Consider the following 72089-nt stretch of genomic DNA (forward strand, 5'->3'; position numbering starts at 1 on the left):
TGTTATACAATGGCCTGAGAGTTGATGGACACGACGTATTGTAGTAGAATATATCATTTTATAATGTTATACAATGGCCTGAGAGTTGATGGACACGACGTATTCTGGTAGAATATCTCATTTTTATAATGTTATACAATGGCCTGAGAGTTGATGGACACGACGTATTGTAGTAGAATATATCATTTTTATAATGTTATACAATGGCCTGAGAGTTGATGGACACGACGTATTCTAGTAGAATATCTCATTTTTATAATGTTATACAATGGCCTGAGAGTTGATGGACACGACGTATTGTAGTAGAATATCTCATTTTTATAATGTTATACAATGGCCCGAGAGTTGATGGACACGACGTATTGTAGTAGAATATCTCATTTATATAATGTTATACAATGGCCTGAGAGTTGATGGACACGACGTATTGTAGTAGAATATCTCATTTTTATAATGTTATACAATGGCCTGAGAGTTGATGGACACGACGTATTCTGGTAGAATATCATTTTTATAATGTTATACAATGGCCTGAGAGTTGATGGACACGACGTATTGTAGTAGAATATCTCATTTTTATAATGTTATACAATGGCCTGAGAGTTGATGGACACGACGTATTGTAGTAGAATATCTCATTTTTATAATGTTATACAATGGCCTGAGAGTTGATGGACACGACGTATTGTAGTAGAATATCTCATTTTATAATGTTATACAATGTATACAATGGCCTGAGAGTTGATGGACACGACGTATTGTAGTAGAATATCTCATTTTTATAATGTTATACAATGGCCGAGAGTTGATGGACACGACGTATTGTAGTAGAATATCTCATTTTTATAATGTTATACAATGGCCTGAGAGTTGATGGACACGACGTATTGTAGTAGAATATCTCATTTTTTTAATAATGTTATACAATGGCCTGAGAGTTGATGGACACGACGTATTGTAGTAGAATATCTCATTTTTTTAATAATGTAATACAATGGCCTGAGAGTTGATGGACACGACGTATTGTAGTAGAATATCTCATTTATATAATGTTATACAATGGCCTGAGAGTTGATGGACACGACGTATTGTAGTAGAATATCTCATTTTTATAATGTTATACAATGGCCTGAGAGTTGATGGACACGACGTATTGTAGTAGAATATCTCATTTTTATAATGTTATACAATGGCCTGAGAGTTGATGGACACGACGTATTGTAGTAGAATATCTCATTTTTATAATGTTATACAATGGCCTGAGAGTTGATGGACACGACGTATTGTAGTAGAATATCATTTTTATAATGTTATACAATGGCCTGAGAGTTGATGGACACGACGTATTCTGGTAGAATATCTCATTTTATAATGTTATACAATGGCCTGAGAGTTGATGGACACGACGTATTGTAGTAGAATATCTCATTTTTATAATGTTATACAATGGCCTGAGAGTTGATGGACACGACGTATTCTAGTAGAATATCTCATTTTATAATGTTATACAATGGCCTGAGAGTTGATGGACACGACGTATTGTAGTAGAATATCTCATTTTTATAATGTTATACAATGGCCTGAGAGTTGATGGACACGACGTATTGTAGTAGAATATCTCATTTTTATAATGTTATACAATGGCCTGAGAGTTGATGGACACGACGTATTGTAGTAGAATATCTCATTTTTATAATGTTATACAATGGCCCGAGAGTTGATGGACACGACGTATTGTAGTAGAATATCTCATTTTTATAATGTTATACAATGGCCTGAGAGTTGATGGACACGACGTATTGTAGTAGAATATCTCATTTTTATAATGTTATACAATGGCCTGAGAGTTGATGGACACGACGTATTGTAGTAGAATATCTCATTTTTATAATGTTATACAATGGCCTGAGAGTTGATGGACACGACGTATTGTAGTAGAATATCTCATTTTTATAATGTTATACAATGGCCTGAGAGTTGATGGACACGACGTATTGTAGTAGAATATCTCATTTTTATAATGTTATACAATGGCCTGAGAGTTGATGGACACGACGTATTGTAGTAGAATATCTCATTTTATATAATGTTATACAATGGCCTGACAGTTGATGGACACAATTTATTGTAGTAGAATATCTCATTTTTATAATGTTATACAATGGCCTGAGAGTTGATGGACACGACGTATTCTAGTAGAATATCATTTTTATAATGTTATACAATGGCCTGAGAGTTGATGGACACGACGTATTGTAGTAGAATATCTCATTTTTTTATAATGTTATACAATGGCCTGAGAGTTGATGGACACGACGTATTGTAGTAGAATATCTCATTTTTATAATGTTATACAATGGCCTGAGAGTTGATGGACACGACGTATTGTAGTAGAATATATCATTTTATAATGTTATACAATGGCCTGAGAGTTGATGAACACGACGTATTCTGGTAGAATATCATTTTTATAATGTTATACAATGGCCTGAGAGTTGATGGACACAATGTATTGTAGTAGAATATCTCATTTTTATAATGTTATACAATGGCCTGAGAGTTGATGGACACGACGTATTGTAGTAGAATATCTCATTTTTATAATGTTATACAATGGCCTGAGAGTTGATGGACACGACGTATTGTAGTAGAATATCTCATTTTTATAATGTTATACAATGGCCTGAGAGTTGATGGACACGACGTATTGTAGTAGAATATCTCATTTTTATAATGTTATACAATGGCCTGAGAGTTGATGGACACGACGTATTGTAGTAGAATATATCATTTTATAATGTTATACAATGGCCTGAGAGTTGATGGACACGACGTATTGTAGTAGAAATATCTTTTTTATAATGTTATACAATGGCCTGAGAGTTGATGGACACGACGTATTGTAGTAGAATATCTCATTTTTTTAATAATGTAATACATGGCCGGAGCGTTGATGGACACGACGTATTGTAGTAGAATATCTCATTTATATAATGTTATACAATGGCCTGAGAGTTGATGGACACGACGTATTGTAGTAGAATATATCATTTTATAATGTTATACAATGGCCTGAGAGTTGATGGACACGACGTATTCTGGTAGAATATCTCATTTTTATAATGTTATACAATGGCCTGAGAGTTGATGGACACGACGTATTGTAGTAGAATATATCATTTTTATAATGTTATGCAATGGCCTGAGAGTTGATGGACACGACGTATTCTGGTAGAATATCTCATTTATATAATGTTATACAATGGCCTGAGAGTTGATGGACACAATGTATTGTAGTAGAATATCTCATTTTTATAATGTTATACAATGGCCTGAGAGTTGATGGACACGACGTATTGTAGTAGAATATCTCATTTTTATAATGTTATACAATGGCCTGAGAGTTGATGTAAATATCTCAGTTTTATAATGTTATACAATGGCCTGAGAGTTGATGGACACGACGTATTGTAGTAGAATATCTCATTTTTATAATGTTATACAATGGCCTGAGAGTTGATGGACACGACGTATTCTGGTAGAATATCTCATTTTTATAATGTTATACAATGGCCTGAGAGTTGATGGACACGACGTATTGTAGTAGAATATCTCATTTATATAATGTTATACAATGGCCTGAGAGTTGATGGACACGACGTATTGTAGTAGAATATCTCATTTTTATAATGTTATACAATGGCCTGAGAGTTGATGGACACGACGTATTGTAGTAGAATATCTCATTTTTATAATGTTATACAATGGCCTGAGAGTTGATGGACACGACGTATTGTAGTAGAATATATCATTTTATAATGTTATACAATGGTCTGAAATTTGATGAACACAACGTATTGTAGTAGAAATATATCATTTTATAATGCTATAGAATGGCCTGAGAGTTGATGGACACGACGTATTCTGGTAGAATATCTCATTTTTATAATGTTATACAATGGCCTGAGAGTTGATGGACACGACGTATTGTAGTAGAATATCTCATTTTTTTTAATAATGTAATACATGGCCTGAGAGTTGATGGACACGACGTATTCTGGTAGAATATCTCATTTTATAATGTTATACAATGGCCTGAGAGTTGATGGACACGACGTATTGTAGTAGAATATCTCATTTTATAATGTTATACAATGGCCTGAGAGTTGATGGACACGACGTATTGTAGTAGAATATCTCATTTTTTTATAATGTAATACAATGGCCTGAGAGTTGATGGACACGACGTATTGTAGTAGAATATCTCATTTTTATAATGTTATACAATGGCCTGAGAGTTGATGGACACGACGTATTGTAGTAGAATATATCATTTTTTTTAATAATGTTATACAATGGCCTGAGAGTTGATGGACACGACGTATTCTGGTAGAATATCTCATTTTTATAATGTTATACAATGGCCTGAGAGTTGATGGACACGACGTATTGTAGTAGAATATCTCATTTTTATAATGTTATACAATGGCCTGAGAGTTGATGAACACGACGTATTCTGGTAGAATATCATTTTTATAATGTTATACAATGGCCTGAGAGTTGATGAACACGACGTATTCTGGTAGAATATCTCATTTATATAATGTTATACAATGGCCTGAGAGTTGATGGACACAACGTATTGTAGTAGAATATCTCATTTTTATAATGTTATACAATGGCCTGAGAGTTGATGGACACGACGTATTGTAGTAGAATATCTCATTTTTATAATGTTATACAATGGCCTGAGAGTTGATGGACACGACGTATTGTAGTAGAATATCTCATTTTTATAATGTTATACAATGGCCTGAGAGTTGATGGACACGACGTATTCTGGTAGAATATCATTTTTATAATGTTATACAATGGCCTGAGAGTTGATGGACACGACGTATTGTAGTAGAATATCTCATTTTTATAATGTTATACAATGGCCTGAGAGTTGATGGACACGACGTATTGTAGTAGAATATCTCATTTTATAATGTTATACAATGGCCTGAGAGTTGATGGACACGACGTATTGTGGTAGAATTGTTAATAATGTTATACAATGGCATGGGAGTTGATGGACACGACGTATTGTAGTAGAATATCTCATTTTTTTAATAATGTAATACATGGCCTGAGCGTTGATGGACACGACGTATTGTAGTAGAATATCTCATTTTTATAATGTTATACAATGGCCTGAGAGTTGATGGACACGACGTATTGTGGTAGAATATCTCATTTTTATAATGTTATACAATGGCCTGAGAGTTGATGGACACGACGTATTGTAGTAGAATATCTCATTTTTTTATAATGTTATACAATGGCCTGAGAGTTGATGGACACGACGTATTGTAGTAGAATATCTCATTTTTATAATGTTATACAATGGCCTGAGAGTTGATGGACACGACGTATTGTAGTAGAATATCTCATTTTATAATGTTATACAATGGCCTGAGAGTTGATGGACACGACGTATTCTGGTAGAATATCTCATTTTTATAATGTTATACAATGGCCTGAGAGTTGATGGACACGACGTATTGTAGTAGAATATCTCATTTTTATAATGTTATACAATGGCCCGAGAGTTGATGGACACGACGTATTGTAGTAGAATATCTCATTTATATAATGTTATACAATGGCCTGAGAGTTGATGGACACGACGTATTGTAGTAGAATATATCATTTTTATAATGTTATACAATGGCCTGAGAGTTGATGAACACGACGTATTGTAGTAGAATATCTCATTTTTATAATGTTATACAATGGCCTGAGAGTTGATGGACACGACGTATTGTAGTAGAAGATCTCATTTTAATAATGTTATACAATGGCCTGAGAGTTGATGGACACGACGTATTGTAGTAGAATATCTCATTTTTATAATGTTATACAATGGCCTGAGAGTTGATGGACACGACGTATTGTAGTAGAATATCTCATTTTTATAATGTTATACAATGGCCTGAGAGTTGATGGACACGACGTATTGTGGTAGAATATCATTTTTATAATGTTATACAATGGCCTGAGAGTTGATGGACACGACGTATTGTAGTAGAATATCTCATTTTTATAATGTTATACAATGGCCTGAGAGTTGATGGACACGACGTATTGTAGTAGAATATCTCATTTTTATAATGTTATACAATGGCCCGAGAGTTGATGGACACGACGTATTGTAGTAGAATATCTCGTTTATATAATGTTATACAATGGCCTGAGAGTTGATGGACACAATTTATTGTAGTAGAATATCTCATTTTTATAATGTTATACAATGGCCTGAGAGTTGATTGACACGACGTATTCTGGTAGAATATCATTTTTATAATGTTATACAATGGCCCGAGAGTTGATGGACACGACGTATTGTAGTAGAATATCTCATTTTTATAATGTTATACAATGGCCCGAGAGTTGATGGACACGACGTATTGTAGTAGAATATCTCATTTATATAATGTTATACAATGGCCTGAGAGTTGATGGACACGACGTATTGTAGTAGAATATATCATTTTATAATGTTATACAATGGCCTGAGAGTTGATGAACACGACGTATTCTGGTAGAATATCATTTTTATAATGTTATACAATGGCCTGAGAGTTGATGGACACAATGTATTGTAGTAGAATATCTCATTTTTATAATGTTATACAAAGGTCTGAGAGTTGATGGACACGACGTATTCTGGTAGAATATCTCATTTTTATAATGTTATACAATGACCTGAGAGTTGATGGACACGACGTATTGTAGTAGAATATCTCATTTTTATAATGTTATACAATGGCCTGAGAGTTGATGGACACGACGTATTGTGGTAGAATATCTCATTTTTATAATGTTATACAATGGCCTGAGAGTTGATGGACACGACGTATTGTAGTAGAATATATCATTTTTATAATGTTGTACAATGGCCTGAGAGTTGATGGACACGACGTATTGTAGTAGAATATCTCATTTTTATAATGTTATACAATGGCCCGAGAGTTGATGGACACGACGTATTGTAGTAGAATATCTCATTTTTTTAATAATGTAATACATGGCCTGAGAGTTGATGGACACGACGTATTGTAGTAGAATATCTCATTTTTTTATAATGTTATACAATGGCCTGAGAGTTGATGGACACGACGTATTGTAGTAGAATATCTCATTTTTATAATGTTATACAATGGCCTGAGAGTTGATGGACACGACGTATTGTAGTAGAATATCTCATTTTTATAATGTTATACAATGGCCTGAGAGTTGATGGACACGACGTATTGTAGTAGAATATATCATTTTTATAATGTTATACAATGGCCTGAGAGTTGATGGACACGACGTATTCTGGTAGAATATCTCATTTTTATAATGTTATACAATGGCCTGAGAGTTGATGGACACGACGTATTGTAGTAGAATATCTCATTTTTATAATGTTATACAATGGCCCGAGAGTTGATGGACACGACGTATTGTAGTAGAATATCTCATTTTATAATGTTATACAATGGCCTGAGAGTTGATGGACACGACGTATTGTAGTAGAATATCTCATTTTTATAATGTTATACAATGGCCTGAGAGTTGATGAACACGACGTATTCTGGTAGAATATCATTTTTATAATGTTATACAATGGCCTGAGAGTTGATGGACACGACGTATTGTAGTAGAATATCTCATTTTTATAATGTTATACAATGGCCTGAGAGTTGATGGACACGACGTATTGTAGTAGAATATCTCATTTTTATAATGTTATACAATGGCCTGAGAGTTGATGGACACGACGTATTGTAGTAGAATATCTCATTTTAATAATGTTATACAATGGCCTGAGAGTTGATGGACACGACGTATTGTAGTAGAATATCTCATTTTTATAATGTTATACAATGGCCTGAGAGTTGATGGACACGACGTATTGTAGTAGAATATCTCATTTTTATAATGTTATACAATGGCCTGAGAGTTGATGGACACGACGTATTGTAGTAGAATATATCATTTTTATAATGTTATACAATGGCCTGAGAGTTGATGGACACGACGTATTGTAGTAGAATATCTCATTTTTTTAATAATGTTATACAATGGCCTGAGAGTTGATGGACACGACGTATTGTAGTAGAATATCTCATTTATATAATGTTATACAATGGCCTGAGAGTTGATGGACACGACGTATTGTAGAATATCTCATTTTTATAATGTTATACAATGGCCTGAGAGTTGATGGACACGACGTATTGTAGTAGAATATCTCATTTTTATAATGTTATACAATGGCCGAGAGTTGATGGACACGACGTATTGTAGTAGAATATCTCATTTTTTTAATAATGTAATACAATGGCCTGAGAGTTGATGGACACGACGTATTGTAGTAGAATATCTCATTTTTATAATGTTATACAATGGCCTGAGAGTTGATGGACACGACGTATTGTGGTAGAATATCTCATTTTTATAATGTTATACAATGGCCTGAGAGTTGATGGACACGACGTATTGTAGTAGAATATCTCATTTTTTTATAATGTTATACAATGGCCTGAGAGTTGATGGACACGACGTATTCTGGTAGAATATCATTTTTATAATGTTATACAATGGCCTGAGAGTTGATGGACACGACGTATTCTGGTAGAATATCTCATTTATATAATGTTATACAATGGCCTGAGAGTTGATGGACACAATGTATTGTAGTAGAATATCTCATTTTTATAATGTTGTACAATGGCCTGAGAGTTGATGGACACGACGTATTGTAGTAGAATATCTCATTTTTATAATGTTATAAAATGGCCCGAGAGTTGATGGACATGACGTATTGTAGTAGAATATCTCGTTTATATAATGTTATACAATGGCCTGAGAGTTGATGAACACGACGTATTCTGGTAGAATATCATTTTTATAATGTTATACAATGGCCTGAGAGTTGATGGACACGACGTATTGTAGTAGAATATCTCATTTTTATAATGTTATACAATGGCCTGAGAGTTGATGGACACGACGTATTGTAGTAGAATATCTCATTTTATATGTTATACAATGACCTGAGAGTTGATGGACACGACGTATTGTGGTAGAATTGTTAATAATGTTATACAATGGCATGGGAGTTGATGGACACGACTTTTTGTAGTAGAATATCTCATTTTTTTAATAATGTAATACAATGGCCTGAGAGTTGATGGACACGACGTATTGTAGTAGAATATCTCATTTTTATAATGTTATACAATGGCCTGAGAGTTGATAGTCACGACGTATTGTGGTAGAATTGTTAATAATGTTATACAATGGCATGGGAGTTGATGGACACGACGTATTGTAGTAGAATATCTCATTTTTATAATGTTATACAATGGCCTGAGAGTTGATGGACACGACGTATTGTAGTAGAATATCTCATTTTTATAATGTTATACAATGGCCCGAGAGTTGATGGACACGACGTATTGTAGTAGAATATCTCATTTTTATAATGTAATACAATGGCCTGAGAGTTGATGGACACGACGTATTGTAGTAGAATATCTCATTTTTATAATGTTATACAATGGCCTGAGAGTTGATGGACACGACGTATTGCTGAGGGCGTCTTGGCCTGGGGACCATCACAAAACCAAGGTGGGGAAGTGCAAACCAGCGGACACGTAGGGACATGGCCAAGGCAGAGATTAGATCGATGGATGAGGAGGCTAGGCAGTGAGCATGAGACAGCAGGGCAGCTGGACTCACTGGAAGGGAGTGAGGCAGAGGAAAGTATCTTGAAATGATATCTGGAAGATGGAAGGTCACAGAATTAGCTTCCTGCTGAAGTCAACCTACGATTTACTGCCAAGCTCAACCCACCTATTCACCTGGGGAATCAAGGACAACGCTGAGTGTGTACTTTGCAGGAAACCAGCTAACCTGGCACATGTCCTCACATCATGCCAGGTGGCACTTTCAGATGGAAGATACACATGGCGCCACGACCAGGTCCTCAAGGAGGTAGCAGCAAGTCTAGACCGTGCAAGGAGGAAAAAGCGGATGATATCGAAAGGGCCAAAGTTTGTCACATTTGTGAAGTCGGAAACCCTGGCTACAGGACGCGTAGAGGCTGGTATGATACTCGCAACAGCAAGAGACTGGGAAATGAGGGCAGACATCCAGCAGAGGATGGGTTTCCCAGCAGAGGTGGCTTCAACACCACTCCGCCCCGATGTTGTGTTATGGTCCCGCAGCTCTAAGCAAGTAGTCTTGGTGGAACTAACAGTACCATGGGAAGACAGGATGGAGGAGGCCGACGAACGGAAGCAGCAGAAATACCAGCAGCTGGTGGAAGAATGCCAACATCGAGGATGGAAGACATGGTGCTTACCGATAGAGGTCGGATGTAGGGGTTTCCCCGGCCAATCATTATGGAGAGCCCTACGTCTATTAGGGGTAACCGGAGCAGACCGGAGGGACCTGATATCAGCAGTTAGCAGGCAGAAGTTTCTTCCAGTTGGATCTGGATTAACAGGGAGAAGTGGATTGGTCACCAGCAACAGTGCTAGACACAAGGTGACGAATAGCAGAAGGACAGACATCGCTGCTCGTGGCGATGAACAGGCAGAAATTAGACAACTACCCGCAATAACATCAAGCAGATGCGATAGCCGACCGGTCCCTGGTTTGGCCTGATCAACCCAGCCGGCGCACCTCTGGAGGACGTCGTGGAAAGCGCCGAAACGTCTAAGGAAGGAGGACCCACATGATGAGGGAACCGGCCAGCATTGGAGTCATCTGTCTCTGATGTATTTAAGGTATGGTAGAATATCTCATTTATATAATGTTATACAATGGCCTGAGAGTTGATGGACACAATGTATAGTAGTAAAATATCTCATTTTTATAATGTTATACAATGGCCCGAGAGTTGATGGACACAATGTATTATAGTAGAATATCTCATTTTTATAATGTTGTACAAAGGTCTGAGAGTTGATGGACACGACGTATTGTAGTAGAATATCTTATTTTTATAATGTTATACAATGGCCCGAGAGTTGATGGACACGTATTGTAGTAGAATATCTCATTTATATAATGTTATACAATGGCCTGAGAGTTGATGGACACAATGTATTATAGTAGAATATCTCATTTTTATAATGTTGTACAAAGGTCTGAGAGTTGATGGACACGACGTATTGTAGTAGAATATCTCATTTTTATAATGTAATACAATGGCCCGAGAGTTGATGGACACGTATTGTAGTAGCATATCTCATTTTTATAATGTTGTACAATGGCCTGATAGTTGATGGACACGACGTATTGTAGTAGAATATCTCATTTTATAATGTTATACAATGGCCTGCGAGTTGATGGACACGACGTGTTGTAGTAGAGTATATCCTTTTTTATAATGTTATACAATAGCCTAAGAGTTGATGGACACGACGTATTCTGGTAGAATATCTCATTTTTATAATGTTAATGGTTAAATTTTCACTTTATAAGTGTCACATAAGCTGGGCATCTTTTACAAATCTGAATGTATAGGATATGATTATATATTGTATATTTGGCGATGCTATAATAAAACATTATTGATTGATTTATTGTTATAAAAATACAAATGTATTTACTCTGCAGGTAAATTACAAAAAATCAACTGGATTTCAGTTTGTCCCTGTAAACTGGACTAAATAGCGCATCCAGCAATAACAGGATAGGCACCAGGAGATAGGGGAAATAAACCAGAAACAATGTCTGTCGTTCCCGGGGTGTCACCGGCCCGGGGGGATGACTGCCGCTGAAATCGTTCATCAGCACGTGATAGCATATAGCTATTGTTGTCGTGGCAACATGCGAGGAATAGACGATCAAAGGAATGCGGATCCATTGGCAGTTCTTTACACCTAGAACAGAAATAGACACATGGGTATATCTTTCTCGGTGAAATTCGAGATGGAAATATGGTGGTATTCATTTTTTTTCCACCTAAAATTGTTAAAACATACCTATTCAAACTGAAAGAGAAAATATCTATTTTGACCATTGAAGTTTGTTATCTCTCGAAAAGTACTAAAGGGATCTCCCTGAAATCCTCCCGGACCCTAGTTGTGCATATTGTTCTTAAGACTGATCCCAAAAAAGTACAGAAAACTGTGCCTGAGTGATTTTTGGAGGCAGTGCTCCACTACGACACATAGGGACCAATTCGTAAAATTTTGCAATTTGGCAAAATATGCAAACAATTGTGCATTTAAGTTTTGTTACACAGAAATGTATTGTAATGATATTGGTTTCTGATAGTTTTTAAAAGAGAATCTCACTCATCTTTGTAACAATTATAATAATGCCCCAACTTATATTCACAAAGTATGTACAGTGTAACAATTCTAATAATGCCCCAACTTATATTCACAAAGTATGTACAGTGTAACAATTCTAATAATGCCCCAACTTATATTCACAAAGTATGTAAGTATGTACAGTGTTACAATTCTAATAATGCCCCAACTTATATTCACAAAGTATGTACAGTGTAACCATTATAATAATGCCCCAATTTATATTCACAAAGTATGTACAGTGTAACAATTCTAATAATGCCCCAACTTATATTCACAAAGTATGTACAGTGTAACAATTCTAATAATGCCCCAACTTATATTCACAAAGTATGTACAGTGTTACAATTCTAATAATGCCCCAACTTATATTCACAAAGTATGTACAGTGTAACCATTATAATAATGCCCCAACTTATATTCACAAAGTATGTACAGTGTAACCATTCTAATAATGCCCCAACTTATATTCACAAAGTATGTACAGTGTAACCATTATAATAATGCCCCAACTTATATTCACAAAGTATGTACAGTGTAACCATTATAATAATGGCCCCAACTTATATTCACAAAGTATGTACAGTGTAACCATTACAATAATGCCCCAACTTATATTCACAAAGTATGTACAGTGTAACAATTCTAATAATGCCCCAACTTATATTCACAAAGTATGTACAGTGTAACAATTCTAATAATGCCCCAACTTATATTCACAAAGTATGTACAGTGTAACATTTAATAATGCCCCAACTTATATTCACAAAGTATGTACAGTGTACATTATAATAATGCCCCAACTTATATTCACAAAGTATGTACAGTGTTACAATTCTAATAATGCCCCAACTTATATTCACAAAGTATGTACAGTGTAACCATTATAATAATGCCCCAACTTATATTCACAAAGTATGTACAGTGTAACAATTCTAATAATGCCCCAACTTATATTCACAAAGTATGTACAGTGTAACCATTATAATAATGCCCCAACTTATATTCACAAAGTATGTACAGTGTAACAATTCTAATAATGCCCCAACTTATATTCACAAAGTATGTACAGTGTAACAATTCTAATAATGCCCCAACTTATATTCACAAAGTATGTACAGTGTTACAATTCTAATAATGCCCCAACTTATATTCACAAAGTATGTACAGTGTAACAATTCTAATAATGCCCCAACTTATATTCACAAAGTATGTACAGTGTAACAATTCTAATAATGCCCCAACTTATATTCACAAAGTATGTACAGTGTTACAATTCTAATAATGCCCCAACTTATATTCACAAAGTATGTACAGTGTAACATTCTAATAATGCCCCAACTTATATTCACAAAGTATGTACATCACAAGTGTACAACAATTCTAATAATGCCCCAACTTATATTCACAAAGTATGTACAGTGTAACAATTCTAATAATGCCCCAACTTATATTCACAAAGTATGTACAGTGTAACCATTATAATAATGCCCCAACTTATATTCACAAAGTATGTACAGTGTAACCATTATAATAATGCCCCAACTTATATTCACAAAGTATGTACAGTGTAACAATTCTAATAATGCCCCAACTTATATTCACAAAGTATGTACAGTGTAACCATTATAATAATGCCCCAACTTATATTCACAAAGTATGTACAGTGTAACCATTGTACAATGTAACAATTCTAATAATGCCCCAACTTATATTCACAAAGTATGTACAGTGTAACCATTATAATAATGCCCCAACTTATATTCACAAAGTATGTACAGTGTAACAATTCTAATAATGCCCCACTAAGATTCACTTTTTGAGAGTTTTGTTTTTGAGATGAACTATTCACAAAGTATGTACATTGTACCAACCTTTCCAAAAAGCGTAGGTGGCAACAAAGAAGAATGGAAACTGAAATGTTAGTTCTGAAATGACGAACGTTTTAAACCAGGTGGGAGGGTTGGCCATCATGGGATCCTTGAACTCTGAACAGTACCATGTCATCAAATCAAGTAACTGTCAACAAACACAGACACATACATTAATATATCCATAGCACAAATATTGTAATACAGTATTTATGTTATGGTTATATATATGAAGTCTTGGGTGCCACTTTTGTAACAGGAAAGGAGAAAATGTAACGACCAGACCGGGATTTGAACCTGGGACCTCGGAACACTAGCTGAATGCTCTAGGTACCGCTGAGCTACATGTAGTCCGCTAAACCTGCCTATATTATTAGGCTTTTTTTTTAATTTTTTTTTTTTGCCTAATATATAGTCAGCTCGCGGTACCTCTTAAAAATGTGAAATCGTAGGCCAGATTTGGCCTACGCTACGTCAGCGGCATATTTCTAATATATCGTCCATGCAATGCCGGAAAAACGTACACATACCTTTATATTGGGATCTTATGTACTCCTTTGCCCCATGTTACATCCCATTTATGAAATTAAACAACTGTGTACAATGAAATACTTCCGAGACCCTTCTATTTCACACATTTGTAATGGCCGCCGTATACACATTTAGTAGAGCAAACGGCAGCCAATCAACTTCGCTTCCGGTTTTTTTTTAAAAAACCACGTGTAGTTGAAAGATAAACAAAATGCTAGCCAGTTAGAGTTTTTAAAGTAAAATCATGGTCGACATACACGACATGTTGTCAAATATTCAAATTGAACACGACTATTGCTGGTACCGCATAACTTTCGCGATATTCACGTTGCATATACATGTAGCATATACACGGTAGAATTTTGTTTATCTTTCAACTACACGTGTATATTTAAAAATAAAACCGGAAGCGAAGTTGATTGGCTGCCGTTTGCTCTACTAAATGTGTATACGGCGGCCATTACAAATGTGTGAAATAGAAGGGTCTCGGAAGTATTTCATTGTACACAGTTGTTGAATTTCATAAATGGGATGTAACATGGGGGCAAAGGAGTACATAAGATCCCAATATAAAGGTATGTGTACGTTTTCCCGGCATTGCATGGACGATATATTAGAAATATGCCGCTGACGTAGCGTAGGCCAAATCTGGCCTACGATTTCACATTTTTAAGAGGTACCGCGAGCTGACTATATATTAGGCAAAAAAAAAAAAAAAAAAAAGCCTAATAATATAGGCAGGTTTAGCGGACTAAGCTACATGTAACTTGTCAACGATGATCGACCCAGTCCAGTCCCGCAACAGATATATAAACATGATTTAATTTATGCAGACAATGTGCCTATTATACTTGTTCAGATGTTAAAATTATGAGTTGCTTTGTCGTATCTGGACACAATGTTTTAGCGCCCTCCAACTTGTCGTCGTCAGATGTCGGTTTACCGCCTCTGTTATCTAATGTGCATTTAAACACCAAGGTCCAAATTATTCTTACATTAATTTCAATATTAAGTTAAGTTAAGTTTATTTTCCAGTACAGGATTGAGGTCCTCTACACTGGACTCATAATCATACAATAAATACATGCATGATACAGTATATAATGTACATGTAGCATTGCAGGTAATAATCTATAAAGTTACAATAATGACTAGATCATATCAAATTAAAGTTATGACATGTAATCAGATACCTTTTTAGGATAGAACCAATGAGGAAGCAATGCTTGTGAGTCGACGGAAATCGTGATCGGAATATGGCTAGCGAAATAAAGGAGGAAAAGCAAGTCCAATGGTCTCGCCATAGTGTATATCGTTGAGTGTAAACAATATGATTCGCATCTCTTTTGATTGGCTAGACCGAGTAGACTGGTATGTTACATTGCTGCAAATTTTGAGGTTTATAATAGGCAATTTCTTATGGTTTCTATATATATCCATGTGATATAATATAAAATTATCCTGATTTTAAAGCAGATAGATCTAGAAGTTTCAGAGGTCTCTGTATAGGTCGGACGAGATTTTGTTTACAGTTAATATTGTACCAGTTGTATAGTCATGATCGTATAAATGAAAGCCTTCAAATTCATCGGCGTTGCTTTGACGCTTGACCAGGAAGCTGGTTACAAGCCTATGAAAGATCCAGTTTTTGTGCGGCAATGGCGGACCTGTATGAGCCTGATCTTGGCGCTGCGTATTATCGCTCTAATGACCCCATCAAAAATCTCAACATCAAGTAATTATGACAAAACTTAATTTTTACTTACTATCTCATGAATTTCTGTCAATGGAGAAAGCAGTATATGTCTGATAGTTGTATGTGTGGCGTGTAACCTGATTGTTTACATGTAGTTACGTACAAATGTTTCATTTTTTAAGGTTATTGTATAACATAAATTTAGGCAAAGCTAGGGCTGAAACGATTAGTATTTTTTGTATTCGATTATTCGGTCACATGTAATCGATTACTAATCGATTAATCGTTTGAATTGAAGGCAACTATATTTTTTCACTACTGACTACTGAAAACGTCCGCCATGTTTTGTTATCAACTAATAATAACACCTACCGTATAATATGACAGAGGACATGCCTTATATATAGTATAAGCTTACCAACAAATAAGAATAGATTTATTGACAAAACAAACGTATTTTATCCCAAATAAGCTCTGAATTCCGTTCCTGTATCGTCTTCCGTAACATCGTTTAAATCAAGTCTGCTAACCCGCTGTTTTGACGTGACCTTCACACGTACGACTAATCAACCAAATTTGGATCGCCACGAAGCGACATGACCAAATTTTCGTCAATGAACTTTTTTATTTCCGTGATAAAAAAAAAATAAAAGAAATCAACAACTCTTATATTCAATTACAATATGAACAAAAACAATCTTTTTATATGATAAACACATGCAATAGTAAAATTTAAATGTTCAAGATTACTGCTCCTTCCGCTCCCGAGCGTTCCGGCGACGATTAGGCCTCCATGACGTAACAACATGGAGTCGATTGCTAGTGAAAATTGGCGAACAGCGTGTTGCAAGCTTTCTCATGACATCCACTTTTTCATTGATTAATGACTTTAACTTCCACAGAGACGTAATTTAACAAGTATTTCTCACATCATATATGCTTTGTTGAGTTCAAAACATGTACATAAAGAGATGAAACTCCAGTCGGAATGACTTACTCAGAAATCCATGATCTGTCAACGTGTTTAGTCAGCTTACAATGCACTGGCTATGCATGTTACGATTAACGATTAATAAAATCTTTAATCGATTATCAGCAATTAGCTTCATTAATCTAATCGCCTCCGATTATTCGACTAATCGTTTCAGCCCTAGGCAAAGCCTAGCCTATTTGAGAGCAATGCAGTTGATACATGATGTATTACCAAACATTTGAATATTTTTTTTATGATTAATAATTTAGAGATGCTCCACCGCTGACAAATGGTATTTTTTCACTATTAAAAACAGGAGCAGACGATTTAGTATTTTTCTTCAGTTACAAAAGTTACTTACTTTACACCTTTACCACCAATGAAAAGTTTGAGCTTCTAATTTTACTTCAAGTTAAAAATATGAAAAATAATTAATTGCATCCCGAAAAAAATCCGTACCACTATATCCTATATGGAATTAAGTACTGATTGTGCATGCACCAAAGGCAAAAGACATTATTTTATATTATTTTTTGTGTTAATTACACATATATATATACATGATTAAACACCAATTATTGTTCAAATGATGAATATCATTTATGCTCTGTCGGCGGTGGAGCATCTTTAATATGAATGTATTTTAGATGACATATGTAACTTTGAAAGAGTTATCTCCCCTGACCCGTAAGACGATTTATTTCTTACCAAACCTACTGGCAGGCGACTAGTTCTCGCCGGCCGAGTACCAATGTTCTCGCCATCGCATGTGTATCTGTTTGATTTTCACACAATTTAATGTCAATTAAGTCATCTAAAAAAAAGATCGTCTGAAAATATGTGTGCGATCATGTCGAGAATTGGTACTCAGCGAGAACTGGTTGCCTGCCAGTATAGCTAATTGTATTCATTGAATTAATGCTAGAAACCATTTTTATATTAGCCTTACTAAATTACTGACATTAAATACGTAACCAGAAAAAAACCTGATTTATAGCGTAAAACATTTATACATTCACTTTAAGCAAAAATGTGTGAATGTGACTACAAAATAATATATCTCAACGTCATACTCTATTGCCAGGCGAAACATTGGTAAGTCACATAAATGACATTGAAGTTCAGATTTAAAACGAAATGTCAGTGTAAGATTATGTTTTAAATCCCTTTTATGGGTTTACCTTTGATGAATGCTTTTATTATTGATTTTTAAAATGTGAATATTTTGTATTTTCCTGTGAGTGTGACTTGAGTACACAAGTAAAATACCCATTGAAAATCTGTCAATCACCCCATAAAATTGTGTGAAGGTGTACAAATAACCATTACAAATATTTGTATTACTCAATTCAATTAGTAAAAGCGCTTACATTTAGAAATAAATCAGAAGAAACGTAGTAGTAATTCCCGTCGTTTTTTTAAGAGTCTTCATCAAGTGTACTCTTGTTTCAGATAATTATTTGCACAATTGATTGTTTTTCATTGATTACTAACTTTATACTATAACCATATAACTTTTATCAAAATATCTCTGTTAAGTTTAAGGTTTGCACAGAAATAAGTTAAAGTACCTCTCTCCTTCAAAAAGTGCGAGTACAATTACCCACCCCTCCCAGGGCTTTTTCTAAGAGCTTTTTGGGACCGATAAATGGGCCCCATTTCCAATTGAAATTATTTCAAATTTATGCCAAATTCCCCCAAAATAAGGGCCCCTTGCCCTCTTTGAGGCCTCAATTTCAGATGCTCAGGCATAAATAAAGACCAAAACTACACAAAACTATATATATTTACAATAATTTCGTCCGAGTAGCACCATTTCATTTTTTCAATTTTTTAAATGCCCTGGGCGCCACAGGTACCTGGCACGAAAAAAATTAACCAATAATATACATATATATATATTATAGTATCAAGGGTATGAACTCGGCGGTCGAGAAAAACGGACCGATTTTTTTAAAACCGTGATTATTTTAATAAATGGGTTCTATACAACATTGACGGATATCTTACCTTAAAGAGAAATAATTTTTCTTTCCATTGAGTCCTTGATGAACAAAATTGGCCAAGTATTGACGAAGTTATGGCTTGATGAATCGGGAAATTTGCTAAAAATATGCTAGGTAGACATTTCCCTGTCCGGTCGAAATGTCGTCTCGGCTCTAATGGGCACCTCAAAAACCAAGCCAAAATCACAAAATCTACGCTTGTGGTGGTAAAGAGTACCCATAACTGTGTTCATCCACAATCTACTTTGGAGGTGTCATGACCCGTACTTTGTAGAAACTCCATTTAAACATCGTGTAGCTCACTTACTTTACCCGTCACCGCCATGTTCATTTTTCTCTCGGAACTCTTCTTGACTTTACATATCATGACTACATTATGCAAATTATGTAATGTTGTGCTTGTGTGTAAACTCGAGAAGCGTTCCGAGAGAAAAATGAACATGGCGGTGACGATTAAAGTAAGTGAGCTACACGATGTTTAAATGGAGTTTCTACAAAGTACGGGTCATGACACCTCCAAAGGAGATTGTGGATGAACACAGTTATGGGTACTGTTTACCACCACAAGCGTAGATTTTGTGATTTTGGCTTGGTTTTTGAGGTACCCATTAGAGCCGAGACGACATTTCGACCGGACAGGGAAATGTCTACCTAGCATATTTTTAGCAAATTTCCTGATTCATCAAGCCATAACTTCGTCAATACTTGGCCAATTTTGTTCATCAAGCACTCAATGGAAAGAAAAATTATTTCTCTTTAAGGTAAGATATCCGTCAATGTTGTATAGAATCCATTTATTAAAATAATCACGGTTTTGAAAAAATAGGTCCGTTTGTCTCGACCGCCGAGTTCATACCCTTGATACTATAATATATATATATGTATACTGTTGGTTAAAAATTTTCGTGCCAGGTCCCTGTGCTGGGCGCTTATTGGGTTGAATACGGTATATATATTCACAAAGATTAACTTAACTGATCATGAGATTATGACTGCCTGTTGTGGCTGGTCATAAGATTTTGTGTGGAAATCTACACATTTTGTGTGTACATTTTGCATGTGGATGTGTATATTTTGTGTGGGGATGTGCTCATTTTGTGTAGGGATGTGCTCATTTTGTGTGGGGATGTGCTCATTTTGTGTAGGGATGTGCTCATTTTGTGTTGGGATGTGCTCATTTTGTGTAGGGATGTGCTCATTTTGTGTAGGGATGTGCTCATTTTGTGTAGGGATGTGCTCATTTTGTGTGGGGATGTGCTCATTTTGTGTGTAGATGTGCACATTTTGTGTGGGAATACATGTAAGACCCAAAAAAATAATATGTCTGTTAAGGGTTACCCGACCGACCTTAATTTTTTACCCCCAGTCCTAATTTTTTTTCAACTTCTCTACGAAAAAAAAATTATATGTTGGGATTTCGATCTCAGAATCCGGTTCCGGCCATTATTTTAGAGTGAAAAACAATAAAAAAGTTATTTTTTAAATCCTCCTGACTTACCGACCTTAATATTTTCAATGTAACCCTAAACAGACATTTTTTTTGGCCTAATTAAATAATGAAAAAAAAATCAATTGATATTTTCAGAGTCAAATTAGAACGGGTGACTTCATCAAGCATTGTTCCCCAGCAAGTGGAGGAAAAAGAAAATCAAAATGTGGAGATGCAAAGCATGTCTGATGAAGTTCAGAAAGATGAAGAGGAAAATGTTTTTCGTTGGCAGGAAAAAGTTTTCTGTCTGGTAATTTTTTTATTTATGTCATAATGTAATATATCAACATGTTTTTGAAAAGCTAACAATTAACTATACATAATATGAATAAAATCAGTAATATTTAAGAAGATTTTAATTATGCATTGGTCAAAGAATGCTATAAATCAGCATTTTTGTCAAAATTGTATAAAAAAGTTTGCTGATCAATGATATATTCTGATGGGCATAATAGGCCCTTTGGGACTTTTAATCCTGAACACATGACAATTATTGAGTGATGAAATAATCAAAACACAGTTGTGACAAAAAGAGATGTTTATTTTGTAACATCAAGATAAAAGAAAATTGTTGATGTTTTCAGAGAGAAATTGAACAGTATGGCAATGAGGCAAACTGTGAAGGAGTCATGGAAATGAAATACCACAAGGACGTCATGGAGATTCTGTAATTATCATCTACTTTAAAGATGCTCCACCGCCGACAGAGCATAAATGATATTCATCATTTGAACAATAATTGGTGTTTAATCATGTATATATGTCTAATTAACACAAAAAATAGTATAAAATAATGTCTTTTGCCTTTGGTGTATGCACAATCAGTACTTAATTCCATATAGGATATAGTGCCAAGGAATTTTTTCGGGATGAAATTAATTATTTTTCATATTTTTAACTTGAAGTAAAATTAGAAGCTCAAACTTCTCAATGGTGGTTATAGTGTAAAGTAAGTAACTTTTGTAACTTAAGAAAAACACTAAATCGTCTGTTCCTGTTTTTGATAGTGAAAAAATACCATTTGTCAGCAGTGAAGAATCTTTAAATCCCATTTGCTTTAAAGCTTTTGTTGAGCTCTTTGCTTGGATCAATTAAAACGAGTGCTTGTCAAGACTGTATAACCATTGCTTGTTCAACACTTGTGTAAAAAACAAGTTTTTGTTGTGAATAATAGGACACTTATGTATTATACAGGGTTAGGTTCCTTTCCTCAAGTATTATATAGAGTTAGTTCCCTTTGCTAGTGTATTGCAATAAGCCTGTTCCATTTAGCGGAACATTCCGGTTTTTCTTGAGCGATCCTGATGTTCCGCTAAATGGTACATGATGTTCTGCTGGAATGAACTGGTTTGTCTTGCACGTCTTATTTGAGAGTTCCAAGTTGGAACCAATATGGCTGCTGGTGAACGATGTCCTAGTCAACAAATCTCTGCATATATGTTGAACACTATTTTACGGTTTCTCCGCCATTCATGGTTTTTCTCCGGGTACTCCGGCTTTCCTCCACCAACAAACCTGGCACGTCCTTACATGACCCTGGCTGTTAATAGGACGTAAAACTAAACAAACCAAACCAAACCATTCTTGGTCCTGTTTACTAAATCTGGTTAAGGTATTTGTACATGTTTTACAGAAATTACAACTGAACTTCTCATGTTACATCCGGGAAAAGTGTCTTTCTTATCAACAAACAACAAAAATGAAAGAGCAAAGTTTAATTATCGTTGTTAGTGTTTTCAATATGAAGCATAGCATTTCCAATATCATTTATTTACTACTGGTATAACACCAGGCTGTTGTCCACCATCTTGGATTTCGCGTTCTTAGAACATGAAAGAACCGTGAGTGTTTAATAATGATTCATAATAATGAACCCCTTCCAAGTTGGCACATCCAGAATGTTTCGCTAAATGGAACACGTGAATAGAGTTAGTTTCCTTTTCTTGTGTATACCATAGAGTTAGTTCCCTTTGCTAGTGTATTATGTGGAGTTAGTTCCCTTTACTGTTGTATTACATAGAGTTAGTTCCCTTTGCTGGTGTATTATATAGAATTAGTTCCATTTGCTTATTGTTTTACATAGAGTAAGTTCCCTTAGCTGGTGTATTACATAGAGTTAGTTCCCTTTGCTGGTGTAATATATAAAGTTAGTTCCCTTTGCTGGTGTAATATATAGAATTAGTTCCATTTGCTTATTGTTTTACATAGAGTTAGTTCCCTTAGCTGTTGTATTACATAGAGTTAGTTCCCTTTGCTGGAGTAATATATAGAGTTAGTTCCCTTTGCTGGTGTATTACATAGAGTTAGTTCCCTTTGCTGGTGTATTACAGTTGGTTTTAGACTAAAGGTTACACCCTTGTGCACACGGAGTGCACTACGTTTAGACTAGAGGTAGACACGGAGTGCACGAGGTTTAGACTACAGGTAGACACGGAGTGCACAAGATTTAGACTACAGGTAGACACGGAGTCAGTGGCGTAGCGCCCGTGCATGCTTGCATGCTCAAGCATGCAAAAAATAATCTGACTTACATTTTTGAACAGTCAGAAAAAACACAACATTTGAATACACGTGACGCTGCAGAATATAAATTATGTATAAATACATATGATATGCCCAACTGTATGCCTAACCTAACTTTGTCCACATTTGAAAGACTTGAAGATTGGCCATTCTGGAAATTTATTAGAATAGTCTATATATTTTCGGTTATCAAGTTGTTAAATATGTTCGAATTATGTCGAAGAGAATATTAGACTTAAACTAAAGAAGAAGACTTCTTCACCAAAATCCCTTAAGCAATTGTGGATTTTGAATCGGGAAACACTTACGAATACCAAAATAAACAACATCGCATGAAAAGTTAGAAATATTCTAAAAACATATAATTATCTTAAAAATGATAGCAAAACAACTTAAAGCAATTGCAACATGTTCTTGGCCTTAGTAACGAAAAAGTGAATTGATCAATTTTGGTTCACTTCCCGCCCCGTTAAAATGCGTGTTAATCTGTGATTTCCGGTGTCACAAAATAGTTGACTTTTATTTTTGTCGAATATGAACAGATTTTTGATTTAGAAAAGAATTGTTTTTGTTGTAATTGTTAGAAATAGAACAGGATAAGTAGATAAATAGGTCATTAATACAATATTTATTTTTTTGTATTGAGGTGGTCGAAGACTGGTCCCTTCTTACGCAATCTCCACCATTTTGACAGTAGTCTTTGACTCGCTGTCATAAACAAACCAACACGTAAACTTAATTTTAATTTAGTTTAAAATATTCTCCGTAAGTTTTTCATCAGTTTAAATAACACAAAATTCTCCCATTACTTACTAATTTAATATTACAACCAAAATCTGTGTTTTTTGTTCGAGCACTTGTCACGGGAGTCTAGTATGTATACAATGTATATAGTTTTGCATGGTTATCACCTAAATATCGTGTCCTCCATTTAACCATTGGTATATACGTTAAAAGTTACCAAAAAAGTAAAATGGTTACTACATTGTAACAATTTCCCGTCAGCCCCCCCCCCATACCCCCTACCGGGGCTTTGCCCCTGGACCCTGAGCAGGGGGCTGTTGCCCCCTGCACCCCAGGCATGCAGGCTTATCCAGACCTATAGCTACGCCGCTGGGAGTGCACTACGTGTGAACACGGTGTCCACTACAGGCGGACATCGTGTCCAGATACATTGAGACCTAGACTGACAAGGTGATGTGTTACAGTTAGGGATCGGGGAAGAATAAGTTCTTCAATTTGAAATAATACATAATTATGATTTTTAAGTGTTTATTTTTTTTTTAATTACAACATCTACAATTTAATGTAGAGTATATATAACTATATAATACGATATTTTTTTAGTATACGTGAATAAAACCTTTTCACTGCAAAAGTAATAAAGATCATTTAATTATATATCAGTAGTTTCCATTTCATATCTTAAATTGTCTATATTACGTTTTCAAAAGTAAATGTTTTATGGGTAAATTGCATGAAAAATATATATATTTATATATATCATTTACATGAAATAGTAAATACAAGCATTTTCACAAGTCAAAAACAACTTTGAATTGCAGCAAAAACCAGTCCTAATGTGTTTTTGAGACACTTTTTCTATTATAATAAGCTATCAGTAATACAATCATATACCGGGTAATACATGTACATAGCTTTTAAACAAAAAGATTTGGTGCCTATATAGCTATCAATCAGTTGTCTAGCGATACCCTTGTAGATCGCCTTTCATTAAAATATATACACTTTTATAATATTTTTCTTGCTATTTTAAGTTCTAAAAGTATTGTACGTAAAAATAGCTTAATTACATATTCTTTATTAAAAACTGAACGTCTTTAAAAGATCATGCAGAATTAAATCCACTTCAAACTATATGATGTCCTCCACTATTTGATGGCTAGTCTACCTACAATTACCCAACCCCGCAAGTTATCTTGACCGTATATTGTGTCATGGTCCAATAATTATAACTTGTTAAACATACAGGTAAGCCCCAGTATCCAGCTATACAGGTGCCTCAATTAGCAACAAGGTGACCATCGATAGATGGCCAGAGGGCAGAATCGTTGCCTTCTGTGTTTGCACGGCTTTATGAGAATGTGGGCAGTATCTTTATATAATATGTGTTTTTAGAATTGTTTCTATGGAAGTTTGTTAAGACAAACAAATATACTTTACCGTTTAAAAATCATAAGTAACAGGAGAGGAGAAAATGCAGCGGCCAGACCGGGATTCGAACCCGTGACCCTCAGAATACTAGCCGAGTGCTCTACCGACTGAGCTACCTGGTCACCGATTATCACCCAGTCCACTCCCGCTACACTCCTCCCTCCTTTCTCGAAGTCTTCGCCCCCGAAGACATACGAGACCCTTCCAAACACCACCACCGTGGGTTATTTAGTTGGGCGCCAATTTTGTAACAGGAGAGGAGAAAATGCAGCGGCCAGACCGGGATTCGAACCCGGGACCCTCAGAATACTAGCCGAGTGCTCTACCGACTGAGCTACCTGGTCACCGATGATCACCCAGTCCAATCCCGCTGCACATATATAAGTTCATGAGTTTGAAACACATAATAAGTACCATTCTTATTAGATACATGTACATGCTTGTTGTAGAGCCTGGGTAAACATGTACACCGTTTCCCGGGGGGGGGGGGGGGGTAGATTGGGTTGAGGTAAAAACTAGCTGGCAAAACATATATTAAGTGATGCTGAATACACCTCAATTATTGTCATGACAGGCAGCCGTAAAGTGGAGCTGACGGGAGCTGTAAAATGCGTAAATCAAGCATGTCTGTCACAACCTTGAATTATCAAAATTAATTTAGATTAGGTACTTATTCAACATTGTAATATGGTATTTTATAGTCATGATAATCAGGTTTCTGATATATGTAAAAAGCCAGTGTAAAAATAATTAAATTAATGAAAATATATTGGATGAAATATGATATTCCAATAATCTTGAAATAAATATTTTATTTAATTATACACTTGGTATTTAGATTATTTTTAATTTTAATATATAAGCTTCATTAACAAATAAAATAAAATGCACTACCATTTAAAACACATATCCCTACTGACTAGCATTGTTGTATAACTGTATGTATTTGTGTGATGAGTACAATGTATGTATGTAGAGAGGCTGCCACCTAAGTACAGCATGCTATAAATGGACCTCCTGGGGTCGGGATAAGGCACGTATACAGGTGTTGTTAGTCTGTGATACACTTGACTGAACATATTGAAGGGTGCCCAAAGAAGGCCCCCAGGCCCCTGGCCCCAATCTGACCAATGTTAGGTAATTTAGATTATCATACCCGTGGTGTGGTTGATAGAACAGTATGAAGTGCAATTGACCATGGCAACTGCAGTCCTAGCCTAGGGTCTACCTTTCGAGCAGGCAAATTTTAAGTGTGCAATATACTACATGTATGGATCATACATTGTTATCACGTAACTCAAGCGGTTTGTAAAAGAAGGTCAGAATAGGATATTTTCAAATTATCAAGGTTTCTAGAATTAAAATAATTATGAAAAATTCAGAATCTAATCAACAACTATGAATCTACAGTTTAAATGGGTAGAAGTTGGATTTATTTTGATTCTGTCTGTTTGATTTGTTATCAGGCATGTGACCTACATTTTAGCGATCGATCCTTTAAACAGCGTTGATGCTCACGAGCAGCCACATGCCCGATAATAAATTTTTGCTTTCTTAAGCCAGTGCTTACAGGTTCCTCAATCGGTTGACACAATAAAGTGTAATTTCTAATGCCGATTTTTAACGTCTATGGACGATTTCTCATTTTTCCAATGCTTTTCAACATGCCAGGTTCCATGTAGCAAAACTATTTTACGCACCTTGCCGTTTAGAAAACTATATTCCATACATACTGTGACAAGAACGAATAACAGAAATGAGAAACCAGCAGCTAAATTCAAAACGCAATTTAATTATATATACAATATTATACAGAGATGGTTTACAATATCTAAAGTAATTGGTGGTGGTATAAGAGTAATACGATGATTTAAAGTGTTACTTATCTGTATGCGAACGTCCTGGTATAATCCTTGATCCCTCCAGGTTTCAAATTAACAATAATCACAAATCCACACGGAAAATGAATGTCCACAGATGATTTGTAAAGTTCCAGGCAATATGAATAAATCCACACAAAGTGTTGTAATAATCCACATATAAAGTCACAATAGCTCTCCCAATAGAATCTTATATGGCGCTGTACAATTCTTGATATGTCTAATTGCAGGTCTCATTACAGTTGGAGTATATATAACTAAACTCTAATTCAAGAATATTGGAGAACCTTCTACTTCTAGAAATATCTAACTAAAAACAGTAAACAAATAAACACACAGAACTTTCTGGAAATAGATCATTCTAGATCTCTACTTATAATCAACATGTTTACAAACATATTTGTTTATACACGTACATGATAATATTCTAGAAAGTTCTATAACCTAAATCAATGATATGAACTTTATAGGATGTATTGAGAATAAAGCTATAGGAGTTATCTCCCTTACCTCATAACTACATGTATTTAGTGTCATACATAACAATAAATAGTTAAACATTCTATGAATAATTTATTTGTTTTTGTTTATATGTCCTTGCTTTTATTATGTCCATCAATCTGTTCTTTTTAATCAAAATATTTTGCCGATCAAAATATCTCTTCGGCGACGATTTGCTTACACTAAAAATCTTACTCCACGCAAGGTTCATCACTTTATGTGTACGAAAAAGAATTTCATCATTAAACTACATATCACTAGCTAAGAAAAATAGTTTTTACTGGGAAAATGCGGACTTGAACTATCCATTGATGAGACATAACCAGTATGTGGTTTACCGTATGCAGTTAATTTGCAACGCAGTTAATTTGCTTTTATAACTTCTAATAAACGTCCTTATTTATAAATTAAATTGTATGATAATATGTATTGATACATTTTACTTTATATGTATCTATTCAAATAAACATTACAGTACGAATGATTTCCAGTCATCGACGGCAATTTTTATGTTGCAATAAATATTATGTTTCTGATCGCAATAAGTATTTCTATCTATCAAATTCCACATAGACTGCAGAATAAATACATATTTTCTCATATCTCTGTGGCACATCATCTAGTCTGTCTGTGGTCTGGATGTAGTGGACATTTTACCTGGACACGATGTCCACCTGTAGTGGACACCGTGTTCACATATAGTGCACTCCGTGTCTACCTGTAGTCTAAACCTCGTGCACTCCGTGTCTACCTGTAGTCTAAACTTCGTGCACTCCGTGTCTACCTGTAGTCTAAACCTCGTGCACTCCGTGTCCACTCGTAGTTCACACTGTGTGCACAATGTGTACCTTTAGTCTACTACCAACTGTACATCAAGTTAGTTCCCTTTGCTGTTACCTACCCAAGTAATTATATTGAAAAAATACAGAAAACAAATATCTTTGATTTAAATTTCCATGTTTATACCTACAGGGAGAAAGGGAAGCCAAACAACCGTTTATTTACGTATGTAGACCACGACAAATTCAGTCAAAGTGATGAGGTAAGAAAAACATCAGAAGGTCCTAAAACTGCCTTAAATCATATTTATTCTGGTTCAGGACTGTCTGAAGACTTCATGTATCAACTTATGTGTGTGGCTATTCCTTACTGTTGAATGTCATTAGCTTCAACTTGAATGTTGCACATTGTTTAATTCAAATAATTGTTTATTCCCCTTTGAATGCTCACTGTATTAAACATAATCTTTCCTTGAGTAAATCTCATGTAACTGAAACAGTTTAGAAACAATTTAACCTATAAACACAACCAGTAAATGTTGTAATCTTAATGAAGGCTCCAAACATAAAATACTCCAAAATGCTAACATTTCCTTGAGGTTAGAAGTAAATGTAATGATAATGTTACACAGGAATATGTGACAAGTGTAATGTGTCTGATAAAGGGGACATGTTGCACTAGTGACATGGGTAAGAAATATTCACCGAAATATTCACTGCATGTAAAACCATATCATTACATAGAGCCCTGTCAATCTTGTTTATCATATTTACAGTTAGTCCAGTATATAACAACATCAGCCAATGAAAAGCCATCCATTCTCACAGAGAAAATGAGTCACCTACGAAGGAGGAAAGTCGGAGGTGGCAGGAAAGATGTTAACAGGTAACTCAATAATGTACTGCTTGAAATCTTTATGTAAGACATTTTAAATGATGTCAACGAAAAAGTGATTTCTTTAAATCAAAATCATAGTTAGAATGATTAAAAGGTGGCTCTTCAACTGTCACTGTGGTCTCGAGATCCTTGTGTGGTAGTTTGTATCCTTCAACTGTCACCGAGGTCTCGAGATCCTTGTGAGGTAGTTGGTATCCTTCATCTGTCACCGAGGTCTCGAGATCCTTGTGTGGTAGTTTGTATCCTTCATCCGTCACCGTGGTCTCGAGATTCTAGTGAGGTAGTTGGTATCCTTCATCTGTCACCGTGGGTCTCGACATCCTAGTGGGGTAGTTGGTATGATTCATCTATCACTGTGGTCTAGAGATCCGTGTGTTAGTTGGTATCCTTCATCTGTCAAAGTGGTCTCCAGATCCTTGTGAAGTAGTTGGTATCCTTCATCTGTCACCATGGTCTCGATATCCTAGTGTGATAGTTGGTGTCCTTCATCTATCACCGTGGTCGCGAGATCCTAGTGTGGTAGTTGGTATCCTTCATCTGTCACCGTGATCTCCAGGTCCTTGTGTGGTAGTTGGTATCCTTCATCTGTCAACAATGTCTCGAGATCCTTGTGAAGTAGTTGGTATCCTTCATCTGTCACCAAGGTCTCGAGATCCTAGTGTGGTAGTTGGAGTCCTTCATCTATCACCGTGGTCGCGAGATCCTAGTGTGGTAGTTGGTATTCTTCATCTGTCACCGTGATCTCAAGGTCCTTGTGTGGTAGTTGGTATCCTTCATTTTTCACTGTGATCTCGAGATCCTAGTGAGGTAGTTGGTATCCTTCATCTGTCACCATGATTTCAAGATCCTAGTGAGGTAGTTGGTATGATTCATCTGTCACCGTGGTCTCGAGATCCTAGTGAGGTAGTTGGTATCCTTCATCTGTCACCGTGGGTCTAGAGATCCTAGTGAGGTAGTTGTTATCCTTCATCTGTCACCATAGGTCTCGAGATCCTAGTGAGGTAGTTGGTATGATTCATCTGTCACCGTGGTCACGAGATCCTTGTGAGGTAGTTGGTATCCTTCATCTGTCACCATGATCTCGAGATCCTAATGTGGTAGTTGATATCCTTCATCTGTCACTATGGTCTCGAAATCCTTGTGAGGTAGTTGGTATCCTTCATCTGTCACCGTGATCTTGAGGTCCTTGTGTGGTAGTTGGTATCCTTTATCTGTCACCGTGGTTTCGAGATCCTTGTGAGGTAGTTGGTATCCTTCATCTGTCACCATGGTCTCGAGATCCTAGTGTGGTAGTTGGTATCCTTCATCTGTCACCATGGTCTCGAGATCCTAGTGTGGTAGTTGGTATCCTTCATCTGTCACCGTGGTCTCAAGATCCTTGTGTGGTAGTTGGTATCCTTCATCTGTCACTGTGGTCTCGAGATCCTAGTGAGGTAGTTGGTATCCTTCATCTGTCACCATGGTCTCAAGATCCTAGTGAGGTAGTTGGTATCCTTCATCTGTCACTGTGGTCTCGAGATCCTAGTGTGGTAATTGGTACCTTCATCTGTCACCATGATCTCGAGGTCTTTGTGTGGTAGTTGGTATCCTTCATCTGTCACCATGGTCTCGAGATCCTAGTGAGGTAGTTGGTAATCTTCATCTGTCACCATGGTCTCATGATCCTAATGTGGAAGTTGGTATCCTTCATCTGTCACCATAGTCTCATGATCCTAATGTGGTAGTTGATATCCTTCATCTGTCACTATGGTCTCGAAATCCTTGTGAGGTAGTTGGTATCCTTCATCTGTCACCATGATCTCGAGGTCCTTGTGTGGTAGTTGGTATCCTTCATCTGTCACCGTGGTCTCGAGATCCTTGTGAGGTAGTTGGTATCCTTCATCTGTCACTGTGGTCTCGAGATCCTAGTGTGGTAGTTGGTATCCTTCATCTGTCACCGTGGTCTCGAGATCCTAGTGAGGTAGTTGATATCCTTCATCTGTCACCGTGGTCTCGAGATCCTTGTGTGGTAGTTGGTATCCTTCATCTGTGACCATGGTCTCGAGGTCCTCGTGAAGTAGTTGGTATCCTTCATCTGTCACCGTGGTCTCGAGATCCTAGTGTGGTAATTGGTACCTTCATCTGTCACCATGATCTCGGGGTCCTTGTGTGGTAGTTGGTATCCTTCATCTGTCACCGTGGTCTCGAGATCCTTGTGTGGTAGTTGGTATCCTTCATCTGTCATTGTGGTTTCAAGATCCTAGTGTGGTAGTTGGTATCCTTCATCTGGCACCATGGTCTCGAGATCCTTGTGAGGTAGTTGGTATCCTTCATCTGTCACCATGGTCTCGAGATCCTAGTGTGGTAGTTGGTATCCCTCATCTGTCACCATGGTCTCAAGATCCTAGTGTGGTAGTTGGTATCCTTCATCTGTCACCATGGTCTCAAGATCCTAGTGAGGTACTTGATATCCTTCATCTGTCACCGTGGTCTCGAGATCCTTGTGTGGTCGTTGGTATCCTTCATCTGTCACCATGGTCTCGAGATCCTGGTGTGGTAGTTGGTATCCTTCATCTGTCACTGTGGTCTCGAGATCCTAGTGTGGTAATTGGTACCTTCATCTGTCACCATGATCTCGAGGTCTTTGTGTGGTAGTTGGTATCCTTCATCTGTCACCATGGTCTCGAGATCCTGGTGTGGTAGTTGGTATCCTTCATCTGTCACCGTGGTCTCGAGATCCTAGTGTGGTAATTGGTACCTTCATCTGTCACCATGATCTCGAGGTCTTTGTGTGGTAGTTGGTATCCTTCATCTGTCACCATGGTCTCGAGATCCTAGTGAGGTAGTTGGTAATCTTCATCTGTCACCATGGTCTCATGATCCTAATGTGGAAGTTGGTATCCTTCATCTGTCACCATAGTCTCATGATCCTAATGTGGTAGTTGATATCCTTCATCTGTCACTATGGTCTCGAAATCCTTGTGAGGTAGTTGGTATCCTTCATCTGTCACCATGATCTCGAGGTCCTTGTGTGGTAGTTGGTGTCCTTCATCTGTGACCATGGTCTCGAGGTCCTCGTGAAGTAGTTGGTATCCTTCATCTGTCACCGTGGTCTCGAGATCCTAGTGTGGTAATTGGTACCTTCATCTGTCACCATGATCTCGGGGTCCTTGTGTGGTAGTTGGTATCCTTCATCTGTCACCATGGTCTCGAGATCCTTGTGTGGTAGTTGGTATCTTTCATCTGTCAGCATGGTCTCGAGATCCTTGTGTGGTAGTTGGTATCCTTCATCTGTCATTGTGGTTTCAAGATCCTAGTGTGGTAGTTGGTATCCTTCATCTGTCACCATGGTCTCGAGATCCTAGTGAGGTAGTTGGTATCCTTCATCTGTCACCGTGGTCTCGAGATCCTAGTGAGGTAGTTGGTATCCTTCATCTGTCAACGTTGTCATGAGATCCTAGTGAGGTAGATGGTATCCTTCATCTGTCAGCGTGGTCTCAAGATCCTGGTGTGGTAGTTGGTATCCTTCATCTGTCACCGTGGTCTCGAGATCCTTGTGTGGTAATTGGTACCTTCATCTGTCAACATTGATCTCGAGGTCCTTGTGAGGTACTTGGTATCCTTCATCTGTCACCGTGATCTCGAGGTCCTTGTGTGGTAGTTGGTATCCTTCATCTGTCACTGTGGTCTCATGATCCTTGTGAGGTAGTTGGTATCCTTCATCTGTCACCATGGTCTTGAGATCATAGTGAGGTAGTTGGTATCCTTCATCTGTCACCATGGTCTCAAGATCCTAGTGACCTACGAGGTAGTTGATATCCTTCATCTGTCACCGTGGTATCGAGATCCTTGTGTGGTAGTAGGTATCCTTCATCTGTCACCATGGTCTCGAGGTCCTCGTGAAGTAGTTGGTATCCTTCATCTGTCATCGTGGTCTCGAGATCCTAGTGTGGTAATTGGTACCTTCATCTGTCACCATGATCTCGGGGTCCTTGTGTGGTAGTTGGTATCCTTCATCTGTCACCATGGTCTTGAGATCCTTGTGAGGTAGTTGGTATCCTTCATGTGTCACTGTGGTATTGAGATCCTTGTGTGGTAATTGGTATCCTTCATCTGTCAGCATGGTCTCGAGATCCTTGTGTGGTAGTTGGTATCCTTCATTTGTCAGCATGGTCTCGAGATCCTTGTGTGGTAGTTGGTATCCTTCATCTGTCACCGTGATCTCAAGATCCTAGTGAGGTAGTTGGTATCCTTCATCTGTCAACGTTGTCTTGAGATCCTAGTGAGGTAGTTGATATCCTTCATCTGTCACTGTGGTCTCGAGATCCTGGTGAGGTAGTTGGTATCCGTCATCTGTCACCGTGGTCTTGAGATCCTTGTTTGGTAATTGGTACCTTCATCTGTCACCATGATCTCGAGGTCCTTGTGTGGTAGTTGGTATCCTTCATCTGTCACCATGGTCTCCAGATCCTATTGAGGTAGTTGGTATCCTTCATCTGTCACCATGGGTCTCAAGATACTAGTGAGGTAGTTGGTATCCTTCATCTGTCACCATGAATTCAAGATCCTTGTGAGGAGTTGGTATCCTTCATCTGTCACCGTGGTCTCGAGATCCTACTGAGGGAGTTGGTATCCTTCATCTGTCACCATGGTCCCAAGATCCTTGTGAGGTAGTTGATATCCTTCATCTGTCACCGTGGTTTCAAGATCCTAGTGAGGTAGTTGGTATCCTTCATCTGTCACCGTGGTCTCAAGATCCTAATGTGGTAATTTGTATCCTTCATCTGTCACCATGGTCTCATGATCCTAATGTGGTAGTTGGTATCCTTCATCTGTCACCGTGGTCTCAAGATCCTAGTGAGGTAGTTGGTATCCTTCATCTGTCACCATGGGTCTCAAGATCCTAGTGAGGTAGTTGGTATCCTTCATCTGTCACCATGATTTCAAGATCCTTGTGAGGAGTTGGTATCCTTCATCTGTCACCGTGGTCACAAGATCCTAGTGAGGTAGTTGGTATCCTTCATCTGTCACCATGATTTCTAGATCCTTGTGAGGAGTTGGTATCCTTCATCTGTCACCATGGTCCCAAGATCCTAGTGAGGTAGTTGATATCCTTCATCTGTCACCGTGGTATCGAGATCCTTGTGTGGTAGTAGGTATCCTTCATCTGTCACCATGGTCTCGAGGTCCTCGTGAAGTAGTTGGTATCCTTCATCTGTCATCGTTGTCTCGAGATCCTAGTGTGGTAATTGGTACCTTCATCTGTCACCATGATCTCGGGGTCCTTGTGTGGTAGTTGGTATCCTTCATCTGTCACCATGGTCTTGAGATCCTTGTGAGGTAGTTGGTATCCTTCATGTGTCACTGTGGTATTGAGATCCTTGTGTGTGTGTAATTGGTATCCTTCATCTGTCAGCATGGTCTCGAGATCCTTGTGTGGTAGTTGGTATCCTTCATTGTCAGCATGGTCTCGATATCCTTGTGTGGTAGTTGGTATCCTTCATCTGTCACCGTGATCTCAAGATCCTAGTGAGGTAGTTGGTATCCTTCATCTGTCAACGTTGTCTTGAGATCCTAGTGAGGTAGTTGGTATCCTTCATCTGTCACTGTGGTCTCGAGATCCTGGTGAGGTAGTTGGTATCCTTCATCTGTCACCGTGGTCTTGAGATCCTTGTTTGGTAATTGGTACCTTCATCTGTCACCATGTCTCGAGTCCTTGTGGTAGTTGGTATCCTTCATCTGTCACCATGGTCTCCGAGATCCTATTGAGGTAGTTGGTATCCTTCATCTGTCACCATGGGTCTCAAGATCCTTGTGAGGTAGTTGGTATCCTTCATCTGTCACCATGATCTCGAGATCCTTGTGAGGTAGTTGGTATCCTTCATCTGTCACCATGGTCTCGAGATCCTAGTGAGGTAGTTGGTATCCTTCATCTGTCACCATGGTCCAAGATCCTTGTGAGGTAGTTGGTATCCTTCATCTGTCACCGTGGTCTCAAGATCCTAGTGAGGTAGTTGGTATCCTTCATCTGTCACCGTGGTCTCAAGATCCTATGTGGTAATTTGTATCCTTCATCTGTCACCATGGTCTCAGATCCTAATGTGGTAGTTGGTATCCTTCATCTGTCACCATGGTCCAAGATCCTTGTGAGGTAGTTGATATCCTTCATCTGTCACCGTGGTTTCGAGATCCTAGTGAGGTAGTTGGTATCCTTCATCTGTCACCATGGGTCTCAAGATCCTTGGGGTAGTTGGAGAGATCTGTGGGTAGTTGGTATCCTTCATCTGTCACCATGGTCTCAAGATCCTTGTGAGGTAGTTTGTATCCTTCATCTGTCACCGTGGTCACAGATCCTAGTGAGGTAGTTGGTATCCTTCATCTGTCACCATGGTCTCTAGATCCTTGTGAGGTAGTTGGTATCCTTCATCTGTCACCATGGTCTCGAAATCCTAGTGAGGTAGTTGGTATCCTTCATCTGTCACCATGGTCTCAGATCCTAGTGAGGTAGTTGGTATCCTTCATCTGTCACCATGGTCTCAAGATCCTAGTGAGGTAGTTGGTATCCTTCATCTGTCACCATGATTCAAGATCCTTGTGAGGTAGTTGGTATCCTTCATCTGTCACCGTGGTCTCGAGATCCTACTGTGGGAGTTGGTATCCTTCATCTGTCACCATGGTCTCAAGATCCTTGTGAGGTAGTTGATATCCTTCATCTGTCACCGTGGTTTCAAGATCCTAGTGAGGTAGTTGGTATCCTTCATCTGTCACCGTGGTCTCAAGATCCTGTGTGGTAAGTTGGTATCCTTCATCTGTCACCATGGTCTCATGATCCTAATGTGGTAGTTGGTATCCTTCATCTGTCACCATGGTCCCAAGATCCTTGTGAGGTAGTTGATATCCTTCATCTGTCACCGTGGTTTCAAGATCCTAGTGAGGTAGTTGGTATCCTTCATCTGTCACCATGGGTCTCAAGATCCTAGTGAGGTAGTTGGTATCCTTCATCTGTCACCATGATTTCAAGATCCTTGTGAGGAGTTTGTATCCTTCATCTGTCACCGTGGTCACAAGATCCTAGTGAGGTAGTTGGTATCCTTCATCTGTCACCATGATTTCTAGATCCTTGTGAGGAGTTGGTATCCTTCATCTGTCACCATGGTCCAAGATCCTAGTGAGGTAGTTGTATATCCTTCATCCTGTCACCGTGGTATCGAGATCCTTGTGTGGTAGTAGGTATCCTTCATCTGTCACCATGGTCTCGAGGTCCTCGTGAAGTAGTTGGTATCCTTCATCTGTCATCGTTGTCTCGAGATCCTAGTGTGGTAATTGGTACCTTCATCTGTCACCATGATCTCGGGGTCCTTGTGTGGTAGTTGGTATCCTTCATCTGTCACCATGGTCTTGAGATCCTTGTGAGGTAGTTGGTATCCTTCATGTGTCACTGTGGTATTGAGATCCTTGTGTGGTAATTGGTATCCTTCATCTGTCAGCATGGTCTCGAGATCCTTGTGTGGTAGTTGGTATCCTTCATTTGTCAGCATGGTCTCGAGATCCTTGTGTGGTAGTTGGTATCCTTCATCTGTCACCGTGATCTCAAGATCCTAGTGAGGTAGTTGGTATCCTTCATCTGTCAACGTTGTCTTGAGATCCTAGTGAGGTAGTTGATATCCTTCATCTGTCACTGTGGTCTCGAGATCCTGGTGAGGTAGTTGGTATCTGTCATCTGTCACCGTGGTCTTGAGATCCTTGTTTGGTAATTGGTACCTTCATCTGTCACCATGATCTCGAGGTCCTTGTGTGGTAGTTGGTATCCTTCATCTGTCACCATGGTCTCCAGATCCTATTGAGGTAGTTGGTATCCTTCATCTGTCACCATGGTCTCAAGATCCTAGTGAGGTAGTTGGTATCCTTCATCTGTCACCATGGTTTCAAGATCCTTGTGAGGTAGTTGGTATCCTTCATCTGTCACCGTGGTCTCGAGATCCTAGTGAGGTAGTTGGTATCCTTCATCTGTCACCATGGTCCCAAGATCCTTGTGAGGTAGTTGATATCCTTCATCTGTCACCGTGGTCTCAAGATCCTAGTGAGGTAGTTGGTATCCTTCATCTGTCACCGTGGTCTCAAGATCCTAATGTGGTAATTTGTATCCTTCATCTGTCACCATGGTCTCATGATCCTAATGTGGTAGTTGGTATCCTTCATCTGTCACCATGGTCCCAAGATCCTTGTGAGGTAGTTGATATCCTTCATCTGTCACCGTGGTTTCAAGATCCTTGTGAGGTAGTTGGTATCCTTCATCTGTCACCGTGGTCTCAAGATCCTAGTGAGGTAGTTGGTATCCTTCATCTGTCACCATGATTTCAAGATCCTTGTGAGGAGTTTGTATCCTTCATCTGTCACCGTGGTCACAAGATCCTAGTGAGGTAGTTGGTATCACCTGTTTTAGATCTGTCACCATGTCCCTTCTAGATCCTTGTGGTGTTGGTATCCTTCATCTGTCATCATGTGTTGAGATCCTTGTGAGGTAGTTGGTATCCTTCATCTGTCACCATGGTCTCGAGATCCTAGTGAGGTAGTTGGTATCCTTCATCTGTCACCATGGTCTCAAGATCCTAGTGAGGTAGTTGGTATCCTTCATCTGTCACCATGGTCTCTGAGATCCTAGTGAGGTAGTTGGTATCCTTCATCTGTCACCATGTGGTTGAGATCCTTGTGAGGAGTTGGTATCCTTCATCTGTCACCGTGGTCTCGAGATCCTACTGAGGGAGTTGGTATCCTTCATCTGTCACCATGGTCCAAGATCCTTGTGAGGTAGTTGATATCCTTCATCTGTCACCGTGGTTTCAAGATCCTAGTGATGGTAGTTGGTATCCTTCATCTGTCACCGTGGTCTCAAGATCCTAATGTGGTAATTTGTATCCTTCATCTGTCACCATGGTCTCATGATCCTAATGTGGTAGTTGGTATCCTTCATCTGTCACCATGGTCCCAAGATCCTTGTGAGGTAGTTGATATCCTTCATCTGTCACCGTGGTTTCAAGATCCTAGTGAGGTAGTTGGTATCCTTCATCTGTCACCATGGGTCTCAAGATCCTAGTGAGGTAGTTGGTATCCTTCATCTGTCACCATGATTTCAAGATCCTTGTGAGGAGTTTGTATCCTTCATCTGTCACCGTGGTCACAAGATCCTAGTGAGGTAGTTGGTATCCTTCATCTGTCACCATGATTTCTAGATCCTTGTGAGGAGTTGGTATCCTTCATCTGTCACCATGGTCTCGAAATCCTAGTGAGGTAGTTGGTATCCTTCATCTGTCACCATGGTCTTGAGATCCTAGTGAGGTAGTTGGTATCCTTTATCTGTCACCATGATCTCAAGATCCTTGTGTGGTAATTGGTACCTTCATCTGTCACCATGATCTCGAGGTCCTTGTGAGGTACTTGGTATCCTTCATCTGTCACCGTGATCTCGAGGTCCTTGTGTGGTAGTTGGTATCCTTCATCTGTCACTGTGGTCTCATGATCCTTGTGAGGTAGTTGGTATCCTTCATCTGTCACCATGGTCTTGAGATCATAGTGAGGTAGTTGGTATCCTTCATCTGTCACCATGGTCTCAAGATCCTAGTGACCTACGAGGTAGTTGATATCCTTCATCTGTCATCGTGGTATCGAGATCCTTGTGTGGTAGTAGGTATCCTTTATCTGTCACCATGGTCTCGAGGTCCTCGTGGAGTAGTTGGTATCCTTCATCTGTCACCGTGGTCTCAAGATCCTTGTGTGGTAATTGGTACCTTCATCTGTCACCATGATCTCGAGGTCCTTGTGAGGTACTTGGTATCCTTCATCATCTGTCAACGTGATCTCGAGGTCCTTGTGTGGTAGTTGGTATCCTTCATCTGTCACTGTGGTCTCATGATCCTTGTGAGGTAGTTGGTATCCTTCATCTGTCACCATGGTCTCGAGGTCCTCATGAAGTAGTTGGTATCCTTCATCTGTCACCGTGGTCTCGAGATCCTAGTGTGGTAATTGGTACCTTCATCTGTCATCATGATCTCGGGGTCCTTGTGTGGTAGTTGGTATCCTTCATCTGTCACCATGGTCTTGAGATCCTATTGAGGTAGTTGGTGTCCTTCATGTGTCACTGTGGTATTGAGATCCTTGTGTGGTAATTGGTATCCTTCATCTGTCAGCATGATTTTGAGATCCTTGTGTGGTAGTTGGTATCCTTCATCTGTCACCATGATTTCAAGATCCTAGTGAGGTAGTTGGTATGATTCATCTGTCAACGTTGTCTCGAGATCCTTGTTTGGTAATTGGTGTCCTTCATCTGTCACCATGATCTGTGAGGTCATCTGTCGTGGTGGATCCTAGTTGGTATCCTTCATCTGTCACCATGGTCTCGAGATCCTGGTGTGGTAGTTGGTATCCTTCATCTGTCACTATGGTCTCTAGATCCTAGTGTGGTAGTTGGTATCCTTCATCTGTCACCATGATCTCGAGGTCTTGTGTGGTAGTTGGTATCCTTCATCTGTCACCGTGGGTCTCGAGATCCTAGTGAGGTAGTTGGTATCCTTCATCTGTCACCATAGGTCTCGAGATCCTGGTGAGGTAGTTGGTATGATTCATCTGTCTGTCTCCAGATCCTTGAGGTAGTTGTATCCTTCATCTGTCAGATGGTCTGATCCTAGTGGTAATTGGTACCTTCATCTGTCACCATGATCTCGAAGTCCTTGTGTGGTAGTTGGTATCCTTCATCTGTCACCATGGTCTCAAGATCCTATTGAGGTAGTTGGTATCCTTCATCTGTCACCATGGGTCTCAAGATCCTAGTGAGGTAGTTGGTATCCTTCATCTGTCACCATGATTTCAAGATCCTAGTGAGGAGTTGGTATCCTTCATCTGTCACCGTGGTCTCAAGATCCTAGTGAGGTAGTTGGTATCCTTCATCTGTCTCATTCTGTTGACATTTTTATTGCCATTTCATTCATGTTCCATTCACATTTTTGGTCCCGAAAACTCACATCACTTGTTTGTTCCAGTTACTCCATTCACATATTTATCCGATCTCTCCATTCAAATGTTTTTCTTAATACTCTTTGAGGTAGTTTATCCAGATACTCCATTCACAATCTTTAATACCATACTGGGTTACAAGTTTATCCAATTACTCCACTCTCGTTTATTCCCGATACTCCATCTGTCACACATTGATTTCAAGATACTCCTGTGACATTGTTGGGTCTATCGATACTTCCATGTCATCATGGCTTTATCCCAAGACTCCATTATGAGGTAGTGGTATCACGGATACTCCGATCACATGTTTATCCCAATACTCCATGTCACATGTTTATCCTGATACTCACTAATTATAGTTATCCCAAAACTCCCTTACCATGGTTATCACCCGATACTCCATTCAATGTTTATCCCAATAACTCCATTCACATGTTTATCCCAATACCTGCAATCCTCACATCTGTTTATCCCACAATACTCCTATTCACAGTTTTATCCAGATGTGAGCAAGTCAATCGTTTATACCCCGATCATCTATTAAACGTGTTTATACCAATATTTCGTATTCACATGTTTATCCAGATACTCCAACTGTCACCATGGGTTTAAGCTGATTCTCTATTGAGGGTAGTTTATTCCCGTTACTCCAATTCACCATGTTTATCTGATACTCCAACTTACATGTTTATCTGCATACTCACTCAATGTGAACCTGATAACTCCATTCACATCGTTTATACAATACTACATTCGCATGTTTATCTGATACTCCACTCACATGATTATCCCGAAAAACTCCACTCACCATGTTTGTCCCGACCCTTATGTGGTAGTTGATATCACATGTTTTATCCCGATAACTCCACTTCGACATGTTTATAGTTAGTACTCCATTCACATGTTTATCCTGATAGCTCCATTAATATGTTATTGTCCTGATTGGTCCCATTCACATGTTTATCCAATTTCTCCCATTCACAGGAAGTTTATATCCCGATAATCTATTACCATGGTCTCCAGATACTCCATTCCTATGTTTATATCCCTCATACTGTCATTCACATTTTATCGAGAACTCCATTCATCATGTTTATGCCCGATAATCTTCATCTATCACATGTTTTATCCCAATACTTCCCATTCACATGTTTTGATCCTGATACTCTCACTGCACACGCTATGTTTAGCGCCGATACTCCACTCACATGTTTTATTCGTTCGTACCCACTCACAGGTTTAATCTCGATACTCCATGTCACATGTTTATTGGTATCCATTCACATTTTATTCCATGATACTCGAGATCACATGGTTTATCCAGGTATCCATTGATAAGTTTACCCTCATACACCACTCACCTACTCCACTCACATGTTTTATTCCGATTACTCCATTCACATGTTTATCCAATATACTCCATTCACATGTTTATCCCGATACTCCATCTCAATGTTCACATGTTTATCCCAATACTCCATTCACATGTTTATCCTGATACTCCACTCACATGTTTATCCTGATACTCCACTCACATGTTTATCCCGATACTCCATTCACATGTTTATCCAAATACTCCATTCACATGTTTATCCAGATACTCCACTCACATGTTTTATCCGAATACTCCATTCACATGTTTATCCCGATACTCCACTCACATGTTGTTTTATCCCGTTACTCCACTCACATGTTTATCCCGATACTCCATTCACATGTTTATCCCGATACTCCATTCACATGTTTATCCCAATACTCCACTTCATGTTTATCCCGATACTCCACTTTCACATTTATCCTGATACTCCATTCACATGTTTATCCTGATACTCCACTCACATGTTTATCATGATTATCCATTCACATGTTTATCTCCATACTCCATTCACATGTTTATCCCAATACTCCATTCACATGTTTATCCCGATTATCCATTCACATGTTTATCCAATACTCCATTCACATGTTTATCCTGATACTCCATTCACCATGTTTATCACTGATACTCCATTCACATGTTTATTGATACTCCATTCACATGTTTAATGATACTCCATTCACATGTTTATCCAGATACTCCATTCACATGTTTATCCACAGATACTCCATTCACACATGTTTATTCCCGATACTCCATTCACATGTTTATCCCGATACTCCTTATTTCACATGTTTATCCCGATACTCCTCCATTCACATGTTTATCCAGATCCACTCCATTCACATGTTTATCCAGATACTCACATTCACATGTTTATCCAGATACTCCATTCACATGTTTATCCCGATACTCCATTCACATGTTTATCCCAATACTCCATTCACATGTTTATCCCGATACTCCATTCACATGTTTATCCCAATACTCCATTCACATGTTTATCCCGATCATCTATTCACATGTTTATCCCAATACTCCATTCACATGTTTATGTTTATTCACATGTTTTATCCAGATACTCCATTCACATGTTATCCAGATACTCCACTTTCACATGTTTATCCCTGATACTCCATTCACATGTTTATCCAGATACTCCATTTCACATGTTTATCCTGATACTCCATTCACATGTTTATCCCGATACTCCATTCACATGTTTATCCAATACTCCATTCAACATGTTTATCCTGATACTCAAACTCACATGTTTATCCCAATACTACTCCATTCACATGTTTATCCATGTTTATCCATGATCACACTCACATGTTATCCCGATACTCACATTCACATGATTTTATCCCAATACTCCATTCACATGTTTATCCCAATACTCCATTACTCACATGTTTACTCCCATTACTCCCACTCCACTCACATGTTTATCCCGATACTCCATTCACATGTTTATCCCGATACTCCATTCACATGTTTATCCCAATACTCCATTCACATGTTTATCCTGATACTCCATTCACATGTTTATCCCAATACTCCATTCACATGTTTATCCAGATACTCCATTCACATGTTTATTCCCGATACTCCATTCACATGTTTATCCGATTACTCCATTTATACCAAATACTCAATTAATGTTTTATCCCAATACTCCATTCACATGTTTATCCTGATACTCCATTCACATGTTTATCCCAGATACTCCATTCACATGTTTATCCCAATACTCCATTCACATGTTTATCCCGATACTCCATTCACATGTTTATCCCAATACTCCATTCACATGTTTATCCTGATACTCCACTCACATGTTTATCCCAATACTCCACTCACATGTTTATCCCAATACTCCACTCACATGTTTATCCCAATACTCCACTCACATGTTTATCCTGATACTACACTCACATGTTTATCCTGATACTCCACTCACATGTTTTATCCCAATACTCCATTCACATGTTTATCCTGATATACTCCATTCACATGTTTATCCCAATACTCCACTCACAGTTTTATCCAGATACTCCATTCACATGTTTATCCCGATACTCCATTCACATGTTTATCCCGATACTCCATTCACATGTTTATCCAGGATACTCCATTCACATGTTTCTCCGATATCCATTCACATGTTTTATCCCATGTTTACTCCACTCACATGTTTATCCCAATACTCCATTCACATGTTTATCCAGATACTCCATTCACATGTTTATCCCGATACTCCACTCACATGTTTATCCCGATACTCCATTCACATGTTTATCCTGATACTCCACTCACATGTTTATCCTGATACTCCATTCACATGTTTATCCCGATACTCCATTCACATGTTTATCCCGATACTCCATTCACATGTTTATCCCGATACTCCATTCACATGTTTATCCTGATACTCCACTCACATGTTTATCCCGATACTCCACTCACATGTTTATCCCGATACTCCATTCACATGTTTATCCTGATACTCCATTCACATGTTTATCCCGATACTCCATTCACATGTTTATCCCAATACTCCATTCACATGTTTATCCCAATACTCCATTCACATGTTTATCCAGATACTCCATTCACATGTTTATCCCGATACTCCATTCACATGTTTATCCAGATACTCCATTCACATGTTTATCCCGATACTCCATTCACATGTTTATCCTGATACTCCATTCACATGTTTATCCCGATACTCCATTCACATGTTTATCACATGTTTATCTGATACTCCATTCACATGTTCACATGTTTATCCTGATACTCCATTCACATGTTTATCCTGATACTCCACTCACATGTTTATCCTGATACTCCATTCACATGTTTATCCAGATACTCCATTCACATGTTTATCCTGATACTCCATTCACATGTTTATCCCGATACTCCATTCACATGTTTATCCCGATTATCTATTCACATGTTTATCCCAATACTCCATTCACATGTTTATCCAGATACTCCATTCACATGTTTATCCCGATACTCCATTCACATGTTTATCCTGATACTCCATTCACATGTTTATCCTGATACTCCATTCACATGTTTATCCAGATACTCCATTCACATGTTTATCCTGATACTCCATTCACATGTTTATCCTGATACTCCATTCACATGTTTATCCAGATACTCCATTCACATGTTTATCCCAATACTCCATTCACATGTTTATCCAGATACTCCATTCACATGTTTATCCCAATACTCCATTCACATGTTTATCCAGATACTCCATTCACATGTTTATCCTGATACTCCATTCACATGTTTATCCAGATACTCCATTCACATGTTTATCCCGATACTCCATTCACATGTTTATCCCAATACTCCATTCACATGTTTATCCCGATACTCCATTCACATGTTTATCCCAATACTCCATTCACATGTTTATCCAGATACTCCATTCACATGTTTATCCCAATACTCCATTCACATGTTTATCCCAATACTCCATTCACATGTTTATCCTGATACTCCATTCACATGTTTATCCTGATACTCCATTCACATGTTTATCCAGATACTCCATTCACATGTTTATCCCGATACTCCATTCACATGTTTATCCCAATACTCCATTCACATGTTTATCCCGATACTCCATTCACATGTTTATCCTGATACTCCATTCACATGTTTATCCTGATACTCCACTCACATGTTTATCCTGATACTCCATTCACATGTTTATCCCGATACTCCATTCACATGTTTATCCCAATACTCCCACATTCACATGTTTATCCAATACTCCATTCACATGTTTATCCAGATACTCCATTCACATGTTTATCCCAATACTCCACTCACATGTTTATCCCAATACTGCACTCACATGTTTATCCCAATACTCCATTCACATGTTTATCCCAATACTCCATTCACATGTTTATCCCAATACTCCATTCACATGTTTATCCAGATACTCCATTCACATGTTTATCCCGATACTCCATTCACATGTTTATCCTGATACTCCACTCACATGTTTATCCTGATACTCCATTCACATGTTTATCCAGATACTCCATTCACATGTTTATCCCAGATACTCCATTCACATGTTTATCCGCCGATATACTCCATTCACATGTTTATCCTGATACTCATTCACATGTTTATCCAGGATACTCCATTCACATGTTTATCCCTGATACTCCATTCACATGTTTATCCAGATACTCCATTCACATGTTTATCCCGATACTCCATTCACATGTTTATCCCGATACTCCATTCACATGTTTATCCCGATGATACTCACATTCACATGTTTATCCCAATACTGATACACCATTCACACATGTTTATCCAGATACTCCATTCACATGTTTATTCCGGATACTCCATTCACATGTTTATCCAGATACTCCACATCACATGTTTTATCCTTAAACCTCCACTCCATGTTTTATCCCGATACTCCATTCACATGTTTATCCAGATACTCCATTCACATGTTTATCCTGATACTCCACTCACATGTTTATCCCGATACTCCATTCACATGTTTATCCCGATACTCCATTCACATGTTTATCCAGATACTCCATTCACATGTTTATCCCGATACTCCATTCACATGTTTATATCCACAATATACTCCACTTCAAAATGTTTATCGCTGATACTACATTCACATGTTTATCCTGATATCCATTCACATGTTTATCCCGATCATTTATTCACATGTTTATCCCAATACTCCATTCACATGTTTATCCCGATACTCCATTCACATGTTTATCCTGATACTCCACTCACATGTTTATCCTGATACTCCACTCACATGTTTATCCTGATACTCCATTCACATGTTTATCCAGATACTCCATTCACATGTTTATCCCAATACTCCATTCACATGTTTATCTGATTATCTATTCATCATGATATTCCATTCACATGTTTATCCCAATACTCCATTCACATGTTTATCCCGATACTCCATTCACATGTTTATCCTGATACTCCATTCACATGTTTATCCTGATACTCTATTCACATGTTTATCCCAATACTCCATTCACATGTTTATCCAGATACTCCATTCACATGTTTATCCCGATACTCCATTCACATGTTTATCCTGATACTCCATTCACATGTTTATCCTGATACTCCATTCACATGTTTATCCTGATACTCCATTCACATGTTTATCCCGATACTCCATTCACATGTTTATCCTGATACTCCACTCACATGTTTATCCTGATACTCCATTCACATGTTTATCCAGATACTCCATTCACATGTTATCCTGATACTCATTCACATTCACATGTTTATCCTGATTACTCCATTCACATGTGTATCCTGATTACTCCATTCACATGTTTATCCGATTACTCCATTCACATGTTTATCCGATACTCCATTCACATGTTTATCCAGATACTCCATTCACATGTTTATCCAGATACTCCATTCACATGTTTCTTTATCCCTATATTCTCCATTCATCATGTTTTATCCCAATACTCCATTCACAGTTTTTATCTGATACTCCATTGACATGTTTTATCCCGAATACTCCATTCACATGTTTATTCCCAATACTCCCACTCACATGTTTATCCCAAAACTTCATTCACATGTTTATCCCTGATACTCCATTCACATGTTTATCCCGATACTCCATTCACATGTTTATCCCGATACTCCATTCACATGTTTATCCAGATACTCCATTCACATGTTTATCCCAATACTCCATTCACATGTTTATCCCGATACTCCATTCACATGTTTATCCAGATACTCCATTCACATGTTTATCCTGATACTCCATTCACATGTTTATCCCGATACTCCATTCACATGTTTATCCCGATACTCCATTCACATGTTTATCCCGATACTCCATTCACATGTTTATCCAGATACTCCATTCACATGTTTATCCCAATACTCCATTCACATGTTTATCCCGATACTCCACTCACATGTTTATCCTGATACTCCACTCACATGTTTATCCCAATACTCCACTCACATGTTTATCCCAATACTCCATTCACATGTTTATCCTGATACGATCCATTCACATGTTTATTCCCAGATACTCCATTCACATGTTTATATCCTGATACTCCATTCACATGTTTATCCTGATACTCCATTCACATGTTTATCCTGATACTCCATTCACATGTTTATCCCAATACTCCATTCACATGTTTATCCCAATACTCCACTCACATGTTTATCCCGATACTCCACTCACATGTTTATCCTGATACTCCATTCACATGTTTATCCCAATACTCCATTCACATGTTTATCCCGATACTCCATTCACATGTTTATCCCAATACTCCATTCACATGTTTATCCTGATACTCCATTCACATGTTTATCCCAATACTCCATTCACATGTTTATCCAGATACTCCATTCACATGTTTATCCCGATACTCCATTCACATGTTTATCCCGATACTCCATTCACATGTTTATCCTGATACTCCATTCACATGTTTATCCTGATACTCCATTCACATGTTTATCCAGATACTCCATTCACATGTTTATCCCGATACTCCATTCACATGTTTATCCTGATACTCCACTCACATGTTTATCCACAATACTTTTTCCATGATACTCCATTCACATGTTTATCCCGATACTCCATTCACATGTTTATCCTGATACTCCACTCACATGTTTATCCTGATACTCCACTCACATGTTTATCCCGATACTCCACTCACATGTTTATCCCGATACTCCATTCACATGTTTATCCCGATACTCCATTCACATGTTTATCCTGATACTCCACTCACATGTTTATCCCAATACTCCACTCACATGTTTATCCCAATACTCCACTCACATGTTTATCCTGATACTCCACTCACATGTTTATCCCGATACTCTCCATGTTTCACATGTTTATTCCATGTTTATCCTGATATTCACATTGTTGTTTATCCCGATACTCCATTCACATGTTTATCCAGATACTCCATTCACATGTTTATCCCGATACTCCATTCACATGTTTATCCCGATACTCCACTCACATGTTTATCCAATACATGTGTTTATCCTGATACTCCATTCACAATGTTTATCCCGATACTCCATTCACATGTTTATCCCAATACTCCATTCACATGTTTATCCTGATACTCCACTCACATGTTTATCCCGATACTCCATTCACATGTTTATCCCGATACTCCACTCATATTGCACTCACATGTTTATCCCAATACTCCATTCACATGTTTATCCTGATACTCCATTCACATGTTTATCCTGATACTCCATTCACATGTTTATCCAGATACTCCATTCACATGTTTATCCCGATACTCCATTCACATGTTTATCCCAATACTCCATTCACATGTTTATCCCGATACTCCATTCACATGTTTATCCTGATACTCCATTCACATGTTTATCCTGATACTCCATTCACATGTTTATCCAGATACTCCATTCACATGTTTATCCCGATACTCCATTCACATGTTTATCCAGATACTCCATTCACATGTTTATCCAGATACACCCATTCACATGTTTATCCGATACTCCATTCACATGTTTATCCCAATACTCCATTCACATGTTTATCCGATACTCCATTCACATGTTTATCCGATACTCCATTCACATGTTTATCCCGATACTCCATTCACATGTTTATCCCGATACTCCATTCACATGTTTATTCCCGATACTCCATTCACATGTTTTATCCCTGATACTCCATTCACATGTTTTATCCCGATACTCCACTCTCATGTTTATCCCGATACTCCATTCACATGTTTATCCGATACTCCACTCACATGTTAATCCTGATACTCCATTTCACATGTTTATCCTGATACTCCATTCACATGTTTATCCAGATACTCCAATTCACATGTTTATCCGATACTCTATTCACATGTTTATCCCAATACTCCATTCACATGTTTATCCCGATACTCATATTTTCACATGTTTATATCCAGGATACTCCATTCACATGTTTATCCCAATACTCCATTCACATGTTTATCCCAATACTCCATTCACATGTTTATCCCAATACTCCACTCACATGTTTATCCCGATACTCCACTCACATGTTTATCCCAATACTCCATTCACATGTTTATCCTGATACTCCACTCACATGTTTATCCCAATACCGCACTCACATGTTTATCCCGATACTCCATTCACATGTTTATCCTGATACTCCACTCACATGTTTATCCTGATAATGCCATTCACATTTTTATCCCGATACTCCATTCACATGTTTATCCCAATACTCCACTCACATGTTTATTCCAATACTCCACTCACATGTTTATCCCGATACTCCATTCACATGTTTATCCAATACTCCATTCACATGTTTATCCCAGATACTCCATTCACATGTTTATCCCGATACTCCATTCACATGTTTATCCTCTAATACTCCATTCACATGTTTATCTCGATACTCCATTCACATTTTATCCTGATACACCATTCACATGTTTATCCCGATACTCCATTCACATGTTCATCCGATACTCCATTCACATGTTTATCCCAATACTATCCATTCACATGTTATATCCAATACTCCATTCACATGTTTATCCTGATACTCCATTCACATGTTTATCCCAATACTCCATTCACATGTTTTATCCCCATTACTCCATTCACATGTTTATCCCAGGATACTCCATTCACATGTTTATCCTGATATTCCATTCACATGTTTATCCCAATACTCCATTCACATGTTTATCCCGATAATCTATTCACAGTTGTTTATCCCAATTACTCAATTCACATGTTTATCCAGATACTCCATTCACATGTTTTATCCCGATACTCCATTCACATGTTTATCCCAATACTCCATTCACATGTTTATCCCGATACTCCATTCACATGTTTATCCCAGAAACTCCATTCACATGTTTATCCTGATACTCCATTCATATGTTTATCCAGATACTCCATTCACATGTTTATCCTGATACTCCACTCACATGTTTATCCTGATACTCCATTCACATGTTTATCCAGATACTCCATTCACATGTTTATCCCGATACTCCATTCACATGTTTATCCCGATACTCCATTCACATGTTTATCCCGATACTCCATTCACATGTTTATCCCAATACTCCATTCACATGTTTATCCCGATACTCCATTCACATGTTTATCCCAATACTCCATTCACATGTTTATCCAGATACTCCATTCACATGTTTATCCCGATACTCCACTCACATGTTTATCCTGATACTCCACTCACATGTTTATCCTGATACTCCATTCACATGTTTATCCCGATACTCCATTCACATGTTTATCCCGATACTCCATTCACATGTTTATCCCAATAGATACTCCATTCACATGTTTATCCTGATACTCCACTCACATGTTTATCCTGATACTCCATTCACATGTTTATCCAGATACTCCATTCACATGTTTATCTGATACTCCATTCACATGTTTATCCCAATACTCCATTCACATGTTTATCCGATACTCCATTCACATGTTTATCCCAGATACTCCATTATTCACATGTTTATCCTGATACTCCATTCACATGTTTATCCTGATACTCCATTCACATGTTTATCCTGATACTCCATTCACATGTTTATCCTGATACTCCATTCACATGTTTATCCTGATACTCCATTCACATGTTTATCCAGATACTCCATTCACATGTTTATCCAGATACTCCATTCACATGTTTATCCTGATACTCCATTCACATGTTTATCCTGATACTCCATTCACATGTTTATCCAGATACTCCATTCACATGTTTATCCAGATACTCCATTCACATGTTTATCCCAATACTCCATTCACATGTTTATCCTGATACTCCATTCACATGTTTATCCTGATACTCCATTCACATGTTTATCCAGATACTCCATTCACATGTTTATCCAGATACTCCATTCACATGTTTATCCTGATACTCCATTCACATGTTTATCCTGATACTCCATTCACATGTTTATCCAGATACTCCATTCACATGTTTATCCCGATACTCCATTCACATGTTTATCCCGATACTCCATTCCGATACTCCATTCACATGTTTATCCAGATACTCCATTCACATGTTTATCCAGATACTCCATTCACATGTTTATCCCAATACTCCATTCACATGTTTATCCCAATACTCCACTCACATGTTTATCCTGATACTCCACTCACATGTTTATCCTGATACTCCACTCACATGTTTATCCCGATACTCTATTCACATGTTTATCCCAATACTCCATTCACATGTTTATCCAGATACTCCATTCACATGTTTATCCCGATACTCCATTAACATGTTTATCCTGATACTCCACTCACATGTTTATCCTGATACTCCATTCACATGTTTATCCTGATACTCCATTCACATGTTTATCCTGATACTCCATTCACATGTTTATCCCGATACTCCACTCACATGTTTATCCCAATACTCCATTCACATGTTTATCCCGATCATCTATTCACATGTTTATCCCAATACTCCATTCACATGTTTATCCCAATACTCCATTCACATGTTTATCCCGATACTCCATTCACATGTTTATCCCAATACTCCATTCACATGTTTATCCAGATACTCCATTCACATGTTTATCCCGATACTCCATTCACATGTTTATCCTGATACTCCACTCACATGTTTATCCTGATACTCCATTCACATGTTTATCCAGATACTCCATTCACATGTTTATCCCGATACTCCATTCACATGTTTATCCAATTAATCCATTCACATGTTTATCCAGATAATCCATTCACTTGTTTATCCCAATGCCACTACCACATGTTTATCCTGATACTCCACTCACATGTTTATCCTGATACTCCATTCACATGTTTATCCCAATACTCCATTCACATGTTTATCCAGATACTCCATTCACATGTTTATCCCGATACTCCATTCACATGTTTATCCCAATACTCCATTCACATCTTTATCCAGATACTCCATTCACATGTTTATCCTGATACTCCATTCACATGTTTATCCTGATACTCCATTCACATTTTTATCCAGATACTCTATTCACATGTTTATACTGATACTCCACTCACATGTTTATCCTGATACTCCATTCACATGTTTATCCAGGTACTCCATTCACATGTTCCAATACTAGGGTCACTCCATTCACATGTTTATCCCGATACTCCATTCACATGTTTATCCAAATTAATCCATTCTCATGTTTATCCCGATCATCTATTCACATGTTTATCCCAATACTCTATTCACATGTTTATCCAGATACTCCATTCACATGTTTATCCAGATACTCCATTCACATGTTTATCCCGATACTCCATTCACATGTTTATCCTGATACTCCACTCACATGTTTATCCTGATACTCCACTCACATGTTTATCCTGATACTCCATTCACATGTTTATCCAGATACTCCATTCACATGTTTATCCAGATACTCCATTCACATGTTTATCCCGATACTCCATTCACATGTTTATCCCGATACTCCATTCACATGTTTATTCCGATACTCCATTCACATGTTTATCCCGATACTCCACTCACATGTTTATCCCGATACTCCACTCACATGTTTATCCTGATACTCCACTCACATGTTTATATAGGGAGGAGTAAGTAGTCCAGATACTCCATTTCACAGTTTTTATATAGGGAGGAGTAAGTAGTCAGACCTGTGGTATAGGGAGGAGTAAGTAGTTCAAGACCTGTGGTATAGGGAGGAGTAAGTAGTCCAGACCTGTGGTATAGGGAGGAGTAAGTAGTTCAGACCTGTGGTATAGGGAGGAGTAAGTAGTCCAGACCTGTGGTATAGGGAGGAGTAAGTAGTCCAGACCTGTTGTATAGGGAGGAGTAAGTAGTCCAGACCTGTGGTATAGGGAGGAGTAAGTAGTCCAGACCTGTGGTATAGGGAGGAGTAAGTAGTCCAGACCTGAGGTATAGGGAGGAGTAAGTAGTCCAGACCTGTGGTATAGGGAGGAGTAAGTAGTCCAGACCTGAGGTATAGGGAGGAGTAAGTAGTTCAGACCTGTGGTATAGGGAGGAGTAAGTAGTCCAGACCTGTGGTATAGGGAGGAGTAAGTAGTCCAGACCTGTGGTATAGGGAGGAGTAAGTAGTCCAGACCTGTGGTATAGGGAGGAGTAAGTAGTCCAGACCTGAGGTATAGGGAGGAGTAAGTAGTCCAGACCTGTGGTATAGGGAGGAGTAAGTAGTCCAGACCTGTGGTATAGGGAGGAGTAAGTAGTCCAGACCTGTGGTATAGGGAGGAGTAAGTAGTCCAGACCTGTGGTATAGGGAGGAGTAAGTAGTCCAGACCTGTGGTATAGGGAGGAGTAAGTAGTCCAGACCTGTGGTATAGGGAGGAGTAAGTAGTCCAGACCTGTGGTATAGGGAGGAGTAAGTAGTCCAGACCTGTGGTATAGGGAGGAGTAAGTAGTCCAGACCTGAGGTATAGGGAGGAGTAAGTAGTCCAGACCTGTGGTATAGGGGAGGAGTAAGTAGTCCAGACCTGTGGTATAGGGAGGAGTAAGTAGTCCAGACCTGAGGTATAGGGAGGAGTAAGTAGTCCAGACCTGTGGTATAGGGAGGAGTAAGTAGTCCAGACCTGTGGTATAGGGAGGAGTAAGTAGTCCAGACCTGTGGTATAGGGAGGAGTAAGTAGTCCAGACCTGTGGTATAGGGAGGAGTAAGTAGTCCAGACCTGTGGTATAGGGAGGAGTAAGTAGTCCAGACCTGTGGTATAGGGAGGAGTAAGTAGTCCAGACCTGTGTATAGGGAGGAGTAAGTAGTCCAGACCTGTGGTATAGGGAGGAGTAAGTAGTCCAGACCTGAGGTATAGGGAGGAGTAAGTAGTCCAGACCTGTGGTATAGGGAGGAGTAAGTAGTCCAGACCTGAGGTATAGGGAGGAGTAAGTAGTCCATGCAGACCTGTGGTATAGGGAGGAGTAAGTAGTCCAGACCTGAGGTATAGGGAGGAGTAAGTAGTCCAGACCTGTGGTATAGGGAGGAGTAAGTAGTCCAGACCTGTGGTATAGGGAGGAGTAAGTAGTCCAGACCTGTGGTATAGGGAGGAGTAAGTAGTCCAGACCTGTGGTATAGGGAGGAGTAAGTAGTCCAGACCTGTGGTATAGGGAGGAGTAAGTAGTCCAGACCTGTGGTATAGGGAGGAGTAAGTAGTCCAGACCTGTGGTATAGGGAGGAGTAAGTAGTCCAGACCTGTGGTATAGGGAGGAGTAAGTAGTCCAGACCTGTGGTATAGGGAGAAGTAAGTAGTCCAGACCTGTGGTATAGGGAGGAGTAAGTAGTCCAGACCTGTGGTATAGGGAGGAGTAAGTAGTCCAGACCTGTGGTATAGGGAGGAGTAAGTAGTCCAGACCTGAGGTATAGGGAGGAGTAAGTAGTCCAGACCTGTGGTATAGGGAGGAGTAAGTAGTCCAGACCTGTGGTATAGGGAGGAGTAAGTAGTCCAGACCTGTGGTATAGGGAGGAGTAAGTAGTCCAGACCTGTGGTATAGGGAGGAGTAAGTAGTCCAGACCTGTGGTATAGGGAGGAGTAAGTAGTCCAGACCTGTGGTATAGGGAGGAGTAAGTAGTCCAGACCTGTGGTATAGGGAGAAGTAAGTAGTCCAGACCTGTGGTATAGGGAGGAGTAAGTAGTCCAGACCTGTGGTATAGGGAGGAGTAAGTAGTTCAGACCTGTGCTATAGGGAGGAGTAAGTAGTCCAGACCTGTGATATAGGGAGGAGTAAGTAGTCCAGACCTGTGGTATAGGGAGGAGTAAGTAGTCCAGACCTGTGGTATAGGGAGGAGTAAGTAGTCCAGACCTGTGGTATAGGGAGGAGTAAGTAGTCCAGACCTGTGGTATAGGGAGGAGTAAGTAGTCCAGACCTGTGGTATAGGGAGGAGTAAGTAGTCCAGACCTGTGGTATAGGGAGGAGTAAGTAGTCCAGACCTGTGGTATAGGGAGGAGTAAGTAGTCCAGACCTGTGGTATAGGGAGGAGTAAGTAGTCCAGACCTGTGGTATAGGGAGGAGTAAGTAGTCCAGACCTGAGGTATAGGGAGGAGTAAGTAGTCCAGACCTGTGGTATAGGGAGGAGTAAGTAGTCAGACCTGTAGTATAGGGAGGAGTAAGTAGTCCAGACCTGTGGTATAGGGAGGAGTAAAGTAGTCCAGACCTGTGGTATAGGGAGGAGTAAGTAGTCCAGACCTGAGGTATAGGGAGGAGTAAGTAGTCCAGACCTGTGGTATAGGGAGGAGTAAGTAGTCCAGACCTGTGGTATAGGGAGGAGTAAGTAGTCCAGACCTGTGGTATAGGGAGGAGTAAGTAGTCCAGACCTGTGGTATAGGGAGGAGTAAGTAGTCCAGACCTGAGGTATAGGGAGAAGTAAGTAGTCCAGACCTGTTGTATAGGGAGAAGTAAGTAGTCCAGACCTGTGGTATAGGGAGGAGTAAGTAGTCCAGACCTGTGGTATAGGGAGGAGTAAGTAGTCCAGACCTGTGGTATAGGGAGGAGTAAGTAGTCCAGACCTGTGGTATAGGGAGGAGTAAGTAGTCCAGACCTGTGGTATAGGGAGGAGTAAGTAGTCCAGACCTGTGGTATAGGGAGGAGTAAGTAGTCCAGACCTGTGGTATAGGGAGGAGTAAGTAGTCCAGACCTGTGGTATAGGGAGGAAGTAAGTAGTCCAGACCTGTGGTATAGGGAGGAGTAAGTAGTCCAGACCTGTGGTATAGGGAGGAGTAAGTAGTCCAGACCTGTGGTATAGGGAGGAGTAAGTAGTCCAGACCTGTGGTATAGGGAGGAGTAAGTAGTCCAGACCTGTGGTATAGGGAGGAGTAAGTAGTCCAGACCTGTGGTATAGGGAGGAGTAAGTAGTCCAGACCTGTGGTATAGGGAGGAGTAAGTAGTCCAGACCTGTGGTATAGGGAGGAGTAAGTAGTCCAGACCTGTGGTATAGGGAGGAGTAAGTAGTCCAGACCTAAGGTATAGGGAGGAGTAAGTAGTCCAGACCTGTGGTATAGGGAGGAGTAAGTAGTCCAGACCTGTGGTATAGGGAGGAGTAAGTAGTCCAGACCTGTGGTATAGGGAGGAGTAAGTAGTCCAGACCTGTGGTATAGGGAGGAGTAAGTAGTCCAGACCTGTGGTATAGGGAGGAGTAAGTAGTCCAGACCTGTGGTATAGGGAGGAGTAAGTAGTCCAGACCTGTGGTATAGGGAGGAGTAAGTAGTCCAGACCTGTGGTATAGGGAGGAGTAAGTAGTCCAGACCTGTGTTATAGGGAGGAGTAAGTAGTCCAGACCTGTGGTATAGGGAGGAGTAAGTAGTCCAGACCTGTGGTATAGGGAGGAGTAAGTAGTCCAGACCTGTGAGTAAGTAGTCCAGGTGGTATAGGGAGGAGTAAGTAGTTCAGACCTGTGGTATAGGGAGGAGTAAGTAGTCCAGACCTGTGGTATAGGGAGGAGTAAGTAGTCCAGACCTGTGGTATATAGGGAGGAGTGTAAGTAGTCCAGACCTGTGGTATAGGGAGGAGTAAGTAGTCCAGACCTGTGGTATAGGGAGGAGTAAGTAGTCCAGACCTGTGGTATAGGGAGGAGTAAGTAGTCCAGACCTGAGGTATAGGGAGGAGTAAGTAGTCCAGACCTGTGGTATAGGGAGGAGTAAGTAGTCCAGACCTGTGGTATAGGGAGGAGTAAGTAGTCCAGACCTGTGGTATAGGGAGGAGTAAGTAGTCCAGACCTGTGGTATAGGGAGGAGTAAGTAGTCCAGACCTGTGGTATAGGGAGGAGTAAGTAGTCCAGACCTGTGGTATAGGGAGGAGTAAGTAGTCCAGACCTGTGGTATAGGGAGGAGTAAGTAGTCCAGACCTGTGGTATAGGGAGGAGTAAGTAGTCCAGACCTGTGGTATAGGGAGGAGTAAGTAGTCCAGACCTAAGGTATAGGGAGGAGTAAGTAGTCCAGACCTGTGGTATAGGGAGGAGTAAGTAGTCCAGACCTGTGGTATAGGGAGGAGTAAGTAGTCCAGACCTGTGGTATAGGGAGGAGTAAGTAGTCCAGACCTGTGGTATAGGGAGGAGTAAGTAGTCCAGACCTGTGGTATAGGGAGGAGTAAGTAGTCCAGACCTGTGGTATAGGGAGGAGTAAGTAGTCCAGACCTGTGGTATAGGGAGGAGTAAGTAGTCCAGACCTGTGGTATAGGGAGGAGTAAGTAGTCCAGACCTGTGGTATAGGGAGGAGTAAGTAGTCCAGACCTGTTATATAGGGAGGAGTAAGTAGTCCAGACCTTAGGTATAGGGAGGAGTAAGTAGTCCAGACCTGTGGTATAGGGAGGAGTAAGTAGTCCAGACCTGTGGTATAGGGAGGAGTAAGTAGTCCAGACCTGTGGTATAGGGAGGAGTAAGTAGTCCAGACCTAAGGTATAGGGAGGAGTAAGTAGTCCAGACCTGTGGTATAGGGAGGAGTAAGTAGTCCAGACCTGTATGTATAGGGAGGAGTAAGTAGTCCAGACCTGTGGTATAGGGAGGAGTAAGTAGTCCAGACCTGTGGTATAGGGAGGAGTAAGTAGTCCAGACCTGGTGGTATAGGAGGAGTAAGTAGTCCAGACCTGAGGTATAGGGAGGAGTAAGTAGTCCAACCTGTGGTATAGGGAGGAGTAAGTAGTCCAGACCTGTGGTATAGGGAGGAGTAAGTAGTCCAGACCTGTGGTATAGGGAGGAGTAAGTAGTCCAGACCTGTGGTATAGGGAGGAGTAAGTAGTCCAGACCTGTGGTATAGGGAGGAGTAAGTAGTCCAGACCTGAGGTATAGGGAGGAGTAAGTAGTCCAGACCTGTGGTATGGGAGGAGTAAGTAGTCCAGACCTGTGATATAGGGAGGAGTAAGTAGTCCAGACCTGTGGTATAGGGAGGAGTAAGTAGTTCAGACTTGTGGTATAAAGGAGAGTAAGTAGTCCAGACCTGTGGTATAGGGAGGAGTAAGTAGTCCAGACCTGTCGTATAGGGAGGAGTAAGTAGTCCAGACCTGTGGTATAGGGAGGAGTAAGTAGTCCAGACCTGTGGTATAGGGAGGAGTAAGTAGTCCAGACCTGTGGTATAGGGAGGAGTAAGTAGTCCAGACCTGTGGTATAGGGAGGAGTAAGTAGTCCAGACCTGTGGTATAGGGAGGAGTAAGTAGTCCAGACCTGTGATATAGGGAGGAGTAAGTAGTCCAGACCTGTGGTATAGGGAGGAGTAAGTAGTCCAGACCTGAGGTATAGGGAGGAGTAAGTAGTCCAGACCTGTGGTATAGGGAGGAGTAAGTAGTTCAGACCTGTGGTATAGGGAGGAGTAAGTAGTCCAGACCTGTGGTATAGGGAGGAGTAAGTAGTCCAGACCTGTGGTATAGGGAGGAGTAAGTAGTCCATGACCTGTGGTATAGGGAGGAGTAAGTAGTCCAGACCTGTGGTATAGGGAGGAGTAAGTAGTCCAGACCTGTGGTATAGGGAGGAGTAAGTAGTCCAGACCTGTGGTATAGGGAGGAGTAAGTAGTCCAGACCTGTGGTATAGGGAGGAGTAAGTAGTCCAGACCTGTGGTATAGGGAGGAGTAAGTAGTCCAGACCTGTGGTATAGGGAGGAGTAAGTAGTCCAGACCTGTGGTATAGGGAGGAGTAAGTAGTCCAGACCTGTGGTATAGGGAGGAGTAAGTAGTCCAGACCTGTGGTATAGGGAGGAGTAAGTAGTTCAGACCTGTGGTATAGGGAGGAGTAAGTAGTCCAGACCTGTGGTATAGGGAGGAGTAAGTAGTTCAGACCTGTGGTATAGGGAGGAGTAAGTAGTCCAGACCTGTGGTATAGGGAGGAGTAAGTAGTCCAGACCTGTGTATAGGGAGGAGTAAGTAGTCCAGACCTGTGGTATAGGGAGGAGTAAGTAGTCCAGACCTGTGGTATAGGGAGGAGTAAGTAGTCCAGACCTGTGGTATAGGGAGGAGTAAGTAGTCCAGACCTGAGGTATAGGGAGGAGTAAGTAGTCCAGACCTGTGGTATAGGGAGGAGTAAGTAGTCCAGACCTGTGCTATAGGGAGGAGTAAGTAGTTCAGACCTGTGCTATAGGGAGGAGTAAGTAGTTCAGACTTGTGGTATAGAGGGAAGAGTAAGTAGTCCAGACCTGTGGTATAGGGAGGAGTAAGTAGTCCAGACCTGTGGTATAGGGAGGAGTAAGTAGTCCAGACCTGTGGTATAGGGAGGAGTAAGTAGTCCAGACCTGTGGTATAGGGAGGAGTAAGTAGTCCAGACCTGTGGTATAGGGAGGAGTAAGTAGTCCAGACCTGTGGTATAGGGAGGAGTAAGTAGTCCAGACCTGTGGTATAGGGAGGAGTAAGTAGTCCAGACCTGTGGTATAGGGAGGAGTAAGTAGTCCAGACCTGTGGTATAGGGAGGAGTAAGTAGTCCAGACCTGTGGTATAGGGAGGAGTAAGTAGTCCAGACCTGTGGTATAGGGAGGAGTAAGTAGTCCAGACCTGTGGTATAGGGAGGAGTAAGTAGTCCAGACCTGTGGTATAGGGAGGAGTAAGTAGTCCAGACCTGTGGTATAGGGAGGAGTAAGTAGTCCAGACCTGTGGTATAGGGAGGAGTAAGTAGTCCAGACCTGTGGTATAGGGAGGAGTAAGTAGTCCAGACCTGTGGTATAGGGAGGAGTAAGTAGTCCAGACCTGTGGTATATAGGGAGGAGTAAGTAGTCCAGACCTGTGGTATAGGGAGGAGTAAGTAGTCCAGACCTGTGGTATAGGGAGGAGTAAGTAGTCCAGACCTGTGGTATAGGGAGGAGTAAGTAGTCCAGACCTGTGGTATAGGGAGGAGTAAGTAGTCCAGACCTGTGGTATAGGGAGGAGTAAGTAGTCCAGACCTGTGGTATAGGGAGGAGTAAGTAGTCCAGACCTGTGGTATAGGGAGGAGTAAGTAGTCCAGACCTGTGGTATAGGGAGGAGTAAGTAGTCCAGACCTGTGGTATAGGGAGGAGTAAGTAGTCCAGACCTGTGGTATAGGGAGGAGTAAGTAGTCCAGACCTGTGGTATAGGGAGGAGTAAGTAGTCCAGACCTGTGTATAGGGAGGAGTAAGTAGTCCAGACCTGTGGTATAGGGAGGAGTAAGTAGTCCAGACCTGTGGTATAGGGAGGAGTAAGTAGTCCAGACCTGTGGTATAGGGAGGAGTAAGTAGTCCAGACCTGTGGTATAGGGAGGAGTAAGTAGTCCAGACCTGAGGTATAGGGAGGAGTAAGTAGTCCAGACCTGAGGTATAGGGAGGAGTAAGTAGTCCAGACCTGAGGTATAGGGAGGAGTAAGTAGTCCAGACCTGAGGTATAGGGAGGAGTAAGTAGTCCAGACCTGTGGTATAGGGAGGAGTAAGTAGTCCAGACCTGTGGTATAGGGAGGAGTAAGTAGTCCAGACCTGTGGTATAGGGAGGAGTAAGTAGTCCAGACCTGTGGTATAGGGAGGAGTAAGTAGTCCAGACCTGTGGTATAGGGAGGAGTAAGTAGTCCAGACCTGTGGTATAGGGAGGAGTAAGTAGTCCAGACCTGTGGTATAGGGAGGAGTAAGTAGTCCAGACCTGTAGTATAGGGAGGAGTAAGTAGTCCAGACCTGAGGTATAAGGAGGAGTAAGTAGTCCAGACCTGTGATATAGGGAGGAGTAAGTAGTCCAGACCTGAGGTATAGAGGTATAGGGGGAGTAAGTAGTCCAGACCTGTGGTATAGGGAGGAGTAAGTAGTCCAGACCTGTGGTATAGGGAGGAGTAAGTAGTCCAGACCTGTGGTATAGGGAGGAGTAAGTAGTCCAGACCTGTGGTATAGGGAGGAGTAAGTAGTCCAGACCTGTGGTATAGGGAGGAGTAAGTAGTCCAGACCTAGAGTAGTCGACTGTATAGGGAGGAGTAAGTAGTCCAGACCTGTGGTATAGGGAGGAGTAAGTAGTCCAGACAGGTATAGGGAGGAGTAAGTAGTCCAGACCTGTGGTATAGGGAGGAGTAAGTAGTCCAGACCTGTGGTATAGGGAGGAGTAAGTAGTCCAGACCTGTGGTATAGGGAGGAGTAAGTAGTCCAGACCTGTGGTATAGGGAGGAGTAAGTAGTCCAGACCTAAGGTATAGGGAGGAGTAAGTAGTCCAGACCTAAGGTATAGGGAGGAGTAAGTAGTCCAGACCTAAGGTATAGGGAGGAGTAAGTAGTCCAGACCTAAGGTATAGGGAGGAGTAAGTAGTCCAGACCTGTGGTATAGGGAGGAGTAAGTAGTCCAGACCTAAGGTATAGGGAGGAGTAAGTAGTCCAGACCTAAGGTATAGGGAGGAGTAAGTAGTCCAGACCTGTGGTATAGGGAGGAGTAAGTAGTCCAGACCTGTGGTATAGGGAGGAGTAAGTAGTCCAGACCTGTGGTATAGGGAGGAGTAAGTAGTCCAGACCTGTGGTATAGGGAGGAGTAAGTAGTCCAGACCTGTGGTATAGGGAGGAGTAAGTAGTCCAGACCTAAGGTATAGGGAGGAGTAAGTAGTCCAGACCTGTGGTATAGGGAGGAGTAAGTAGTCCAGACCTAAGGTATAGGGAGGAGTAAGTAGTCCAGACCTGTGGTATAGGGAGGAGTAAGTAGTCCAGACCTGTGGTATAGGGAGGAGTAAGTAGTCCAGACCTGTGGTATAGGGAGGAGTAAGTAGTCCAGACCTGAGGTATAGGGAGGAGTAAGTAGTCCAGACCTGTGGTATAGGGAGGAGTAAGTAGTCCAGACCTGTGGTATAGGGAGGAGTAAGTAGTCCAGACCTGTGGTATAGGGAGGAGTAAGTAGTCCAGACCTGTGGTATAGGGAGGAGTAAGTAGTCCAGACCTGTGGTATAGGGAGGAGTAAGTAGTCCAGACCTGTGGTATAGGGAGGAGTAAGTAGTAGTCCAGACCTGTGGTATAGGGAGGAGTAAGTAGTCCAGACCTGTGGTATAGGGAGGAGTAAGTAGTCCAGACCTGTGGTATAGGGAGGAGTAAGTAGTCCAGACCTGAGGTATAGGGAGGAGTAAGTAGTCCAGACCTGAGGTATAGGGAGGAGTAAGTAGTCCAGACCTGTGGTATAGGGAGGAGTAAGTAGTCCAGACCTGTGGTATAGGGAGGAGTAAGTAGTCCAGACCTGTGGTATAGGGAGGAGTAAGTAGTCCAGACCTGTGGTATAGGGAGGAGTAAGTAGTCCAGACCTGTGGTATAGGGAGGAGTAAGTAGTCCAGACCTGAGGTATAGGGAGGAGTAAGTAGTCCAGACCTGTGGTATAGGGAGGAGTAAGTAGTCCAGACCTGTGGTATAGGGGAGAGTAAGTAGTCCAGACCTGTGGTATAGGGAGGAGTAAGTAGTTCAGACCTGTGGTATAGGGGAGAGTAAGTAGTCCAGACCTGTGGTATAGGGAGGAGTAAGTAGTCCAGACCTGTGGTATAGGGAGGAGTAAGTAGTCCAGACCTGTGGTATATAGGGAGGAGTAAGTAGTCCAGACCTGTGGTATAGGGAGGAGTAAGTAGTCCAGACCTGTGGTATAGGGAGGAGTAAGTAGTCCAGACCTGTAGGTATAGGGAGGAGTAAGTAGTCCAGACCTGTGGTATAGGGAGGAGTAAGTAGTCCAGACCTGTGGTATAGGGAGGAGTAAGTAGTCCAGACCTGTGGTATAGGGAGGAGTAAGTAGTCCAGACCTGTAGGTATAGGGAGGAGTAAGTAGTCCAGACCTGTGGTATAGGGAGGAGTAAGTAGTCCAGACCTGTGGTATAGGGAGGAGTAAGTAGTCCAGACCTGTGGTATAGGGAGGAGTAAGTAGTCCAGACCTGTGGTATAGGGAGGAGTAAGTAGTCCAGACCTGTGGTATAGGGAGGAGTAAGTAGTCCAGACCTGTGGTATAGGGAGGAGTAAGTAGTCCAGACCTGTGGTATAGGGAGGAGTAAGTAGTCCAGACCTGTGGTATAGGGAGGAGTAAGTAGTCCAGACCTGTTATATAGGGAGGAGTAAGTAGTCCAGACCTTAGGTATAGGGAGGAGTAAGTAGTCCAGACCTGTGGTATAGGGAGGAGTAAGTAGTCCAGACCTGTGGTATAGGGAGGAGTAAGTAGTCCAGACCTGTGGTATAGGGAGGAGTAAGTAGTCCAGACCTGTGGTATAGGGAGGAGTAAGTAGTCCAGACCTGTGGTATAGGGAGGAGTAAGTAGTCCAGACATGTGGTATAGGGAGGAGTAAGTAGTTCAGACCTGTGGTATAGGAGAGAGTAAGTAGTCCAGACCTGTGGTATAGGGAGGAGTAAGTAGTCCAGACCTGTGGTATAGGGAGGAGTAAGTAGTCCAGACCTGTGGTATAGGGAGGAGTAAGTAGTCCAGACCTGTGGTATAGGGAGGAGTAAGTAGTCCAGACCTGTGGTATAGGGAGGAGTAAGTAGTCCAGACCTGTGGTATAGGGAGGAGTAAGTAGTCCAGACCTGTGGTATAGGGAGGAGTAAGTAGTCCAGACCTGAGGTATAGGGAGGAGTAAGTAGTCCAGACCTGTGATATAGGGAGGAGTAAGTAGTCCAGACCTGTGGTATAGGGAGGAGTAAGTAGTCCAGACCTGTGGTATAGGGAGGAGTAAGTAGTCCAGACCTGTGGTATAGGGAGGAGTAAGTAGTTCAGACCTGTGGTATAGGGAGGAGTAAGTAGTCCAGACCTGTGGTATAGGGAGGAGTAAGTAGTTCAGACCTGTGGTATAGGGAGGAGTAAGTAGTCCAGACCTGTGGTATAGGGAGGGAAGAGTAAGTAGTCCAGACCTGTGGTATAGGGAGGAGTAAGTAGTCCAGACCTGTGTATAGGGAGGAGTAAGTAGTCCAGACCTGAGGTATAGTATAGGGGGAGTAAGTAGTCCAGACCTGAGGTATAGGGAGGAGTAAGTAGTCCAGACCTGTGGTATAGGGAGGAGTAAGTAGTCCAGACCTGTGGTATAGGGAGGAGTAAGTAGTCCAGACCTGTGGTATAGGGAGGAGTAAGTAGTCCAGACCTGTGGTATAGGGAGGAGTAAGTAGTCCAGACCTGTGGTATAGGGAGGAGTAAGTAGTCCAGACCTGTGGTATAGGAGGAGTAAGTAGTCCAGACCTGTGGTATAGGGAGGAGTAAGTAGTCCAGACCTGTGGTATAGGGAGGAGTAAGTAGTCCAGACCTGTGGTATAGGGAGGAGTAAGTAGTCCAGACCTGTGGTATAGGGAGGAGTAAGTAGTCCAGACCTGTGGTATAGGGAGGAGTAAGTAGTCCAGACCTGTGGTATAGGGAGGAGTAAGTAGTCCAGACCTGTGGTATAGGGAGGAGTAAGTAGTCCAGACCTGAGGTATAGGGAGGAGTAAGTAGTCCAGACCTGTGGTATAGGGGAGGAGTAAGTAGTAGTCCAGACCTGTGGTATAGGGAGGAGTAAGTAGTCCAGACCTGATGGTATAGGGAGGAGTAAGTAGTCCAGACCTGTGGTATAGGGAGGAGTAAGTAGTCCAGACCTGTGGTATAGGGAGGAGTAAGTAGTCCAGACCTGTGGTATAGGGGAGAGTAAGTAGTCCAGACCTGTGGTATAGGGAGGAGTAAGTAGTCCAGACCTGAGGTATAGGGAGGAGTAAGTAGTCCAGACCTGTGGTATAGGGAGGAGTAAGTAGTCCAGACCTGTGGTATAGGGAGGAGTAAGTAGTCCAGACCTGTGGTATAGGGAGGAGTAAGTAGTCCAGACCTGTGATATAGGGAGGAGTAAGTAGTCCAGACCTAAGGTATAGGGAGGAGTAAGTAGTCCAGACCTGTGCTATAGGGAGGAGTAAGTAGTCCAGACCTGTGGTATAGGGAGGAGTAAGTAGTCCAGACCTGTGGTATAGGGAGGAGTAAGTAGTCCAGACCTGTGGTATAGGGAGGAGTAAGTAGTCCAGACCTGTGGTATAGGGAGGAGTAAGTAGTCCAGACCTGTGGTATAGGGAGGAGTAAGTAGTCCAGACCTGTGGTATAGGGAGGAGTAAGTAGTTCAGACCTGTGGTATAGGGGAGAGTAAGTAGTCCAGACCTGTGGTATAGGGAGAAGTAAGTAGTCCAGACCTGTGGTATAGGGAGGAGTAAGTAGTCCCAGACCTGTGGTATAGGGAGGAGTAAGTAGTCCAGACCTGTGGTATAGGGAGGGGAGGAGTAAGTAGTAGTCCAGACCTGTGGTATAGGGAGGAGTAAGTAGTCCAGACCTGTGGTATAGGGAGGAGTAAGTAGTCCAGACCTGTGGTATATAGGGAGGAGTAAGTAGTCCAGACCTGTGGTATAGGGAGGAGTAAGTAGTCCAGACCTGTGGTATAGGGAGGAGTAAGTAGTCCAGACCTGTGGTATAGGGAGGAGTAAGTAGTCCAGACCTGTGGTATAGGGAGGAGTAAGTAGTCCAGACCTGTGGTATAGGGAGGAGTAAGTAGTCCAGACCTGTGGTATAGGGAGGAGTAAGTAGTCCAGACCTGTGGTATAGGGAGGAGTAAGTAGTCCAGACCTGTGGTATATAGGGAGGAGTAAGTAGTCCAGACCTGTGGTATAGGGAGGAGTAAGTAGTCCAGACCTGTGGGTATAGGGAGGAGTAAGTAGTCCAGACCTGTGGTATAGGGAGGAGTAAGTAGTCCAGACCTGTGGTATAGGGAGGAGTAAGTAGTCCAGACCTGTGGTATAGGGAGGAGTAAGTAGTCCCAGACCTGTGGTATAGGGAGGAGTAAGTAGTCCAGACCTGTGGTATAGGGAGGAGTAAGTAGTCCAGACCTGTGGTATAGGGAGGAGTAAGTAGTCCAGACCTGTGGTATAGGGAGGAGTAAGTAGTCCAGACCTGTGGTATAGGGAGGAGTAAGTAGTCCAGACCTGTGGTATAGGGAGGAGTAAGTAGTCCAGACCTAAGGTATAGGGAGGAGTAAGTAGTCCAGACCTGTGGTATAGGGAGGAGTAAGTAGTTCAGACCTGTGGTATAGGGGAGAGTAAGTAGTCCAGACCTGTGATATAGGGAGGAGTAAGTAGTTCAGACCTGTGGTATAGGGAGGAGTAAGTAGTCCAGACCTGTGGTATAGGGAGGAGTAAGTAGTCCAGACCTGTGGTATAGGGAGGAGTAAGTAGTCCAGACCTGTGGTATAGGGAGGAGTAAGTAGTCCAGACCTGTGGTATAGGGAGGAGTAAGTAGTCCAGACCTGAGGTATAGGGAGGAGTAAGTAGTCCAGACCTGTGGTATAGGGAGGAGTAAGTAGTCCAGACCTGTGGTATAGGGAGGAGTAAGTAGTCCAGACCTGTGGTATAGGGAGGAGTAAGTAGTCCAGACCTGTGGTATAGGGAGGAGTAAGTAGTCCAGACCTGTGGTATAGGGAGGAGTAAGTAGTCCAGACCTGTGGTATAGGGAGGAGTAAGTAGTCCAGACCTGTGGTATAGGGAGGAGTAAGTAGTCCAGACCTGTATAGGGAGGGAAGTATATAGGGAGGAGTAAGTAGTCCAGACCTGTGGTATAGGGAGGAGTAAGTAGTCCAGACCTGTGGTATAGGGAGGAGTAAGTAGTCCAGACCTGTGGTATAGGGAGGAGTAAGTAGTCCAGACCTGTGGTATAGGGAGGAGTAAGTAGTCCAGACCTGTGGTATAGGGAGGAGTAAGTAGTCCAGACCTGTGGTATAGGGAGGAGTAAGTAGTCCAGACCTGTGAGTATAGAGGTATAGGGGGGTGTAAGTAGTCCAGACCTGTGGTATAGGGAGGAGTAAGTAGTCCAGACCTGTGGTATAGGGAGAGTAAGTAGTTCAGACCTGTGGTATAGGGAGGAGTAAGTAGTCCAGACCTGTGGTATAGGGAGGAGTAAGTAGTCCAGACCTGTGGTATAGGGAGGAGTAAGTAGTCCAGACCTGTGGTATAGGGAGGAGTAAGTAGTCCAGACCTGTGGTATAGGGAGGAGTAAGTAGTCCAGACCTGTGGTATAGGGAGGAGTAAGTAGTCCAGACCTGTGGTATAGGGAGGAGTAAGTAGTCCAGACCTGTGGTATAGGGAGGAGTAAGTAGTCCAGACCTGTGGTATAGGGAGGAGTAAGTAGTCCAGACCTGTGGTATAGGGAGGAGTAAGTAGTTCAGACCTGTGGTATAGGGAGGAGTAAGTAGTCCAGACCTGAGGTATAGGGAGGAGTAAGTAGTCCAGACCTGTGGTATAGGGAGGAGTAAAGTAGTCCAGACCTGTGATATAGGGAGGAGTAAGTAGTCCAGACCTGTGGTATAGGGAGGAGTAAGTAGTCCAGACCTGTGGTATAGGGAGGAGTAAGTAGTCCAGACCTGAGGTATAGGGAGGAGTAAGTAGTCCAGACCTGAGGTATAGGGAGGAGTAAGTAGTCCAGACCTGTGGTATAGGGAGGAGTAAGTAGTCCAGACCTGTGGTATAGGGAGGAGTAAGTAGTCCAGACCTGTGGTATAGGGAGGAGTAAGTAGTCCAGACCTGTGGTATAGGGAGGAGTAAGTAGTCCAGACCTGTGGTATAGGGAGGAGTAAGTAGTCCAGACCTGTGGTATAGGGAGGAGTAAGTAGTCCAGACCTGTGGTATAGGGAGGAGTAAGTAGTCCAGACCTGTGGTATAGGGAGGAGTAAGTAGTCCAGACCTGTGGTATAGGGAGGAGTAAGTAGTCCAGACCTGTGGTATAGGGAGGAGTAAGTAGTCCAGACCTGTGGTATAGGGAGGAGTAAGTAGTCCAGACCTGTTATATAGGGAGGAGTAAGTAGTCCAGACCTTAGGTATAGGGAGGAGTAAGTAGTCCAGACCTGTGGTATAGGGAGGAGTAAGTAGTCCAGACCTGTGGTATAGGGAGGAGTAAGTAGTCCAGACCTGTGGTATAGGGAGGAGTAAGTAGTCCAGACCTGTGGTATAGGGAGGAGTAAGTAGTCCAGACCTGTGCTATAGGGAGGAGTAAGTAGTCCAGACCTGTGGTATAGGGAGGAGTAAGTAGTCCAGACCTGTGGTATAGGGAGGAGTAAGTAGTCCAGACCTGTGGTATAGGGAGGAGTAAGTAGTCCAGACCTGTGGTATATAGGGAGGAGTAAGTAGTCCAGACCTGTGGTATATAGGGAGGAGTAAGTAGTCCAGACCTGTGGTATAGGGAGGAGTAAGTAGTCCAGACCTGTGGTATAGGGAGGAGTAAGTAGTCCAGACCTGTGGTATAGGGAGGAGTAAGTAGTCCAGACCTGTGGTATAGGGAGGAGTAAGTAGTCCAGACCTGTGGTATAGGGAGGAGTAAGTAGTCCAGACCTGTGGTATAGGGAGGAGTAAGTAGTCCAGACCTGTGTATAGGGAGGAGTAAGTAGTCCAGACCTTTGGTATAGTGGAGGAGTAAGTAGTCCAGACCTGTGGTATAGGGAGGAGTAAGTAGTCCAGACCTGTGGTATAGGGAGGAGTAAGTAGTCCAGACCTGTGGTATAGGGAGGAGTAAGTAGTCCAGACCTGTGGTAGGGAGGAGTAAGTAGTCCAGACCTGTGGTATAGGGAGGAGTAAGTAGTCCAGACCTGTGGTATAGGGAGGAGTATGTAGTCCAGACCTGTGGTATAGGGAGGAGTAAGTAGTCCAGACCTGTGGTATATAGGGAGGAGTAAGTAGTCCAGACCTGTGGTATAGGGAGGAGTAAGTAGTCCAGACCTGTGGTATAGGGAGGAGTAAGTAGTCCAGACCTGTGGTATAGGGAGGAGTAAGTAGTCCAGACCTGTGGTATAGGGAGGAGTAAGTAGTCCAGACCTGTGGTATAGGGAGGAGTAAGTAGTCCAGACCTGTGGTATATAGGGAGGAGTAAGTAGTCCAGACCTGTGGTATAGGGAGGAGTAAGTAGTCCAGACCTGTGGTATAGGGAGGAGTAAGTAGTCCAGACCTGTGGTATAGGGAGGAGTAAGTAGTCCAGACCTACCTGTGGTATAGGGAGGAGTAAGTAGTCCAGACCTAAGGTATAGGGAGGAGTAAGTAGTTCCAGACCTGTGGTATAGGGAGGAGTAAGTAGTCCAGACCTGTGGTATAGGGAAGGAGTAAGTAGTCCAGACCTGTGGTATAGGGAGGAGTAAGTAGTCCAGACCTAAGGTATAGGGAGGAGTAAGTAGTTCAGACCTGTGGTATAGGGAGGAGTAAGTAGTCCAGACCTGTGGTATAGGGAGGAGTAAGTAGTCCAGACCTGTGGTATAGGGAGGAGTAAGTAGTCCAGACCTGAGGTATAGGGAGGAGTAAGTAGTCCAGACCTGTGGTATAGGGAGGAGTAAGTAGTCCAGACCTGTGGTATAGGGAGGAGTAAGTAGTCCAGACCTGTGGTATAGGGAGGAGTAAGTAGTCCAGACCTGTGGTATAGGGAGGAGTAAGTAGTCCAGACCTGTGGTATAGGGAGGAGTAAGTAGTTCAGACCTGTGGTATAGGGGAGAGTAAGTAGTCCAGACCTGTGGTATAGGGAGGAGTAAGTAGTCCAGACCTGTGGTATAGGGAGGAGTAAGTAGTCCAGACCTGTGGTATATAGGGAGGGAGTAGTAAGTAGTCCAGACCTGTGGTATAGGGAGGAGTAAGTAGTCCAGACCTGTGGTATAGGGAGGAGTAAGTAGTCCAGACCTGTGGTATAGGGAGGAGTAAGTAGTCCAGACCTGTGGTATAGGGAGGAGTAAGTAGTCCAGACCTGTGGTATAGGAGGAGTAAGTAAGTAGTCCAGACCTAAGGTATAGGGAGGAGTAAGTAGTCCAGACCTGTGGTATAGGGAGGAGTAAGTAGTCCAGACCTGTGGTATAGGGAGGAGTAAGTAGTCCAGACCTGTGGTATAGGGAGGAGTAAGTAGTCCAGACCTGTGGTATAGGGAGGAGTAAGTAGTCCAGACCTGTGTTATAGGGAGGAGTAAGTAGTCCAGACCTGTGGTATAGGGAGGAGTAAGTAGTCCAGACCTGTGGTATAGGGAGGAGTAAGTAGTCCAGACCTGTGGTATAGGGAGGAGTAAGTAGTCCAGACCTGTGGTATAGGGAGGAGTAAGTAGTCCAGACCTGTGGTATAGGGAGGAGTAAGTAGTCCAGACCTGAGGTATAGGGAGGAGTAAGTAGTCCAGACCTGTGGTATAGGGAGGAGTAAGTAGTCCAGACCTGTGGTATAGGGAGGAGTAAGTAGTCCAGACCTGTGGTATAGGGAGGAGTAAGTAGTCCAGACCTGTGGTATAGGGAGGAGTAAGTAGTCCAGACCTGTGGTATAGGGAGGAGTAAGTAGTCCAGACCTGTGGTATAGGGAGGAGTAAGTAGTCCAGACCTGTGGTATAGGGAGGAGTAAGTAGTCCAGACCTGTGGTATAGGGAGGAGTAAGTAGTCCAGACCTGTGGTATAGGGAGGAGTAAGTAGTCCAGACCTGTGGTATAGGGAGGAGTAAGTAGTCCAGACCTGTGGTATAGGGAGGAGTAAGTAGTCCAGACCTGTGGTATAGGGAGGAGTAAGTAGTCCAGACCTGTGGTATAGGGAGGAGTAAGTAGTTCCAGACCTGTGGTATAGGGAGGAGTAAGTAGTCCAGACCTGTGGTATAGGGAGGAGTAAGTAGTCCAGACCTGTGGTATAGGGAGGAGAGTAAGTAGTCCAGACTGTGTAAGGTATAGGGGAGGAGTAAGTAGTCCAGACCTGTGGTATAGGGAGGAGTAAGTAGTCCAGACCTGTGGTATAGGGAGGAGTAAGTAGTCCAGACCTGTGGTATAGGGAGGAGTAAGTAGTCCAGACCTGTGGTATAGGGAGGAGTAAGTAGTCCAGACCTGTGGTATAGGGAGGAGTAAGTAGTCCAGACCTGTGGTATAGGGAGGAGTAAGTAGTCCAGACCTGTGGTATAGGGAGGAGTAAGTAGTCCAGACCTGAGGTATAGGGAGGAGTAAGTAGTCCAGACCTGTGGTATAGGGAGGAGTAAGTAGTCCAGACCTGTGGTATAGGGAGGAGTAAGTAGTCCAGACCTGTGGT

The 72089-nt window shown here is 40.8% G+C and overlaps 3 protein-coding genes across 3 annotated transcripts; 2 read left to right on the top strand and 1 right to left on the bottom strand.

Moving 5' to 3' along the window:
- Positions 1–9825: 9825 nt before the first annotated feature.
- On the top strand, positions 9826–10707 carry LOC138331108 (uncharacterized). Its single transcript, XM_069278569.1, has one exon. It carries the CDS (start codon positions 9826–9828, stop codon positions 10705–10707), a length of 882 nt encoding a protein of 293 aa, XP_069134670.1.
- A 906-nt stretch (positions 10708–11613) lies between these two features.
- Positions 11614–16210, bottom strand: LOC138331070 (sigma intracellular receptor 2-like). The gene is made up of 3 exons (XM_069278527.1): positions 15961–16210; positions 14240–14384; positions 11614–11930 (listed from the first exon to the last, which is right to left on the bottom strand). Exons 1-3 carry the CDS (start codon positions 16069–16071, stop codon positions 11680–11682), a joined length of 507 nt encoding a protein of 168 aa, XP_069134628.1. The 5' UTR covers positions 16072–16210; the 3' UTR covers positions 11614–11679.
- A 55-nt stretch (positions 16211–16265) lies between these two features.
- On the top strand, positions 16266–29679 carry LOC138331111 (tectonic-like complex member MKS1). Its single transcript, XM_069278572.1, has 5 exons — positions 16266–16502; positions 21028–21181; positions 21516–21598; positions 28983–29052; positions 29566–29679. The coding sequence occupies exons 1-5, from the start codon at positions 16426–16428 to the stop codon at positions 29677–29679; spliced, it is 498 nt and encodes a 165-aa protein (XP_069134673.1). The 5' UTR covers positions 16266–16425.
- Positions 29680–72089: the final 42410 nt, after the last annotated feature.

Source organism: Argopecten irradians, chromosome 9, assembly GCF_041381155.1.
Source record: "Argopecten irradians isolate NY chromosome 9, Ai_NY, whole genome shotgun sequence".
NCBI classification, from domain to species: domain Eukaryota; kingdom Metazoa; phylum Mollusca; class Bivalvia; order Pectinida; family Pectinidae; genus Argopecten; species Argopecten irradians.

Excerpts from the sequence above, each read along its gene's own strand:
- LOC138331108 (XM_069278569.1), top strand. The coding sequence starts at position 9,826 with ATGGAAGGTCACAGAATTAGCTTCCTGCTGAAGTCAACCTACGATTTA.
- LOC138331070 (XM_069278527.1), bottom strand. The coding sequence starts at position 16,071 with ATGGCGAGACCATTGGACTTGCTTTTCCTCCTTTATTTCGCTAGCCAT. Across the intron at positions 14,385-15,960 it reads ATTGGTTCTATCCTAAAAAG|TTACTTGATTTGATGACATG; the intron begins GTATCTGATTAC and ends GTTTGTTGACAG. Across the intron at positions 11,931-14,239 it reads CACCTACGCTTTTTGGAAAG|GTGTAAAGAACTGCCAATGG; the intron begins GTTGGTACAATG and ends TTTCTGTTCTAG.
- LOC138331111 (XM_069278572.1), top strand. The coding sequence starts at position 16,426 with ATGGCGGACCTGTATGAGCCTGATCTTGGCGCTGCGTATTATCGCTCT. Across the intron at positions 16,503-21,027 it reads ATCAAAAATCTCAACATCAA|AGTCAAATTAGAACGGGTGA; the intron begins GTAATTATGACA and ends TGATATTTTCAG. Across the intron at positions 21,599-28,982 it reads AAGGACGTCATGGAGATTCT|GGAGAAAGGGAAGCCAAACA; the intron begins GTAATTATCATC and ends TTATACCTACAG.